At 31.7% G+C, this 72,089-nt stretch overlaps 4 protein-coding genes across 6 annotated transcripts; 1 reads left to right on the top strand and 3 right to left on the bottom strand.

The window, feature by feature from the left end:
• Nucleotides 1–2,109: 2,109 nt before the first annotated feature.
• On the bottom strand, nt 2,110–7,318 carry LOC107621354 (GDSL esterase/lipase 7-like). The gene is made up of 5 exons (XM_021113966.2): nt 6,962–7,318; nt 5,957–6,078; nt 4,683–4,934; nt 3,727–3,979; nt 2,110–2,477 (listed from the first exon to the last, which is right to left on the bottom strand). Exons 1-5 carry the CDS (start codon nt 7,212–7,214, stop codon nt 2,269–2,271), a joined length of 1,089 nt encoding a protein of 362 aa, XP_020969625.1. The 5' UTR covers nt 7,215–7,318; the 3' UTR covers nt 2,110–2,268.
• Nucleotides 7,319–12,161: 4,843 nt separating this feature from the next.
• Nucleotides 12,162–16,228, bottom strand: LOC107621355 (GDSL esterase/lipase 7-like). Its single transcript, XM_088497442.1, has 5 exons — nt 15,985–16,228; nt 15,580–15,701; nt 14,339–14,587; nt 13,183–13,432; nt 12,162–12,376 (listed from the first exon to the last, which is right to left on the bottom strand). The coding sequence occupies exons 1-5, from the start codon at nt 16,226–16,228 to the stop codon at nt 12,162–12,164; spliced, it is 1,080 nt and encodes a 359-aa protein (XP_088353568.1).
• Nucleotides 16,229–41,341: 25,113 nt separating this feature from the next.
• On the top strand, nt 41,342–46,040 carry CRLK2 (Protein kinase superfamily protein). Of its 3 annotated transcripts, none has more exons than XM_016325535.3 (8): nt 41,342–41,696; nt 42,470–42,834; nt 43,177–43,330; nt 43,685–43,811; nt 44,820–44,902; nt 44,980–45,051; nt 45,284–45,487; nt 45,588–46,040. In XM_016325535.3, exons 2-8 carry the CDS (start codon nt 42,509–42,511, stop codon nt 45,903–45,905), a joined length of 1,284 nt encoding a protein of 427 aa, XP_016181021.1. In that variant the 5' UTR covers nt 41,342–41,696; nt 42,470–42,508; the 3' UTR covers nt 45,906–46,040. The 3 variants fall into 3 exon arrangements, with proteins under 3 accessions (XP_016181021.1, XP_016181022.1, XP_016181020.1); XM_016325536.3 differs by having other exon boundaries at nt 42,461–42,834; XM_016325534.3 differs by having other exon boundaries at nt 41,395–41,696; nt 42,448–42,834.
• Nucleotides 46,041–50,820: 4,780 nt separating this feature from the next.
• Nucleotides 50,821–53,911, bottom strand: LOC107624306 (rhamnogalacturonan I rhamnosyltransferase 1). Its single transcript, XM_016326801.3, has 8 exons — nt 53,407–53,911; nt 53,252–53,319; nt 53,062–53,150; nt 52,817–52,982; nt 52,428–52,717; nt 52,129–52,333; nt 51,729–51,886; nt 50,821–51,299 (listed from the first exon to the last, which is right to left on the bottom strand). Exons 1-8 carry the CDS (start codon nt 53,759–53,761, stop codon nt 51,050–51,052), a joined length of 1,581 nt encoding a protein of 526 aa, XP_016182287.1. The 5' UTR covers nt 53,762–53,911; the 3' UTR covers nt 50,821–51,049.
• Nucleotides 53,912–72,089: the final 18,178 nt, after the last annotated feature.

Below are 72,089 nucleotides of genomic sequence, written 5' to 3'. Positions count from 1 at the left end.
AACTTGTTTTTTTAGATATTTGGTTCATACTCGACCCAAATTTAGAAGTAAAATTTTTTATTTGTAAATCATTCATTCGACATTGACAAAAGACAATTACAAAATCATACTAAAAGTACCATAAAATCTAACATCTAAGACACACATAATAAACCTCAAACAAAAGACATGAGAAATTGTTATATAATAGTCTTTGTTATGCTCTCATTCAACCACGAGTTTTTCAACATGTCTCCCTTCCCATTGCTATGTGTTTGTTTCCTTCACCCCTGTGTCTTCAAGAACAAATTGGCTAATCCAGTTAGCAGAGCATCTCCTCTTGATTTTACTTGTGTTAGTTCTCCTATGGTGCACCTTGCCTTGCGGTTTATACTCTTTTATAATACATTCATTTTTATTTACTCTCGTTCGAATATACCACTGACTCACAATGATTTTAATTTGTTCCCACAAACTTACCACGTAACGTCTTTGTTATATCAAATATTTTTTTATTGGCCAGTATGTAACCAGTAAAAAAAAGTGAGTCATTGGATGAAATCTCACACTAATCTCACACCATTAAAACTATTTTGATGACTATTTGATGGCTACAAATCACAAAAATTGTTAGTCCGTAGTATTTCTCTTTTTTTATTGCTACTAATCCACACAATTCATATAATAGCAAAAAAAATATCATAATCCACCTTTTTTTTGTAATTAATCTACCTTTTACTCATGTTATACACTTATTGATTGACTCGTTAGGTCCAACCCAAGTAACATTAGCCTCACCCATAACCCCATCCGGAATCTAGAAAAATATATTGATAATATAAAAGTATGTGTGCTAGAAACAACAGATAAAATAGAATTTTAGAAAAAGATCTCGGAATTATTCACCGAAATATATTATCTAATTTTACACACTAAAGACTCTGCTTTATATATGCCACGTAGTAGTTAAGAAACTAATTGACTAAGAAAATAGGTTATAACAGAAAAATCAGAAAAAATTCTATTATTGTTGCTTTTTATTTTATACGTTAATAGAATTTGTTTGTAAATATATCTTAGCTAATAACTAGTGACTTTAATACAATAAAGAATGGTCAGGAAAATGATGAGCAGCAATTTGTTATCAAGAGCAAGCTAGTTATTGCTAATAAAATTTGTTATAAATAATATTCTAATGTATTAAAAAATTATAGTAGACAAAAATTAAAGAAAAAATGAGTAAAGATTTTATAACATGTATGATTTTATTATAGATTCTTTATATTTTAAAAAATTATAATTTTTACCATTTAATCATGTATTTTAATTATTATCCAAATCATTTGATTCAATTTTATCTATTTTTTATCTATAAATTTTAGTTGCCTTATTCCATTTTGTTAATTTTGTTACCCAACAAATTCAACTTCACCTCTCTAAAAATTTCTCACTTCAAATATACTACATTATATAATTGACATGAGGAGAGAGACATGAAAATAATTACTGCCCAAAATCAAATTGAAATAAATATTTTATATTGTGCATGCTATGATTAGGGGTGGCAACGGGGCGGGTTTTTGCTCTACCCGACCTCGCCCCACCATACAACAACCCGCATAGAATCCGTCCCACTTCTACCCGCGGATAATAAAATATTGAACCTTCCTGTGGATACCCGTCCCGCCCCTACCCGCCCATATAATTATTAAAATCCAATAAATTAAATTAAATTTTAAAATTTATATAACTATCATCACATACATAACATAAATTAAAGTAAAAATTTAAATATAAAACAATATTATTAATCATTTATTAATTATTTTACATATATTATATATTAAAATTATATATATTATATATATAGCGGGGCGGGTAGGGGCAGGTATTACCTAAACCCGACCCCGCCCCGTCCCTCTCAAGAACCCGTCCCGCCAAAGACCCGCCCCGAACGGATAGAGGTGGGGTGGGTACCCGCGAGTTCGGGTGGCATTGCCATCCCTAGCTATGATGCTATTATCCTAAGTATATGTCATTCCTACATGATTTATACACATCCAATTAATTAAGGATCACAAAAAGAAAGATGCCTGAATATTAACAAGACACATTTGCTATATATTATGAAATAAATCAAATAATAGTTGCTTTATATTTCACGGTGAAATATGATTATAAATCAACGAAAAAATAATATGTAATAAGCGTTACATTGTTTTTTAATTATTCAAATTTAAACTAGAGAAAAATTAAAATCCACCCCAAAAAATGATGGGAATATTACAGTTAGAGTTGGAGGAGTTCTTGAAGGGTGAATGGTGTGAGAACAGATTTATCGGAAATCATTCGCTTTGCAATAATTGAATATGTGGCTTCTGTTGGATGAGCTCCATCCCAAAAGAATTTTGCTTCTGGATCTGAGCATGGCGTTTTTAATGGCATACACATCAAATTAAACGATGTTTCGCAACATTGGCTTCTCACATCACTAAAACCTGCAAATTAAATACATAAATCAAAGGCTAATCCGTTGCAGATCTAAACTCTATTTAAGAGTTTATTGTTGACCAATATATTACTGCATAGTGCATGCATAAGGCAGAATTCAAATTCTCGACACTTATTTAAGCGGACGAGTAAGCTGATTACTCTACTAACCCAAGTTAGTTTATTATATTTCAGAAATGTTTGGTAACCAAAGAAAATCAGCCAAAAACAGCCATAACTTGTCTTATTTAGCATTTATTAATTGTTGCAATAATTCTAAATAAGACAAATTCTGACTTTTTTTTTGTCTACCTAGCATTATATTTATAGTTATAGTTATTAGCTCATTTATACTCAAATTATTTTTATTGACCATCTCATTAACATCATTCAAAATCTCTTGAATTCCAACGTAATAGTTATCAAATTGTAAATTTGTAAAGACATAACAAAGGAAAAAAAAATACACCAATACTTTTTTCTTATTTTCGTCTTACATTTGATTTGATAGTAGTCGATTATTAGTTTTTTACTAAAAATATTGGCAGCTAAGATTCTCTAAAATAATAATGCTAAAAGTAGACTACATGTTCATTATAAAAAATTAGGTAGACACTTATATGGAGTTGTTTTTGTTTGAAGTACATAGTTAAAAATCATTTAATAAATTTTATTAAATTATCATATAATAATTTTTAATTATTAAATTCACATAAAAATAATGACATGTAAACTTTTATCAAAAAATTAATAGTATGAAAAAATTTAACATTTATTTTAAATATTAACAATAAAATTAAATCAATTAAATGATAAAATATTTTTAAAACTTTTAAAAATATTTTAGAAAAGAAAGCATAACAAGAATATATAAACATGATTAAATCACAGTTATTGTTCCTAATAACTTTTATATATAGATATCTAATGCAACCTCAAAGTCTCAAGGAAAAATTGATATAAACTATTAAAATAGCACTCAAAATTTTACGCTAACAAAAATAATCTTAAATATAATTTTTAAAAATTATTTTTTTTTATAATATAAATTTTTGAACATCATTTTAGTAATTTATCTTTTGCACAGATAATCTCATAAATTTAATATAAAAGAAAAAAATTTAATGCAACCTGTTACAATATCAAGAAAGACAACATAACAAACTTAAAAATTCATGCAGAAAAAATGAAAACTAACAAAAGCAGCCGGAATAATAAATTAAAAAAAAAAAAAGAAAAAGAAAAGAAAAGGTTTACCATATTTGGTTGGATTTAAGATGATCTCAGTGGCGGTGGCATAAATATTACCCTTAACGAAGACGGCTCCGGTAAGGGTGGAAGAGAGACGTTGAAGCATTGAAGGTAGCCTTTTGTTAAAATGTTGAACCAATGCGTTTATTTCATCAACACATGCACCTTTGTGGGGACGTGTATTTAAGTACATTGGGATGCACCCTAAGGGGCATAGATCGTTCAATATTATCTTCCTAGCTCCCAACTTGTATAGTTGCTGTCACATTCCGAGATAATTTTTTAAATAATAAATTTAAAAATTAATTATTTTTATCAATATAATAATATACAATTAAATATTTATATAAAATTTAGATAATATAAAATTAAAATTTATTTATATTTATTTATACAAATTAGTTTTTGTGATAAAATTGTTGAATCAGGAATACTAATTGAATAAGTTATTTTTATAATTAAATTTTTTTATATTATTTTTTTTAACTAATTATTATATGTTAAAAAATTGTTGAACTAATTTGATTAAACTTAGTTACTAAAATAAATTGATATATAATATCACCGTGAATGAATTATAATTGCCTATCATAAAAATTATTTGCATTTAATCTAGCAACTTATATTTATGGATATTTTAAAATTTTATATTATTACTATTTTTTTAAAAGTTTAAACTAATAAGAAGAGGAATATGAATGGTTATTTCTATCGCGTTTTTATAAGTAAGAGTTTTTTTGAATTTGTTTGTTTTTTTAATATATTTTTTTTGTTAGAGATATATTTTTTTTTATTTAATAAAGATCAAATTCTAAATTTTTCGGTTATAAAAATTTTGACATTATATTATAATATTATTTTTTTTTTAATTTAAACCGATAAAAAGAGACATACGAATAATTATTTCTATGACAAAAATGACAATAATTGTGATTGGTGACTACAATGATGAGATGACATACCTGCAATTGTTTTTCAAGGGTGTTAATGAGAAGTTCAGCAAAGGGTTCGGGTGCGTAAACAGTGGATGTGGCACTTACGCCAGTAAAAGCTCCAAGATAGTTGATGAGGTAGTCATTGTTGCCTATTGACAATAAATATATAGCTTTTGATACATGCTCAGATATCTCACTTTGGCTCATATATATGGGCAAATCCCTTGTAATTGTCATCTGAAAATTGGCAAGTTGTTCGTCCAAAGGAACCACCATTCCCTACAAAAAAAAAAGATTCTATGATATAATATTTTGACAATGGTGTTCATTAACAATGAATCAAGATCAAAGCAAAGTTTAAGAAAGTAGTCGAATAAGTAGGTTTCTGAAAATTTTGAAATGATTTATAAGTTTAGAAAAAAAAAAATGTAATGTCAATAGAAAATAATTTTATATGTCAATCATATATCATTATGCTTGTTAGAAAGATAAGAGAGAACGATAAAAAAAAGTTTGAATGTATTCAAGTTGTGTGAAATGATACAATATAAAAAGGTATTTATAGATGTTAAGAGACATAATATCTTATAATAAATATCCATATATGTTAAATAATTCTAATAAATGCTAATTGATTCTAATATGTTCTAACATTCCTCTCAAACTGCTGCAACAGAAGCACAGAGGAAAGTTTTGCAAAAAAGCACAGACGAAACTGTCACAACGAAAGCATAGACGAAACTATTGTAAGAAAAATGTAAACGAAACTGACAAAAAAATGGGAAACTGATGAAAAGGTGGAAAATTGTAAAGAGATGATAAAATATCAGAGGATGACAAACTGTCGAAAGTGATAATGTTTGATTCATTAGACTCAAAAAGACATAAGTCAGAAAAAATAGACTAATCGGTGAGGTGAAAAAGTATTAAAAGAGTGACAAAAGATAAGAAAAAAATGACAAAGAGAAAAAATGTGAAGATACAGTATAACTATAGTGTTGTAATTCTTTGGAGGCTTTTTTTTTTTCTACAAAATATTTTCAAAAACTTGTTTAGATTTTGTTTCTTAATTTATAAAATATAAGTTTATCACAAAATTTTCAGGATCTATTTGTCTTATTACTCAAAACAACCACAAAGAATCATTCAAGAATCAATAATACTTCGGAAATCAAATCCAAATTCAAGAAAAATATGAAAAAAATATTCAGAATTTATTCCAGAAGAGAAAAAAAAAATATATATATATATATATATATAAAGGAAAATCAAGGTCTAGCAATTTATTAATTAGTACTTACAGCTTGTGATCCAGTACATTCAACAATTCCAGCAGCACCAGATGCATAATTAATTCCGGTTAATGAAGATGGCCCTTCTTTGCTTAAGTATGGTGGAGGATATGGCAATCCCATATATTCAGCTGATCATCAAAACAAAAACACTAATTAGTAATTAGCTTATTAGGAAAGAAGAACATGCAGACTCTTATCAACATACTCAAAAAAATTATTCTAGATATTTTCTAATTCAGTGATACTAAAAAGATAATAATTTAAAGTTATCTTATTTAATTTAATATCTATAATTTTATGCATATAATATCTACAATTATATATTTATTACTTCTAATATTATGAATTTATTTCAGAAATTATTAATGAATATAAAATAGAATAAAATATTTTTTCTTTGAAATTTGGTAAAAAATTTTAAAAATATTTCTAAATTTTATTTTGTTTTAATTTTGTCCCAAAAATTTTCAATTTCCATCGAATATATCCTTGATAGCTAAATTTTCAAAAAAATAAAACCAATCTAACAATGATGTATAAAAATTATACTTGATTTGTTTGTATGTGTTAAAGATTGTTCTTATGAAATTGTTATTTAATTGATCCTAAATTTTTTTAAAAATTAACAGTCACTAGTATATTTGATATAAATTAAAAAAATTTAAAATAAAATTAAAATAAAATAAAACTTAACAATCAATTGTTATATTGTAGGACAAAATATTATTTTTTGATATATTAGTATTCTCCTGTACATGGAATAATTTTTTTTAATTAATCTATCATCTATTTTGATATTGTTAAACACAGAAATGGTTAGAGAGGAAGAGTATGAAAATTCTCTCAAAAGAAAATAATATATATTATTACTATCACCAAAAAAAAAAACACTTAAAGATACATAAAAATTAAAATAAAAAGAATCATGCAACAAAAAATGGGGCAAATGTACAACAACAATAATAATAATACAAACAAAACAATTAATTAATGTGATAAGGAAAAAAAAACCTAAAAAGTCGACAAGGTTTCTTCCATTAGAAAATCTTCCAGTGGGGCCCGCAAAGAAATTAGAACCATAAGGATAGTAATTTGATTTTGCTACATCAGGGATCCAATTGTTGTTACCATTATCAACCAATGAGTCACCAAACACATACAATGCAGGTGCAAGGGGTTGTGTACAGTAGATTGTGGCGAAAAGATTTGAGATCAAAACAAACAACAAAGCAAACATAGTGTTTGATTTCATCATCTTTTCCATTTTCTTGTCTCCCCTCCTTCCAACAAATAAGAATAGGGTGACAGGAAAATGAAAAGTTAAAAAAAAAATAAAAAATTAAAAAGTAAAAGAATAAGAACTTAAAATTTGTGTTTGCAATTGGATTAATAATTCCCTGAAAGTTTGTAGAATTTATAGTAACAAAATATGGCGCATTTTATGGCCTTCATGACAAGTACTATGAATAAATTAACTATGATGAGTAACGGATATTTCGAGTTTTATCTTTTTAGGTGTGTTTTGACTTTTGAACCAAAAAATAAATGGATAGATGAAGGTCGCAAATTACAACTGTGTCTCTTCCTATGTTTGAGAAATGCTCACTCAATAGCAAATATTTAATGTTTTTATTTATAGAAAAGAAAATTGTTCTTCATAAAAATTATTAATAGGTTAACACTTGTCAGGAGATTACCTTTTAGAAACATATTCTACACACATGATGAATTACTTCCATCAATGTTCCATACAATATGTGAGGAGAATCCTTATATAGAAATTGATTAGAAACGTTCCAAATGCATTTGATTCAAGTTTCAACAGAGATGATTTCTGTTAAGAGCGTACTTTACAATGACTATTAACAAAAATTAAGACGAATTAGTCATTATTGTCTATTAGTTTTTATATATTTGTCAAAATTAGTATTTACTCGTGGATAATTTTATGTTATTTTGTTAAGAATAAAAATTACAATAATTTAAATTTTGAAGGTTCTAATTTTAAATGGAATACTGTAATTCAAAGTCGTCAACAATAAATATCTTGTTGAAAATAAATAAGTAAGTTTTTGATAATATTTATGTATTTAAAATATATTTTCATTATGTTAATGTGTTATGATTTATGTAACACCCTATCATATAAAATTTTATACTATAGTCATAAAACTGAAATAGCGATATATTACGACCTTTAAAATAAAATGTATATACGTAGAATAGTTGAAAGAATGTAATATACGAGGAGCTTTGAAAGAATAGCTAAAGCAAAATCACCAAATTTAAAAGTGCAATGCTCAAGATGTAAGATTACTTGCGTACGAAGAAATTAATATAAACATACAGAAGGTAAGAGCAGAGAGTCAAGAGTACAAAATAACAATCTTCTAATTCAACCTGCGAAACTAAGGCTGGTCGGAGAATATTTACATACGTAGATATACTTAACCCAAAACCCAAAATACATATACATACTACAAAATAAATCCTGGTTCTCCATAAACCTCTAAGAGATGCAAAATAAAACAAGTTATCAGGAAAGTTTTATATATATATATATATATATATATATATATATATATATATCAAAGTAAAGCCCCAAAAATCCACTTCGCTGCAGAACTTCAGACGCCTAGCGAGGTGCATCTTGAACTGCATCTGAAAAATAACAATATCGTATGGGATGAGGACCGGGAGTTCTCAGCATGGTAAAAGTGCCACGTACATAAGATATAAGGTCCTGGAAATGCTAGAGGCAATCCTAGAACGCCGATACTCTAATTATAAAACTTAAAGAACTAAAACAGAAACCATGAATCAGGGTAGTTCTCTAAGGCTTTCTAAACTTAACTAATTCCTTAAATCTAACTAAAATTTAACTAGAACCCTAAATCTCTCCGCCTTCCCTCCGTTCCTCCATCTCCGGTGAAATTACAAAGACAAACAAACAGACAATGGCAAACACACGTAGAATACAAGTAATATAGATAGTAAATATAACAAATAGCATATTATAATCACTTAGGCAATCCCAATTAATGCACAAGCAAGCAATTCAAACAATATGCATATGATGCATGCTTGTTCTATGGCTGATGAGTCTCATCTATCGGTTATCAAGCTAACCCGACAAGTTCGGCTGCTAAACCCTGAAATGTCCCCCGACGCGCATCCCAAGAGTCTATGCATAGCTTTTTCTCATATATATATATATATATATATATATATATATATATAATTGCTCGATGGGGGTTAACCTTCCCGGGAATTTATAAGTGCCCGTCACCTCTTACGTCGTAGGGTCAACAGAGTATCGAGTTTTAACCTGGAATACGTGGTGGCAAGCTACGGTACTTTACCCAAAGAAACTCGTATCTCAGATAATCATTCCATATTCATTCATAAACATTTCATAATCATTCATTATTGCCATAACATCACTTGTACATCATATAATTGCATTTTTACACATAACTCATCATAACTCGAAGTAAGTGGGGGCGAAATCACAACCCTTGCGTCTACCCGGAGAGCCTCTATACTAACCAACCTGGAGCAAGTGGGGGCAAAACCACAACCCTTGTATCTACTCAGGAAGTACGTTCTCATATGCTCAAGAGGAACAAAGAAGGGGATCCTAACCTCCCACAATCTCGTTGGGGGCGATTTTACAATACCAGGAGGAACAAGGAAGGGGATCCTCACCTTCCACCATCTCCTGGGGTCGCACTTTCAAGAAAGAGTACTCAGATGTAACATTTATTCCTTTCTTTAACCAGTTTCATAATTTAAGTAGTATATATATATACATATACATATGCACCCTACCTCCTCATACCTAAATCATCACTTTTCAAACTTTCTTCATCTTCAAGTTACCACCTATTCCTAGATTCATCTTATTACTAGGCATACTACTACGATCTAGGGTTAAAAGAATGAAAATAGAGGTTTAGAGGTTTGAAATTAAGATTTAAAGCACAAAATCCAAGTTCGATGAAACAGGGCCCATGCGTACGCATATACGCTGGACAGAATCAACCGTTCGCGTATGAAGCCCCATGCTCGCGTACGCATAAGTATATATCTTTTTGTCCATGATGCGTACACATACACATTCCCACGTACACATACATGCCAGACAGAGACGACCCTTCGCGTACGGAGGGGTATGCATACGCATGCAACGCAGAACAGTCAAAAACGGTTAAGTCTGCAGAATTTCAACTTTACATACTAAACTTTTGACGCGCATAACTTTCTCATTTAAAATATTTTTCGCCCATTCTTCAAGCGGCGTAAACTTCACGAACCCAATTTTCATATAAAATAAATTTAAAACAATTTGAGAGTCAGGAAGCCAAGTTATGACTCACCAAAGTTCGACCAAAAACTAGTTTTTCACAAAATCTTCCAAACATCTGTTTTTACAAAATATAAGTTACTAGCCATATTCACTCAACAATATCTTGGACCAAATCTTACCAAAATCATAACAACACAGCCCCCACACCCTACCATAACTAGTCATACCTCAATTGTACATAATTTCATACATAAATTTCCTCAATTAGCCAACAAAATTATCATATATCACCACTTACTCATATATATCCATATCAACATGTCAATCTTAGTTAACTCATCACTTAGAATCTTAATTTCATCATAAATAATAATCACCCAATAATTACTCAATTCATATAAACAAATATCATCAAAGGTACTAAGCAATTAACATTCTCATTCATTCACACTTATCCTAAGGTTATCTAACCTAAGTTTTCACAAGACATTATATATTAAATACGAGAAACCTAAACTATACCTTGGCCGATTTTCTCGTATAACCCAAGGCAAGCCACTTAGGCAAGAAGCAAGCCCTCAACACCGATTTCAGCAACTAGCACCAAAACCTAAACTTCCAATTGAGCTTTCAACATATCCAATTGCTTCATATCACTTATATACAAACACCTTATCCAAGCGCCATATAAGTAAGAGTGAATGTTTTCCTCAAACTAATTGGACATTTACAATGTACTGAGTTTTGTAGAGTTTGTCACTATGGACGCATGGTCGCAAACGGCGACCGAAGCTCGGAGCGAGAAGTTATGTGGATATAATCTTGGGCCCGTTTGATATAATCTTGGGTCAAATTCTTTAAAATTAGCGTCAAAATTCTTATTTTAATTAGTTATGTCCAATTAAACTATAAAATTTGTATTTTTAATTTTTTTATTAAAAATTAATTTAATGATTAATTATTCACTAATTTTACGAGTTTACAATTTACAGTTTTGTGAAATTATTCATTGTAGATCTAACTAACTACCTATCTATAATTCAAATTTTAGACTTGAATAATGAAATTTGTAACATGGAGCATGTTATACATAGCTACTGCTTTTCTGATTAAGTTGGTGAAACGTATTAGGTTGTGAATCAACTTTCAAAACCCTTTGTATAAAATTTAGAGCAAAGTTGAGATGCTAAAAAACTTGTGCATGCTCTTATTATTTCAGGTGTTTTTGTGATGGTCCAATGATATAAATTCTTACTTCAAACTTCATGGTTTTATTTTTTATGGCGATATCAAAGGGATACAATCACAAATCCTATAATATCTATGTATGCTTCTCCTTATTTTATGTCGAATATATAATGAACAATCTAAAAATAATAATATAGGACATATTCACTATGTTTGATGATGCTAGTAAGAATATAATTAGCCATTTAGTAGTTAAGATTTAATTATTCTGTTAATCTTTATATTTTTATTAAATTTTTATTTAGGTTTCTATTTTTAAAATGTTTGTAAGATCCCTGCATCATATATAATTTTACAATTACATCTTTATCATTCAAAAAGGATTTAATTTAATAGAGTATTCTTAATTAAAAAATATTCTTTAATACTCATATTGAAGGATAGTGACTGCTTGGAACTATAAAAAAAAAAGTATAATAATAAAAGTATATTTTTTAATATTTTTTATAACGTTAAACATTAAAAAAATCTAATTACAAAATAATATATAATGCAGGATATAACTACATATGTTTTAAAAATAAAGACTTAATTATAAATTTAATAATATAGAATCTAACAGAATAATTAAATATTTATTTAATTTATATCATAAAAATTAAACATTATTAAGGATAAGAGAAATTAAAGTACATGATATCTCTCACAATTAAGTTACAATTTGACAAGCTCTTGAATATTGAGTGGTGTACAGACCTTATTACCATTTAGACATGCAGAAGCTATGTAAGAATACATTGCCTCTGTAAGATGATAACCATCCCAAAAGAAATGTTCAAATGGGTTCATGCATGGTTTTGTCAATGGGATACAAGCTGCAGTTCCATTTTCCCAAGCATTGCAACATGGACTTTTTGCATCCGTTAGACCTGCAACATAGTGGTACTAGTTTGGATTAATTTCTTAAAACAAGGTTCTATTTATTTAAATGTTTCTATCAAAATAATTTTTTATTATTCTGGAAAAAATAATTTATTTTTATAATAGAATCACAAAATTAAATATGCAACATTTATATGATTTTTGTTTCGTTTTTTTTTCTGAATTTGTAATAGAAAATATTAAGAAGACAATATTTTATTAGAATTTGGGATTTATAAGATAATTTTTAGTATTTAAATTTAATCAGGTATTATTAAAAATAATAATTTTTGTTGGTCATGTAATATTAATTTGTTGATCAAGTACTATACGGATGAATTTAAAAAAAATGACATTAATAATTGTGATTTCTAATGGTTAATACTTTTAGTTATTTAATCAATGTTGTACATCAAAACAAATTTGAGGTGATAATTAAGGTAAATTGTTTTCAAATGCCATACATATGAAATTAACGAAAATATTTGGTAACCAAAGAAAATCAGCCAAAAACAGCTATAACTTGCTTTATTTAGCATTCATTAATTGTTGTGACAATTAATAAATATTAAATAAAGTAAGTTTTAGTTGTATTTTTTGTCTACCTAACATTACCCTGAAATTAAATATATAGGACCTGACATATATATATATATATATATATATATATATATATATATATATATATATATATATATATATATATATATATATATATATATATATAATATTAAAATTCTAAATATTAAATTCTGCAAATAACACAATTGCATAATGTACAAGTTTTAAATAGTAAATAATGTGTTTGATTTACCATAAGTGGAAGGATTTGTGAATGCATCAAGTATGGAATAGGCATGACCAAGAACAAAGGAGGAGTGTGGAAGAGTGAATGTGAGATTGCTTAGCAATGAAGGAAGCCTCTGATTGAAGTATGACACAATTTGGTTTGTTTCCTCCAAGCAATCACCTTTGTGTAATTGTGTTTTTGAGATTGGTGGGGTGCACCCTATTGGTCCAATTCCAAACATCACTATCTTCCTAGCTCCCAACTTGTACAATCTCTACATATACATACTTAACATTTTTAGGGATTTGCTAACCATCAAAGATCTTAATTAATTAATATAGAAAATCTATTTTGAAAAGTTCAAATTTTGAAGTTTTAATACATTCATATAATTAGGAGCCTTTACAATATATATTTTTTTTTAAAAACTTAAGATTTTCCAATAAAGTAACCTTTACAAAGTCCACATTTTATTATCAAAGAATTGTGAAAAATTAGGAAGAAATTACCTGAGAACTAATAAAATAAATATAAAAATATACTATTTATACATTAAAATTAGCCATCGTGTATTTATATACAAATATATATATAGTTTAGTTTATTTTTAACGTGCATTTTATATTTTAATATGTATTCTATTCTGATAACTAATTTTAGTAATTGATCTTAATATAAACCTAGTATAATTGAAAAAAGTACCTATATATTGTCTTGAAAATATTCTTAATAACCAATATCATCATAAACACAAAGTAAAGTAAAAATGATGTAGAAAATTTTAATATACTAAAATTTTAAAAGGTAATCAATTCTTCTTTCATATCTAATTTGATCATTGTCCATTCCTCTAAAAGAAGATTACACAACACCTAACAAAACAAAAATAATGAAACAACCTCCAATTATTCATTCTTTGAGAGACATCAATAATCATTTTAGGATAATGGAGAAAAGAAATCAGAACACAACATTTTATCTGATCTAATTATTTTTATTCTTTTTTTTTCTACTTCTTTTATTTATATTTTAAAAGAATATTCCAAACAAAATTTCATAGGATGCATTTAGTTTGCGTTTTTATTTTTAATATTTTTTATTTTTTAAATTAAAAAAAAAAGTAAAAATAAGAGATAAAAATAAAAAATAAAAATACAAACCAAATACACGGATACTCAACCTGAAATTGTTCGGAGAGCTTGTGAATGAGGAGTTGAGCAAAGATGCGAGGCTGGTAGAGCTTGCTAGTGTCATAATACTTGGTTGCAAGGTAGTTGTTGATATAGTCATTGCTCCCCACAGCAACTAAGTATATAGACTTTGATAAATGATCATATACCTCTTTTCTGTTTTTTAGCTTCTCAGCCAAATTTGTCTCAACTGTCCTTTCAAATAAGTTTATTTGTTCACTCAAAGTTATACATTTTCCCTACAAAATCAGACAGTGTATATAGCATTTTTGATTAGTAATATCCAAGAACTAGTGTCGTAATATCACTTCTTCTAAAAGTTTAAGTTATAAAAATAAAGATACATAAATAGTTATATCTTTAAATTTGTGTGAATTTTTTTATATATATTTTTTTATTTTTATCTTATACTAATTTTTTTTCTTTTGAAGCTTAACAAAGATCGAATTCTAAATCTTTCACTCATTGAAGTTCCAACATGATATTACTTTTTTCAAAAAATTAAACTGATCAAATGAAACACGTGGATAATTATATATCTCTAAAATAGTAATAATAAGTTTTGCCATAACTACCTTAATATGTCACCAATAGAAACTAATTATGACATTGGATAATGACAATATAATAATGTCAAAATTTTGAGATTTTTACGTAAAATCAAAAGAATAAATTAAATACATACAATTATAATAAAATTTAAATTATAAAATCGTTAAACATAATATAAATTTTATAAAATCACTTGATTAATTCAAAATTGTAAAATTAAAAAATTTTAATATATAACTCAATAGTATATATATATATATATATATATATATATATATATATATATATATATTATTAATTAGCTATATAGTATCACGGTTGCTGTTCCACTTATAAATTCATGTTTGGCCATATGAACAATATTCTCGATTAACATAAACATATTATATAACTCAAAAATGACATATACATATATATTAAAATAAGTCATAGTATATTATTTATATATTTATGTATAAATATTTATATTATTTAATTTATTTTAAATATATTTTATATTTTAACATATATTTTATATTAGTAACTAATTTTAATATACACTTAACATAGTTAAATATAACTAATATAGAGTAAGAATGAAAAGAATTAACAAGCATGTGATTAAAATACGTAAAAATATATGGTCACAGATATAAAATCAAAATTAGAAGGAAGATCAGATTCAGTCGCATATACTTACAAGTATATTACCAGTCTCTGGCAGAATTCCACAAGAACCGGATGCATAATTGATTCCAGATAATGATATTCCACCTTTTAAGCTCAAGTATGGTGGAGGATATGGCAATCCAAGATATTCAGCTGATCATCATCATCAAAACAAAAACTCAAATTAAGAAAATAGAAACTCTTTATTTCCATTCTCTTTTTTTAAAAAAAATAATACGAATGTCCAAAATTTTTTATGAATAAAAAAATTAATTATCAAATTAGTAACCACATATTTGTGTGTATTTATTTATATGTTTGTTTAAAAAATAATCAGTCACCAGATAAAAAAATATTTCACAACAAAATAATAAAATAATTTGTCATTTTAATTTATCGGAAATTAATTTGTTTAATATTGTGCTAAAAAAAACACCTATAAAATCTGCAACAGTTCTTCCATTAGTGAATCTTCCGGTAGGACCAATAGCAAAATTAGAACCATAAGGCAAATAATTTGCTTTTGCAATAGTTGGGAGAAAATTGTTATTGCCACTATCCAATAAGGAGTCTCCAAATAAATACAATGCAGGTGCAAGGGGTACTATGCTACCGCATATTATTATTGGGGAAATTAAATACACAAAAATGAACAACAACAAGCTCATAATAATATTCATTATTTCTCATTGCAAAAAACAACTAGAATTTCCATGCATATATATATAGAGAGAAGCTAAGGAAAAGTGTGATGAAGAAAGAAACGTATATCTATATTATTATTTTGAACTATTATGCTACATGTATACTAAAATCAATTATTATTATAAAATATATATTAAAATATAAAATATATTTTAAAATAAATTAAAGGTCAAAGATTTATTTGTCTTTTTCTTAAATATAGAGAAAAAGATAAATAGATCCCTCACCTTTTACTCTACGAATATTTTTGTTTCTGACCATTAAAAAATATTTTTAAGTCCCTAACCTTCACAAAATTTGGATGAATCCGTCTCTGATTGAGGCATTTAGACGGAGGGATTAATCCGTCCAAGTTTTGTGAAGGTCAAGAACTTAAAAATAAATTTCAATGGTCAAAAATAAAAATGTCTGCGGAATAAAAGGTCAAAAACTTATTTATTTTTTCTCAATTATATATTTATACAAAAATATGTTATGATTAATTTTAAAGAACGATTTTAGTATACACGTAATATTTTTGTATATTGAATGGATTTAGACCAAGCACGTGGAAAATAAAGGGGGCCTCTCAACGGGGGATGCTCTTCTTATGATCGAATCATGAGCCATGGACAGATTAAATGCATATGTAAATGATCATATGCTCATATCTATATATATATACCAAACCACAAGATTTGGCACCGTTTAATACATTATTAGTAGTATGATGATTTTTTCTTTTAGAGTAATTATCAATTAATTTTTGGTGTTTTTAAAATTTGATACTCTCTAATACTTTAAATTTTAAAATATATAAAACAGTTATTAATAATTATTGTTATTAGACAATATAATCTTCATTTAATTTGATCTTTTAATCACTAACAATAACTATTGACGTAGAATACTAATTCACATATATGATCGTTAAGTATTAATGTGTGTGAACTGAATAAATTATTAGTCCTCAAGTGAAATATAAAATAGTCACTAATTAAAATTTTTAAAAATTTTAAAACAGTTATATTTTAGTAGATAATCAAGTTAAAATTTGAAAATAAATCCATATGTATCTTTTATTATGTAATATATTAATTTAATTTAATTTAATTTATGGATACTGAATTCCAAGATTATTCTTTAATGATAAAAAAAGAATGAGCTAAATTATTTTAAGATATTCAAATAAATTTTTTTCACAAAAACAACTGAAAATAAATATTTATGTAAATGTTTATGAAGGTAATATTTTAAAATTTGCATGCATTGAGAACCAAGTTATCTATGAGATCAAATTTGCAAGCTTTGATCAACTACAAGGTCAATAATATGAATCATTTACAAAATTTTAATATAAAGCTTTAATCTATTGAGAACTGTGTTTTATGTAATAAGGATGTTGAGTAGATTCATCACTTGTTTTTTTACTGTGATTTTGCTTGACAGGTGTGGAGTGCATGGATATCTGTATTTGGCCGGTACTGGACTTTTTCGGAATTAGTGAAGGACCATTTCTTAAGTTGGATAGATGAGCTACGAAGAAAAGACGATCGAAAGCAGCGGTTGAGGTGTTTCTGTGCGGTCATTTGGCACATCTGGATGGAGCGAAATAGGCGGGTATTTCAGAATGAAAGTAAAGGCGTAGAAGATATCATCACAATGACCATCCTTAGCTGCGACGAGTGGATATGTGTGTATCCCTAGGGTTGTTGATGGCTATGTCGGAGATGACGTGGGGTTTTTGTCTTCTTGGTTTAGGAGTTTGTTAGTTGCCTGTTGTTTTGTGTTGTTTGATGCTGTATGCTCCACCTTAGTGTGTTGAGCTCTTTTACTTTTAAAAAAATACTTTGCAACACTTAAAAAATGAATATCTTTGACAAATCCAAGTGTTTTATTTATGATTTTGAAAAAGTTTTAGAATTTATTGGTTGTAATGTTGAATAAAATAGACTTACAGTTAAAATTATTTATGCTACTACACTATTAGCAATTATGTTAAAAAAATAGACTATTTAATAATTTAAAAATATTTTTTTATGTTTACTTAGTGTCAATATCTTAAAAATTTAGGTACATAAATAATGACCTTAACTTCATAATACAATAACTTATTAAATTTAGTTATTATTATTATTATTATTATTATTATTATTATTATTATTATTATTATTATTATTATTATTATTATTATTATTATTATTATTATTCCTACATCACTTCGATGTAAGTATTATAGTTTAATGATTAAGTTAAATAATATTATTTTTTATGATATTTTAGTATTAATAAATAAAATTATCTTTTAATATATATTTTTTATTGTTATTTATATTTTTTATTTATTATATATTTTTTGGAGTATTTTATTATTCTGATTAATAAAATTATTATAAGACATTGATTTTTAAAAAAAAATTAAAAATATTTAAAGACATTGTTTTAAAAAATTTTATAATTTTTGAGAGATTATTTTTAGATTTTTAAATTTTTTGAGAATTATTTTATATTTTATTCTGAAAAATAATTTATTCAATCTATATATATAAACACTTAATGATTACATATATAAATTAATATTTTATGTCAGAGTTATTATTAGTAACTAATAATACATTAAGTTGAAAAGAAATTATATTATTTGATAAAGATAAATATTAAAAATTATTTTATGTATTTTAAAATTTTAAAATTAAAATATTTAATTTAAAAATTTTAAAGACTAATTTAGACAATTATTTTAGGAGAGAATTAGCATATTGAAAATTGGATGGATAAATTTTATTAGATGATGAGTGATCAGGTTGTTAAGTTCAAATTCTAGAAATTCCTTTTTGTAAATAGACCGTACCGTATTATTTATTATCCTAGATTGTAGGGGCTTAGAATTTTTTTGAGAGAAGTGTTAGGAGGTTAGTAGATTTTGTGATTTGTAGCTATTAATTAATTATTATTTATATTTATATTTTTAATGGTATAAGATTATATTTAATGGTATGAGATTATTTACTTTTTTTTGTTGATTAAGTATGGTAATATTTTAATAAAAGTGTTAATCCCTAAATTTTCTAGTCACCAAAAAAAAAATCCCTAAATTTTCTTTTTTTAAATCTATTCTTTTGTCTAGTTTTTTTTTTCCGAATACTCTTTAGTATAGTTTACAATATAATAAAATATATATCTATGCTTTCCTTGCTTTAAAGAAAATTTTTATTTAACATACTATACTCTTTCTATTTTGAAATATCTATTTAAATTTCGAAAAAACTATATTCTATAATCTTAAAATTTGAGAATAATTTCAATTTTTTCTCTTTTCAATAATTTTTTTAAAAATTTGTAAAAGAAAAAATATATTGTTTAATTTTTTTAAATCCTAAAAAAATTGAAAATAAAAATAAATAATATTTTTTTCAAAAAAATTAAATGAACCCCTAATTTTAGATACATTATTAAATTTATCGTAAAAAAGTAGCCTTCTTAAATTATTTATTTCTTATAGTCACCAAAAAAATATTTATTTCTTATACTTATTATCTCACGTTCATTTAATAGGATTATTAATAAAAATATTAATTAATATTATTTAGCTTTCTTGAAAAAATGATATATAGTATTAGTTAAAAAAATAGCTAAATATTATTAGATAGAAATTTTGATAAAGTTTTCTATAAATAAAATTAAAAGATAAGATATTTTTATCATTAAAATTTAATGATTTTTACAACAAATGAATTATGTGCAATTATTTGTTATCTAACAAACATCGAAATTTGTCTTAATTATTTTTCATATATTTTTTAAAATAATGAAATGTTTCAAAACAAATTTGGTCGATTTGCCTTTAGGTTTATTGGCGTATTTCTTGTAGTACAATAACCATGCATTTAAAAAAATAATCATACTACATCACCACTAAATATTATTATTTTAGATCAGTATTTTATCAGTAATAATTTATACCCATATTAATAAAAATTTGCATATAAAAAACACATGATTTACATAATTGCATCTATATTTAGTAAAATTTGCACACATAAATTAATACAATTTATTTTTATATTTTTTAAAATTTATTGACATAAATTAATAAATTTATTTGTTAAAAATAAATTAGTATTTATATTGGTCCAATTCCGACCAAAATTACTAAAAAATATTGATGATGGTTATGAAAGCACTCATCCCAAAAATTTAAGTTGATGAGAGAAGGCAACATTAATAGTTATATCTCTAACACTCCTCAAAGAAGAGCCTCTTTTTGGGTTTGTTTGATTTTGCATAAGCCTTTCTTTCTCTTTTATTTGCCTTATATATGCTATTTTTTTCACTTTTGGGGTTCACCAATGATCGAATTTTTGACCTTTCGGACATAGAGCTCTGATACTATATTATGAAAGTACTCATCCCAAAAGTTTAAGCTGATGAGAGAAGACAACATTAATGATTATATCTCTAACAATCACCAAGAATTTCAAAAAAAAAAAAAAAAAACAACCACCATATGGGTGAGTTGGAAGGGACAAGCTAAATTGGCTAATTAAGACACATTGAAAGGTTAAGTTTCAGCTCCTCATGATTAATTAATTTCTTTGCAGGCATTTGATGAGTTTGAGAATTTTATTCGCCATTCTCACTTTAAAGGGAAGTTAGAGAAGAGTGTTTTCAGAATTGCAGGATTTTTACCTACGTTTTCATTGCAACTTACAAGGGACATGTCCAAAAACATATATATACAGAGAATAATGTCACTTTTACTGTAATTTATTGAACCTCAAGTTATGGAGTTTTGCAGAATACAAAAAGTGGCAAGAGGGAAAACCAAGAACAAGCAATGCACATAAAACAATATGCCTTCAAAACTTTTACGCCATCCTTACTCATAATATTTCTACACACATATATAGTCATTTAATTTTGATATATGCACGATTTAAAATATTTTAGTCTCGTCCAATTATATTTATGTATTTAATTTTTTTTAAGAAGTAAATTTTAAAATTAATTATATGTTTTTAAAAATATATTTAGAACCTTTATTACTTGTGCCAATATTATTGGGCACATTTTAGATTTTTTTGCAATTATTATTTTTAATCTTACTAACGTCTTATTATAATGACGTAAAAAGAATTATTTACAGATTTGATTATATTCAAATTTCACTATTGCAGATATATTATAACTATTTATGTGTGTCCTTCAATTAATTTAAATTTTAAAAAAATGATTTTATGACAAAAAAAAAATTTACGTGAGAAAACATACTAGAATTATAATCATTCTTATGATATTATATTATTCGAGTTGGTATAGCTGTGTTCTTGATTTCTACTAATCTATGCATACATGCATCTATCTATACAGATTATAAACAATAATAATGAATGATTGAACGGTCCTTTTAATTTGAACGATCATTATTGTAAAATTAATATTTAAAAAAGTTTTCATATAGCATTGGTTATATCTTTAATGGAAATATGAAAACTTTTTAAATATTGGTTATATAATAGTTGTAAAAAAACGATTATATATTCATATACCATTATTGGATTATAAAAGGACTAATTAGAGTACTTGTTTGCGTAGGTATTTATTTACAAATTTGAATTAATCTTCTCACTCATACTAAAATTAAAACACCAATAAGCAACGGATTGAATGAGAAAATTAAAGTCTACTATTTATTTGTTTTCGTTTTCTACTTCTAATTATTTCTAAACGAGTTATTCATTAGAAAGATATAATGAAAAAATAAAATAAAAAAAAAACTTTTTATGTTTATATTAAGATGTTTAGGTTAATGGTCAAATTGTAATGGTAGCTTTGGAAAACTTAAAATTTTTGCAAAATCTCTGGAATGAAAGTTAATGTGGAAAAATCTAAAGCGTTATGCTCCAGGAAGGTTTCAGCGACAAGGAAAGAGATTTTTATCGGAGTGTCCTCTATTAGATTCGTCCAGAACTTGGACAAGTATTTAGGGGTGAACCTTAATCACTCTCGGGTGACACGCGCAACTTTCAACAATGTTCTGGACAAGATTCGGGGAAGGCTAGCCAGCTGAAAAGGGAGATTGCTTAATAAGGTGGGGCAGACTCTGTTTGCTCAATTTGGTAGTGGCTGTGATTCCTACTTACTGCATGCATGTATCTCTCTTCCCTAAAGGGATAACTATAAGATAGAATCCATGATGCAAACTTTCTATGGAAGGGTCAGGCTGATGGTAGAGGCCTGAATCTAGTTAACTGGAAGGTGTTGGTTATCCCTAAGAAGTTTGGGGGTCTGAAAATTAGAGATCCTTTTGTGCTAATATTTCTCTTCTTGGGAAGCTAGTTTGATAACTTTTTCACCATCCTGACAAGCTATAGGTTCAACTATGACGGAAAAATACCATTCCTCTAAGGATGATTGCTTCAGTCGGTCTCGAGGCAGAGGATCTTATGTTTGGAAGAGTATATGTCAACTTTGGGATATCTTAAAGGAAGGTTTTATTTGGTGCATTAGAGATTTGGAACAGAACTTTTGATTTTCTAAATGGAGAAGAGAGAGGTGACTGTGTCATGAGATGGACTATATTCACATTTCTGATTCAAATCTCCGGATCTTAGACCTTTGGTCATCTGGACAGTGGAACCTTGAGAATATCTATTCTCTTTTGAATCAGTCTCTGCAGAGCAACATTAACTCGAGGTAAGCATCAAAGTGGTCCTGAACTTATCTTCGAGGATCAAAGTAATCCCTGAACTTAAAAATTTGTCTAAATCATCCCTGAAGTTGATCTCCGGTACTCATAGTGGTCCTTCCGGTGAATTTCGTCCAGCTGGCACAACCTGAAAACTGACCTGGCGTCGTTGGTGACACGTTAGCAGCCCAAAACGACGTCGTTTGTGGGGTGGCGCCAAAAAGACATAAAACATCGTCGTTTTATGCGAAAAAAAACTCCCCTCCCTCAACGTTACACTAACGTCTCGTCTCCCACACTCAAACACACAAACACAACACAAAGCAGAGCTCTCTTCTTCTCCGTTACCCTCTTCACTGGCGCCAGTGCTATTGCAGTCACCGAAGCGTATTGATCTGCCAGTAATTGTTCTCAGTGTTGTTAGCAGCATAGACAAGCCATCCACAGTTCTCATCCTTACACACTGCTCTCATCCTTACATTATCATTCTTTTTAAACCAAATCCTCTGACCCTCCTGTATACAATACTCACGCACAGCCTCTTTGAACTCCATCTTTGTAGTAAATGTCATTCCAACAGCAAGCCTAAGCTCCCCAAACCTACCTCCATCTCTGAACACAGGAAAAACCTCATCCGAATCAACCTCCTCCAATTCATCCTCAGAGTTTGGAGGAGTCTTCAGTTCTTCTGAGTGCCATGAGTCTCCACCATCAGATTCCTCATAACCTTCATCTTGGGCATCATCATATGTTCCCATGGACCCGAACCTAGGAATTGGTCCAAAAAAACGTGCATCATCCTCAGAGCCTGAGTCAGCACACACGGGACCATCATCCTCAACCATTACAGCCCTCTTTTGTTTAGAAATTTTCTTAGCTATCCTGGTTCTCTCCTTCACATTTGTCTTTTTCTTTCCTGCTAATCTCTCCACACCCACATCTTCCTCACTAGACACTAAATCACCATCAGGCCGATATGGTTCATCCTCCTCACAACCATCACTCGCTTCACTATCTGAGGAATCCTCTGAGCTAGACAATGCCACATGTTCTGTTTGGGGCTGTTTTCCTTTACCGTTACGTCTTACACTAGTTCCACTAGCAGCTGCTCTTGTTAATGGCCTCCTTCCATATGGTTTTGGTGCTGCAGATTTTACATTCCTAGGACCTCTCCTTGGTACAGCAGACTTCTTGGTCTCTTTTGATTTCGACCATGGTTTAGGCATTTCAGTAGGTAGCGACTTTTTTTGGGTGGGTTTTTCGGCTTGGTTTTACTGGGTTGAGTCACTGTTTTTGGGGGGTGGATTGGGGTTTGACATAGGAATTGCAGTGGGGTGGGGTGTATTTTTTTTGCTGGTTTAGTAACAGTAATTGAAATAGGTGGGAGCTTTGTAGTTGAGTCTGGTTTTTGAGTGGGAATAGTGCTGTTATTTGGTGTAGAGGTTGGAGTAGATGTTGCTGTGGTGGAAATTGGCTCGGCATTATCATTGGTGGTGGGGTTTGGGGTGGGATTCAAATCCTGTATCACCAAGAGCTCCTTCCCTTTAGATGAAACTGCCTCTGCTTCCTCAATGTACAGAGGTTCTGAGACTCCATGTTCATAGTAAACATGAACAACCCCCTTGTTCTGCTGACCAAGGTATCACATCTTCAACAGCTCCTTGTCATTTGTTAAAGCCCTTAGACCATTTTGCAACGGCCTATTAGGAACCAGCCACCATGTTTGAGTGACCTTGTCATATCTAAGATCCTTGTGGTAATCTCGGACAAAGAAGACATCCAGTTTGTCTGTATCAACTCCTGGTAACTCAGAGACATCTCCACCATTGTAAGTCACACCTCCATCAACATCTGTGATGAATGATCCTCCATGGTGAAATAGGATGATAATCAAATCATCACCCATCTGCAATTTAAAAAATTTTAATCTTATATCAGCCTCCCTAAAATTCAACCACATTACCAACTTACTAACTCCATAACTAAAACTGTAACTGCAGTAAACCCTTGGACAAAAAAAAAACAAGTTTCCGTCTTAACAAAACCCCCCTTAGTTAGCCTAACCACTAAGAAACCTCCTCCTGATCAAACCCTAGCCAATACCCCAAAACAGAATCATGCATTCCGATACAAAACACTCCAAGAAAACGTTTTTTTCCCTTGTGAAGAATAGATTAACAACAAAATTCAAAAAACAGAGCTTCACCACACATTTAAATCTTTTATTGCGTACCTTTATCAGAGAAACCCGTCTTCACAACTCTCTGTCTGATGCAGATGATGAAGGCGATCCTTTGGAGCTTAGGTTCTCCACCGAAATACGCTCCAGTGACTGCAATAGCTCTGGCACCAATGAAGAGGGTAACGGAGAAGAAGAGAGCTCTGCTTTGTGTTGTGTTTGTGTGTTTGAGTGTGGGAGACGAGACGTTAGTGTAACGTTGAGGGAGGGGAGTTTTTTTTTCGCATAAAACGACGACGTTTTATGTCTTTTTGGCGCCACCCCACAAACGACGTCGTTTTGGGCTGCTAACGTGTCACCAACGACGCCAGGTCAGCTTTCCGGTTGCGCCAGCTGGACGAAATTCACCGAAAGGACCACTATGAGTACTGAAGATCAACTTCAGGGATGATTTAGACAAATTTTTAAGTTCAGGGATTACTTTGATCCTCGAGGATAAGTTCAGGGACCACTTTGATGCTTACCTCCATTAACTCTTACAACCCGGATGTTCAAGCTGGTACAGAGGTCGGTTGGTGTTGGACTGATGCAGCTTCAAAGGTTTATGACGCTCGTAGTGATTATTTGTGGCTCAGTAAGAAGATGTTTAGTTGGGAGGATAGGGAGAATTGGCTTTGGCTTTGGCATCAATATATTTCAGAAAAGCACAAATTCTTGGCCTGGCTATGTCTTCGGGAGGCTCTTTCTACTACTACATTTCATTTTAGGAGGGATATTTCGCACATGGATAGCTGTCCATGATGTTTCTCAGGTCAGGAATTGGTTTGACATTGCATTCAGGATTGTCCAAAAGCCCAGCTAGTTTGCCAAGTTTGGGAATCTCCGGTCAACCATTGAATTTGATGAGTTAGTTCTTATATAATAGCAAATAGCGCTCCTTTATATTCTTTTCTGGTCTCTGGTGAATTTGGCGTTCGAAGAATAATGAGATCTTTCATTCCCACGAGCCTTGGACCACGGACAAGGTGACTGGTATGGCTTTGTTCTTGGAAAAAGAGCTCCGGAATATTTTTGAGTTGCAACCAGTGTCTATCCCCTCCACCATTAGTGGCTCTTGGATTCTCCCCTCGGTGGGTACCTTTAAGATTAATTATGATGCTAGCTATCGTGGCAATGCTGCTCGGGTTGGTTTTGCCTGTGTTAGTAGAGATTGGAAGGAAAGGTGGCAACGAGGCTGTCTGAGAACAATTGAGAGTCATAGTATCCTGCAAGGAGAGTTGTTTACTATTTGGAGAGGCTTTCTTTTAGCCTGGAACTTGAGGCAAAGAGATATTATATGTGAGACAGACTGTGGAGGCCTTTATTATTGTCAATAATTTACAGGATTACTCTGGTTTAATTGATTTTTTGGTGTTGAAAATCCGAGATATCATGTCTTAGAAATGACGTGCTGATCTCCGGTTGATCTTGAGAGATGCAAACACAGTAGAAGGTATCATGGCAAAGACTGCAATGAGGATCCTTTCTCCCCAAGTGGAGCTTCCGTTGCCTTGGAAGAAGTTTAAAAGTAGTATTCAGCGGAACTGCCTTTCTTAAGCAGTTTCTTGTTGGTTTTTTTCTTTCTTGGTTGTTATTTGTTTTCTTTCCACTAACCAAAAGATTTTTCGAATGATTTTTTTAATCAAATTAGTCTCCAAAAGATTTAATATCAATTTTGTTTGTCATTCCATTTCTGGGCTAACAGTTTTCGTCATTGGATGTCCACGTGGGGCATTAACTGACAACTCAACAGTGACCAAAATTTTGCCGTTTTGCACAAATACCCTATTACTGAAGTAACTCTCCTATTAATCTACCACTCTTCTCTTTTTCACTACCACTTTTTTCCTTTTCACCCAAAACCAACAGAAATCACCCAAAACAGAGTGAGAAGACAAAGCTGCTCCAATTGGTCGTGGAAGCAATAATTGACGACACCGTTAGTAGTGCGACCGCTCCTTCTCGTCGCGGTCTGAGGGCCACCATTCTTCTACGGTGGTAGATGCCGTCTCGGGTGAAAGGTAAGCACCGCTAGTTCTTTCTCCTTTTCTTTGGTATGAATGTGTGGTATGATATTCATTGATTTTGAATGTTGATTGATTTTGGGTTAGGATTTTTGTGCTGGGGGTAGTTGCTGCTAGAGTTTTGCAATGGTTCACATATTTTGTATGTTAAAAAATCTGGATGCTCTGTTTTCATATGTCTGAATGCAATGTGTGTGGATAGATGAAATTTTTTGTTTTGTTTAGTTCATATAATAGGTAAGGTTTGGTGATATGGTGTTCTTTTTAGACTAAAGTAGTTATTGGAGTTTTATTGTTGAAACATAAATAAATTTTACAAAAATAAAAATAATAGAAAACAGAGTGCATTGTGTGATTTATTGTTGCTATTTTTAATTTGTAGATGAAAAATCATCCAATGACATTTGTTTTTTATCATGGTGAAAGGTTTAAGAATGATAAATGTGGATCAAAAATTTATGAACCAGAGAATACAAAGGTGTTAATGGGAGTTAAAGGAGATACTCTAGATGTTTTTTTCATAAAAGAATATTATAAGGAATTAGGATATTCATAGGTGAATAGTTGTTGCTGGAAAGTACCCAAAATGTCGCTTGAAGTTGGGTTGAGAAAATTAGAAGAAGTAGGTGCTAATTTATTGTAAATGGTGAAGGATTGTAGAAGGAATCGCAATTCGATCAACATTTACTTTGTGCATAGAGTCTCAGAGCCACACATGTTGGAGTGTATAAATGAGGATAATGATGAGTTAGCTATATTAGAGACTAACAGCACCTGTAAACACAAGGCCTCAAATACCCCCGATTGAATAAGAGATACTGTTTAAGACCCAAATCACATCAACTGTCCCATCTCAAACCACAACCTATGTCTAGGCCCAACAATACATCATCACAGCCAATGTCCCAGCCCAAATCATAGCCCATGTGTCAGCCAAAATCACAACCAAAATCACAGCTCATCTCTCAATCCAAATTATAGCATGAAACACAATTAATTATTCACAACCAACCCTTGAATTCCTCATCTCAGCCATCAAAGTCTTCTAGCTAACCCTTGAAAGCCCATTTCCAACCACCTAAGACTCATAGCCAATCCTCAAAATCTCATTTCCAACCCTCCAACACTCATAGCCAACACTTGAAGGCTTCTTCCCAGCAACCCAAACTTGTTCGGCTGCCCATTGCTCAGCCTTTTAAGAAGTATGTTGTTGGAGACAAAAACAAGAACCAGTGAAAGGCACCAATGTGACAAATACTGGTAGAGTTGATACTCTAACTCCACTTCAGGAGGACAATGACTCTCATGATTCGTACGAGAGTATCGAAGATAGTTTCTATAAGCCTATAAAGATCTTGGAAAATGGATATGAGAGTTCTAGTGATAGTGACAGTGGGGTTGTTGCTACCAAGAATTTAGGTTTAAATAAATCTGAAATCAAAGAGAGGTTTAAACCTGCATCTAGCAGAACCATTGATAAGACAATTGATACGGATGACTCTAGTTATAAGGATATTGAAGATGATGAGATATCGGATTTAGGTGATATGCAATGAATTTTGCTATATTGTTTATGGTGTTATGTAAAAATTTATTTATGAATTTGATTAGTAAATGCCTTTGTTATCAATTTTTCATAATCAGAAAGTAATGTAGAGTCTGATAGTGCATCTGATTGTGGGTCCTAGCACTCAGAATACATGAATCAAGCGTAAAATACAGGATAAAGTAAGATTAAGGCCTCCAAAATTTCACGTTGTTAAAGGAAAAGCAACAATCCCAACTTAACCACAACTGGATGCAGCTGCAACAATTCCAGTTTTGGCCGAAACAATCAAGAGTACCAGTTCTGCTACTGCGAAGAAACTAGCTAGTGTAATCCTTTTTATGCCAACTCTGGAGTTCAAACGCCCGAGAAAGAAAGACAAAGATGTGTGAGATGTGTTAGGTATTAGGGGCTGAATTATGTATTTTGTAAAGGGCTGAGAATTAGAATCTTTATACATTATAGACATATTGCTAAGTATTTTGTACAACCTTGTTCAGTTTGGAAAACTAAAACTTGATTACAGTGATGATCAAACATTATTGATTTTTATCAATTGGTTATGTGATGTTTTTGTTTAAGTGTGCAGGAAAATAATTTAATCAAAGCCGGCCCAAGAAGTAAAAGATCAAGCCCACAAACACAAACATATTGGCCAATACATATTTCAACCATATCACTCCATTCACTCAAATCTTGATCCATGAAGGATGGGACAAGATGAACCATAAGGAAGAAGGAAATCAACTTAGCCCAAATAGAGATCCAAGCCTAATTCTGTGGTGACATCCAAATCCATCTCTCTTCAACTTAGTATCTAACTGAGTAATCAACTCAAAATTCAATTGAATTTTGTTTCACTTTCACTGAATACAATCTCTCTCTTTTCTCTCTTCTTTTCCTTCCCTATCACATCAAGTTACTGAACCAAGATAGAAGAAAGAGAAAATCTCTGAAGCTAGGGCTCAGCGAGAAACCAAAAGCTTGTTCTCAATTTTAAGAAAGAAAAAGGGCTACAACAAAGAAGTAAATCCCATTCGGACAGAGCATCTTCAAAAGTTACTTTCCCCATTCATGCTTCAACAACAAACTGTGAAGAAATCTGCTGAGCTTCAAGCACAAATCAAGCAACCATGGAAAAGAAGAAGTCAATGGTGCTCTGCTTTGAATCCATGGTCCAAAACCAAACTTGGAGCCAAAGAAAAGATTCACGGTCAAGATCAAAGGAACTTGAAGAAAAAGGATGAAAGAGAAAGGTGTGTTGCATATCAAAGATTCGGCCTTCTCTCTCTCTCCACTAACCAAGCCGCTGCAAGTTATGATGAAGGAGGAAGAAGACAACCCAAGTGTAGAACTTTGTTCAAACCTTGGAGGCTTCACTCTTCTATAATAAGGGTAAACAGCTAAGGGTTGAGCAAGAGAGTAGAATAGAACACTTGGTTTGATTCTCATAGCTTCCTAAGCTGTTCTAAGTTTTTCTCCTTCATGGTTACTATTTTATATTTCTTTTTCTCAGTTTACTCTGTCTGAGTCTCATTGAAAAAGACAAACATATTGAGGTTTGTAAGAAAAAGCCAATGAGTGAAAAAAGGCAGTGAGCTAGACTTGGAGAAAAAGCCATAGTTATCTCAAAAATTCTTTGTATGTTTATCTATTTTGTGTAATGAACCTGTGGGGATTCTCTTACAAGTTGGGTTAGCACTTTGCTGTTGAAAGCTAGGTTAGAGTCCTAGTCAAGTTCGGTTTAGGTTAGAAATTGGACTTATCCCAGATAGGATTGGGTAGAATCCTAGGGAGAATTGATGATTGTAATCTATTGAAAAGATAATGAAATTCCGTCACTGTTGTGATGGAGACTGGATGTAGGCTACATTGCACTAGGTAGCTGAAACAGGATATATCTGTGTGTCAATCTCTACTCTCATATCTATTTTTGATTATGTACTATAGGAGACAAAACAAAAGTATCTCCTACTGAGTTAAGGACGAAACCAAAATATCTCTTGTATTTACATAACAGAAAGCTAGTTTACACGAGAAAAAAAAAAGGGGCCAAGATTCAACCTCCCCCCTTCTCTTAGCCACTGATAACCATCAAACCTTGTTTATCATTTGGTATAATCCAAAATTAGGTAACTTATGCTTGATATTATGAAGACTTAGTTAATATGATTGTGTTATTATGAATACTATGTTAGCATGCTTAATAGACATGCAAATGCTTCGATTTTAATATATATGATTGGACTTAATTTATCTTATAAGTAATTAAGTCTTTATTTTTATTTACTTGTTTCTAGAGTTGTGTAAACATTGGTTAAAGTAATGTCAAAACATACAGGTTGCTACTTTGTTAATGGAAAGAAAAAAAATGTCCAACTTCATTTACTAAATTTTTCAATACTCTTAACAAGATTCAACAAAATAATAAGATCATTAATACTTTTACAAATCTTTTATTTTCTCACAAATAACATACAAGGTGCTCCAACTAATGATTTTCAAAGGGATACTACAGATACTACTCTCTTCATAAAAGAATCTAATGATCATTTCATACTTGTTCAAGTGTATGTGGATGATATTGTGTTCGGATCGACAAATGAATCCTTGTGTGAAGAATTTGAAAAACTAATGACTAGTGAGTTTGATATCAGCATGATGGGAGAACTCACATTCTTCCTTGGTTTGCAAATCAAACAAACTCCTAGTGCTTGCACCAAGGTAAATATGCCAATGAATTGGTAAAAAAATTCGATTTAGGAAGTTCTAAGCCCATGAGTACACCAATGCATCCTAATACTAAAATTGACAAGGTTGAAAATGGAAAAAATATTGATGAGACTCAGTATAGAGGTAGGATTGGATCACTTATGTATCTAACATCCTCTAGGCCAGATATTGTACAAAGTGTGGGCGTGTGTTCTCGTTTTCAATCTCACCCTAAGGAATCACATCTTTTAGCTGTAAAATAGATAATTAGATACATAAAGGCACATCTGACCTTGGTTTATGGTATCCTAGAACTAATGATTTTTGTGTAGTTGGGTACTGTGATGCAGATTTTGCAGGTGACCGTGTGGAGAAAAGAAGCACTTCGGGGATGTGTTGCTTTCTTGGTCAATCCTTAAATGTTTGGTCAAGTAAAAAGCAAGCTACTGTTACTTTATCCACTGTTGAAGCTGAATACATATCATCCTCCTCATGCTATTCACAATTAATTTGGCTCAAAACTCAGCTTGCCGATTATAAACTGAAAATTAATAGTATTCCTTTACTTTGTGACAACATGAGTGCCATAAATATCTCTAAAAATTCTGTGTTGCACTTAAAAACTAAGCACATTGAGGTTAGATTTTATTCTATAAGGGAACATGTGCACAAAGGAACTATTGATATTCAATTTGTAAAATCGGAGGATCAATTGGCTGACATCTTCACAAAACTTTTGTGTGAAGATAGGTTATATAAACTAAGAACTGCCCTGGGAATGATCGATATCAAATATGTGGAATAACTGTGTCTAATATTTTTCCAGTTGTTTTTGTCTCACAGATCGCAGGGAGACAAAATTGGGCAAATGATAAACTCCTCTATAAGGCTTGAACAAGGCCTAGAAATCTTCTGAGATATGAGCTTGAAATAAAACTCAAAGTGGTCTCCAGTGATTCTTCATCACCGTTGGGCCTAAGTGAGATAAGCTTTGTTAAATGAAATGGGCCTCATACTTACCTTGATCATTAAAAATTAAAATTTTGTTTCTCTTTCTCTTTCTTCTCTATTTCAAGTCATATCTGCCAGTTATCTTTCAAATTCATCTTGTTATGTTATTTCAAAAACTACATAATTTTTTTAATTTTAAAATTCTCTTTAAAACCCGTTTTATTGGATAAATTTATGTTTTCAAGAGAAGTTTTCATTGTGCATTAAAGACGGTTTATTAATCAAGAAAACATCTCTCTTCTCCACTACTCCACTACGCCGTTCTCTCTCCTCTCTACTCACTCTTTTCTTCTTCATTATAAGAAAGAAGGTTGCTACTAGAAGAGATACTGGCACCTATATACCTCTTCGCAACCCTCCTCACTCACAGCAACCTCAATCACACACTCACATACACATTCATTCTCACTCATCTTCATCTCAGTCACCTCAACAGACGAAATCCATAGCAAGAAAGACCATTCATCCTAGGGCTTCCTCAGCACGAAAGGGGGCCGAGTCATCTCAAGCAAAGGGAGGAAAAGAAAAAGGTCCCATGCATGAAGAAGATCATCCACTATCTCCACCTCCTCGCTCTACACCTCATCCTTCAGAACAATCTGCCCTTTCTAGCCGCCCTTCAAAAGCCTCCAGAAGGCCAGTTCTCAAACCTACCAGGGAACCTCCTAACATTGACTCCCTTGACTACAAAACCAAATTTGGTAAACCTTCTCATTCTCACTATGATCCTCTCCACTTTTCTTCCTGTATGGATTATGAATTTCACAAACAAGTGCTTACAAAACATTTTTCTGTTCTACCTTTGTTATTGACCTTGAGGCTCTGGCTGAAAAAGAAATTGATTTTAAAGTTAACTTTGATCTTTTGAAATCGAAAAACTTTTTCAAGATTCGAAAACCAGTATATCCGAATTTGGTCGGAGAATTTTATGCTAACTTGCTCTTTTATGAGGGAGAAATCCACTCTTATGTAAAAGGTTGTCAAATTATTTTGAATAAGGAGACCATTAGTGATACCCTCGGTTATGAAGACATCGGAGTGAGAATATACATGTCTAGAAAATGGGATGACCATCTAGGTATCTCTCATCAGGATGCCTTGGCTAGCATTTGTGAAATTTTTTCACTTATGGATGGTATGATTCCCACCCATAAGGCTATAGGTCCTGTTATAACCCAACTACACTGAATTATCACTCACATAATTCTTTCTCAAAGTAGATCATATCAGCGAGTTACCATATGTGATATTTTAGTGTTGTATGCCATTCTGAATCTTACTCCTATTTTATTTGCCTACCTAATGATCCGTCATATGCTAGACTGTGTTAGAAGTGAGAAAAATATTTCTCTTTCTTATGGGATGTTTTTTACTTGCATCTTTGAATATTTTTCAATTAATCTGAGTAATGAGCCTGTCGAAAATAAAGTTTCATCTCTAAAGGGCGGTGGTGCAATGAAACAAGCCAAAGGAAAGGGCACCAAGACAACTAAGGATCCAGTCTTGGATGAAAGTAAAGATAAAAGCCTTCCCTCACCTTCAGTGGCTGGTACTTCTGACTCCCACAAGTACTTAATTACTGGAGAAGTCAAAGATGTCCTTCAAGAGTTTGTATCTATGACCAAACAGATGGTCCAATCAAGCAGGAAAACTCGAAAAATTGCAATTCAAACTGAGAAATCTTTGATGAAATCTCATGACAAAATTAAGGTCCTTTTGAAGCACCTTGATTCACTTGATGAGGACCAGGTAATGTCCGAGAAAGAAGAAGATATCTTGGAGACTGAAGAAGAGGAATTTGATGCCTAATTGTGTCCCCTGCTGCCCTTGGAAGTTTGACATTTTGTTGATTATGAATTATGAACTCTATTTTAATGGCACTGTGTTTCTTGGTACTTTGGATACTACTTTAAATACTATTTTATGGATGAATGTAATAGAATTAGTTTATTAACTTGTTAGTAATCTGCTTGTTTAACTTGCTATTTTGGATTGCTTAGTGACATTTTTTTCTGCAGGTTCCTTCTTTAATGACAAAAGAAAAAGAAAATGAGCTAAAAAATGGGCTGGTGAAAATAGATGCCTCTATTTTGAATATTTTGAACATGAGAAAAGGAACAAAGAAAAATGAACTGCAAAATGGACTGATAAAAATGTTTGCCTCTATTTTGAACTTGTGAAAATTCATGTTTTTGTCTCATGGCTGCCTAAGCTGATTGATGATATTTTGAAAAAGCCTTACAGGATGTAATATTTTAGAAATGTTTGCAAATCTTTTGGCTTCTTAGAAACTGTTTTCACGGGTTGATAAAAGCAGATATTTAGGGGGAGCTTAGTGATCTAAGAAAAGGGGGAGCTTCACATTAAATAAATTATCAAAGGGAAGTTTCTTACCCTCAATCTCTTTTAATTCTTTGTTTTAATAATGTTTGTCATCAAGGGGGAGATTGTTGAGTTTGGAAACTAAAACTTGATTAAAGTGATTATCAAACATTATTGATTTTTATCAATTGGTTGTGTGATGTTTTTGTTTAAGTCTGCAGAAAAATAATTTAATCAAAACCGGCTCAAGAAACAGAAGATCAAGCCCACAAAGACAAACATATTGGCCAATACATATTTCAACCATATCACTCCATTCACTCAAATTTTGATCCATAAAGGATGGGACAAGCTGAACCATAGGGAAGAAGGAAATCAACTTATCCCAAATAGAGACCCAAGTCCAATTCGGTGGTGACATCCAAACTCATTTCTCTTCAACCTAGTATTTAACCGGTTAATCAACTCAAAATTCAATTGAATTTTGTTTCACTTCTACCGAATACAATCTCTCTCTTATCTCTCTTCTTTTCTTTTCCTATCACATCAAGTTACTGAACCAAGAAAGAAGAAAGATGAAAGATTTGAAGCTAGGGCTCGGCGAGGAACCAAAAGCTTGTTTCCAATTTTAAGCAAGAAGAAGGGCTACAACAAAGAAGCAAATCTCATTCGAACAGAGCATCTTCAAAAGTTACTTTCCCCATTCGTACTTCAACAACAAACTGTGAAGAAATCTACTGAGCTTCAAGCACTAATCAAGCAACCATGGAAAAGAAGAAGTCAATGGTGCTCTGTCTTGAATCCACTGTCCAAAACCAAACTTAGAGCCAAAGAAAAGATTCATGGTCAAGATCAAAGGAACTTGAAGAAAAAGGATAAAAGAGAAAGGTATGTTGCATGTCAAAGATTCGGCCTTTCTCTCTCCACTGATCAAGCTGCTGCAAGTTCTGATGAAGGAGAAAGAAGACAACCCAAGTGTAGAATTTGGTTCAAACTTTGGAGGCTTCACTCTTCTATAATAAGGGTGAACAACCAATGATTGAGCAAGAGAGTAGAATATAGCACTTGGTTCAGTTCTCATAGCTTCCTAAGCTATTCTAAGTTCTTCTCCTTCATAGTTACTATTTTGTATTTCTTTTTCTAAGTTTAGTCTGTTTGAGTCTCATTGAAAAAGGCAAACATAGTGAGATTAGAAAAAGCCAATGAGTGAAAAAAGGCAATGAGCTAGACTTGGAGAAAAAGCCATAGTTATATCAAAAATTCTTTGTATGTTTTTCTATTTTGTGTCATGATCCTGTAGGGATTCTCTTACAAGTTGGGTTAGCACTTTGCTGTTGAAAGCTAGGTTGGAGTCCTAGTCAAGTTCGTTTTGGGTTAGAAACTGGACTTGTCTCAGATAGGATTGGGTAGAATCTTAGGGAGAATTGGTGATTGTAATCTATTGAAAAGATAGTGAAATTCTGTCACTATTGTAATGGAGACTGGATGTAGGTTACATTGCACTAGGTAGCTGAACCAGGATATATCTATGTGTCAATCTCTACTCTCATATCTATTTTTGATTCTGTACTATTGGAGACAAAACAAAAGTATCTCCTACCGAGTTAAGAGACGAAACTAAAATATCTCCTATATTTACATAATAAAAAGCTAGTTTACATGAGAAAGAAAAGGGGGCAAGATTCAACCCTCATTCTCTTAGCCACTGATAACCATCAAACCTTGTTTATCATTTGGTATAATCCAAAATTAAGTAACTTATGCTTGATATTATGAAGACTTGGTTAATATGATTGGTATTATTATGAAGACTATGTTAGAATGCTTATATAGACATGCAAATGCTTCGATTTTAATATATATGATTGCACTTAATTTATCTTATGAGTAATTAAGTGTTTATTTTTATTTACTTGTTTCTAAAGTTGTGTAAACATTGGTTAAAGTAATATAAAAAAACACAGGTTGCTACTTTGTTAATGGAAAGAAAAAAAATCCAACAATTCATTTACTAAATTTCATCAATACTCTTAACAAGATCACTAATACTTTTATAAATTTTTTATTTTCTCACAGATAACATACAAAGTGCTCCAACCACTAACATAAGCACTATTATTGGGGCAAACATGAAAATAATCAATATTTTAACTACTCTAACTACAATGGTTGTCTTTCTGCATATGTCAAGCAAAAAAAGTGAATCTCACATTAATGGTGAAGGAAATTTTAGAAACTATAGTTTATACCAATTTAAATTCACCCGATATCTTAAACAAGTGAGAACAACCTTCCTGAATTATCTAGTTTTTCAGATTTCTTAATCATAATTTTCAGCCCACAAAAACAGGTTCTATCCATGTTCATCCTCCTTCTTCGTATGAAGTAGCTAGAATCGAAGCTACCCAGTGATTGCGGTGACAACCCACCACTTCGTCCTCCACTAGCGCTCCACATCGTGACTTCTAAACCTAGGTAATGGCTCTGCACTACTGAAACACCACTTAGTAAGATAGATTAATATCTTCGTAGATTTTGGGAATTAGGGTTTATAAAATGAAATTAGGGACTATTTTAACATAATATAGTGAACATATTTTATCAGTTTTTATTTGGGCACACAGCTGTCAACACACGTGTCAGTTAACGCTTCATGTGTATTGTCGTTGACGGAAACTGTTAGCCCGAAAATGGAAGGACAAACGAGATTGATGTTAAATTTTTCGAGAATTAATTTGATTAAAAAAATTATTCGGAGACAAAAATGACAATCGAATTGTTTTTTGGAGATCAATTTAACTATTAATCTAAGATGTTTACTTTTTTATTTGTATAATTTAAGAATTATTAAATAGTAATAAGGAGCATATATATATTCTAGAATATGCTTGCACTATAATACCTTGCATTCTACCATTTAAATACCAATACACCCAAAAAAAAAAAAAATTGAATGGTTTAGATTTTTTTTTTGAATGTATTATAAAAACAATAAAAAAACAGACTCATCAACATCATATATATATGATTATAGGTTCATGTTCTTTTTCTTTCTCAACACTTGTCAACTTGTGCAAAATGAGAAGAAAGTAATATTTAAAAAATATAACATATACCAAAAGTTAGAAACTTAATTGAGCTGCCATTATGCATTGAATATTAAACACCAAATATTAGAAAGGACGAAATATACATATATTTGAAAAAAAAAATAATATTATTCGTATACTAAAATTAACTATCAATGTTTTTATATATAAATATAAATATAATTTAATTTATTTTTAATATATATTTATAATCTAATATGCTAATTTTAATATACACATAACATAATGTCTAAAAACATATATACAAAAACAACATGGAGATGCAGGCGTGAAGAGGCAGAAACAACAAGAAACGGCGGAAATGACTAAGTTTAGCGTCACAAACGCAAACAAAGACACTACAGAATATACCATATATATTTTGCTATATTTCAAAAAATACAAAACAACTAAATATTGCTAATAGTGCTAAAGGGGTGTATGTTTTGTGGGATTTTTTTCTTAAATAAAATAAAAAATTAAATAATTTTTCAAACAAAATATTTTAATTTTATTTTTTAGAATACGATTTTTTTAATATCTTGTTTGGAGAATTATTTAATTTTTTATTTTATTTAAGAAAAAAATCCATATTTTGTGTCTTAGTAATATAAAGATAGAAAACATAAAAACATATATATTTGGTCAAAGAGATCATGCAAAATACAAATAATAGTTGCACTACGTGCTACAACAAATTTACCCTATAGCTATTCTTAATAAATATATATATATATATATATATATATATATATATATATAGCTAAAAGTATGTAAAAATAATGCCACCAAAATTTCCAAAATTGGTAGAACAATAGTCAAATTGTCCGATTTTATTTATTTTATCTTTGTTTTCACTGATTCTATTTCTGCCTCTTCCTCAACTTAACGCTGCTTCAAATTATTTGTTGAATTTGATTTTAAAACACTGAGTATAAAAATATTTTTATACGTGTATTTAATTATATAATAATACGTTACAAAAATAATTATTTTATACATGAACTACATATATGATTATCTAAAAGATTATATGTGATTTGACGATTATAAAATATTTTGTATTGTTCGTACCTCAAAATTAAACTCTTATTTGTTTAGGGAATTTAATTTTAATACACTAGCAGTGTAAACTAGTTTTACACGTGCATCTAATTACGTAATGACACATCAGCAAAAATAATAATCTTTTACATTGACGGCGTGAATGGCCATAAAAAAACAGATGTGATTGCACAAAGAACAGATGTGATTGTACGATTATGTAAAATGTTTTACAATATTCCTGTCAGTCTATTAAAATTAAACTCTTGTTTAGATATTATCTATAAATAAAAAGTTTTATGATTATTTATATAATAAATTGTTTAGAGATAGAGTTAATTTTTTAATCGTTCAATATAAAATTAAAGCTTTCTACATTAATTTTTAGCTAAATAATAGAAAAATTGATAAATAACCATTGTATAACAAGTAGCTAACTTTATATGTATAATTTTTTTTTAATTTTATATATTAGTACATAGAAATTAAACATAAATGATATAACTAAAAATTAGGAGTACAGTAATTTATAACGATAATACTTTTAAAAGTAATGCTTTATATACTCCTAGACAATTAACAAACACTTTTTTTTGTGTCAATTAACAAACACTTTTGTCAACAAAGCATGTCATTATCGAAATATTTTTATTATTATTTAGAAAGAATAATTTCTAGAAAAAAATACGCTAGCGAATATCATGAAAAGTTAACAACATTGTTGTAAAAATTCTAAAAAAGTTGTATGTACAATATAATTAATATAAAGATGGTTTGTACAAAAATATTTATAAGTCAGTTTCGATTACTATTAAATCAGTAATAATGATTATTATATATCTTTTTTTTTTTTACCAAAGATAAGAGACTCGAACCTGCAACTTCTTAATTGAGTATGGGGAGACTATGCCATTTGAGTTATAACTCATTGGCGATTATTATATATCTTGGTTACTAAGAAAAATAAATATTTATTTATTTGAATAAATAATCTTAAAATGAAACCAACGGCACCCACTTTATTTTCTTATTGTCCTTTTGTTTTTTTTTTTTTGTTTTTTGTTTTTTTTTAAACATAAACTTCAAAACGCTTAAAATATGTTTAAAACTGAAAACAAAAATATTATGTGAACATTAAAAATCAATAATTAATAATCATTGTGTTCTATAGATATATTTATAGATGTTAGTTCGTATATTTTTCCAGTAAAGACCAATGTAATCAAACTTTTACGTAATAGCATAATCAAATTTTCATAAACACAAAAAATAGTCTTTGTTGTATTTTTATACTTTATTATTTGTATTTTGATTATAAATGTAAAGCATAATTGATTATATTACTTATAAAATTGACTATAAATATAATCATTATATATATATATATATATATATATATATATATATATAATATTCATATTTGGGTGAATGATTAGTTAGCAACTTTTAATGTTGATATAACATGGTTGTTGAAAAATAGAAACTTTCCCTATTATTAAACTGTGTTTTCATGTGGAGTTCTTCTTTTGATTTTTTCAGTTACAGGACAATATTAAGATTTGCATTTAAAAGCTCACGTATACCAAGTACAAAATTTCATCACGAAATTAGTTACATTAGTAAATTTTATGCAATAATGTTATACAGATACAAAATATTAGTTATTGTATAAAAATATTGGATTATGTTGTTATGATAAATTTGATTATTCCACTGTAAAATGTCTAATAATTTTTACTTTATTTTAAAATATATAATAATTAATTTAATGACTTATTTTTTATTCTTTTTTAAGAAAAAGAATTTTCTTGAGCAGCTCTTTGTGGATAAAAATTGAATAGTTTAAGAAAATATATGCGGTCAAGATTTCCTGTATAGGTAATGTGGTGTTTCGTTAATAAACATTCCCTTTCCCATATGAATGCCCTTTTATCTTTTTCTTTTTTTTTTCAAAGTTAAGAATAAACTTAAACTCAAAATTTTGAGATGAGAATAGAGAGATTATGTTATTTGAGTTATAGTTCTTTGACTCTTTTTTAAGTTTGTTTTGAGGTACTGGGACAAAGACTGAGAGATTGAGATTCAGTATTATGTTTGTTGGCACTTGTACTAAAATTTTTGTCTCTATTCCTAAAATTTTAGTATTTCAGTACTTCTAAAAAGTGAAGACACAGGGGACTGAAATTTTTAAAGACAAAGACTGATACTTTAATAACATTTTATACCTAAAATACACGCTTATTTCAATTAATTAATTCTAATTTTACCTTTTGTACAAATTAAATTAGAATTTCATTCTTGTTTTAGTTTCTGTCTCCCACTTTGCACCAAACAAAATACTGAAATTTATTTCTGTCCTTGTCTCTTAGTCTCTGTCTTTAGATCTCAATCTTTCGATCTCTGCCTCTCTACCAAAATGCTATCTTATTTACCAATTTCTCTCTTATTTTTGTTTGGGGGGTTCACTTTTCTTCAAGTATTTTAAACCTTAAATCCCACTCAGTTTCTATTGGAACTGCACTTACACGCCAAATTCTCTTTATTTTCCATTCATTCCAATTCACCCTCTCAATCAAAATCAGTTACTCTCTCTCTCTCTCTCTCTCTCTCTGCAGTTTCGTTCTTCAACTCTAACTTTGCTCTCTCTTATCTTTCTCGCGCACAAGTACAAAAACCTCCATTGACTATTGACCTAAAACTCATCCACAATTGCAAATTACCCTTAACACCCTCGATTTCAAGCTTCACTGAACCACAACAGAGTTAAGCTTCTGATTTTTGCATTATGAGGAGGCTCTTCTGCTGATTTGGTATGTGGATTTTTTCATCGAAGCTCTCCTTGTTTCATTGCGATTTGTTTATTTATGCTGGAGTGCTTGTTATTTGTTTTTGCTCTCGTCCTTTTAAAACCTGATACGATCAAATACTGTTATCTAAAATCTAAATCATAAAATTGATAAAAGCATATGTAATTTTGTTCCTTGTTTTTGTTGACTTTGGGCAATCTTTTAGGAGTAAGGATGTATGATCTATCTTAAGGAAAACTAGTAATGTGGCACAGTCATTTTGGTTTTCCTAAGAGCAATAATTTTAATTTTAAAAGAAAAATGGTCATTATTGTCATAATTAGGATGTCTATGGTTTGTTTTGTTCCTTACTTATGTAATCATTTTAAATATTTACACTACTTATCGAGAATTTCAGTATTGCTAATTGGTATGCACTTTTGCTAAGATTTAACTTAATTCTTAATTATTATTTTTTTTAATTTTCTATTGTTGTGAGGTTATAACACTTATATCTGTGTTACCTGTTTTAAACTAGCAAATCTTATCAGCAGTGTATTTATAATTATTTTGATCATTGATGCATTAATGCGGATCCTTTTCTACAAGTAGGCATTTTGTTTTCTTCATGACTGCACCTCCCCGGATTTGTGAGTTGGATCTTAGATGGGAAGGGAGGGAAGAAAAAGAAATTGTATTACTCACTGTATTGAGAGTTCGATTGATGTCAGGTTTAGCTAGATGAGGTGTTTAGTTAACATAAATGTTTTGACAGTGAACCTCTGTAGTACTTGCAGTCTGCAAGATGATTTCGTTGTTTGAAGAGGAATCAAAGAATGGTTCGTCAAGCTGATTTAGTAATTCTTGGTGTCTCTGTTGGTTTGGCCCTTGGAATTCTGATATCTTGTGCCATATTTTTTGGCATAAGGTGGTACAAGAAACGTGTGAATATTGGACCATCTGCAAATGAGAATAGTGTAACAACTCTTCCAATACGAACAAATGGGTTGGGAACAAGCACCGACATCAGTGCTTCTATAACTAGTTCCATAGCTCCATCAAGATATGATAATGTACAGAAAAATTCTCATTTCGGCTGGTGGAGTAATCAAAGCAAAGATCGTTTTGCTTCAGCATCAGGCATTTTAAAGTACTCGTATAGGTATGTTTATTTCTCTGTTGAGCATGAGGTTTACCTGTTTTGTTTTTGTCAAATATTTCTATGGATTAATACTACTAGGTCACAAACATATAACTATTAGCGTCAAAATGTTTGATGATTAGCTTGTAGAATTGGGAAATTTTTTTGGTCCATTGATAATAAAGTTACTTTATATGTTAGATAATCTCCTTGCAAATTCTTATTTACATAGTACCATTTGTTCAATAGTAAAAAGCAAAGGACAAAGTAGGACATGGTCATGCATTCGTATATGAAAATGAAACACTATTAGAGAGGCATTAAAAATTTATAACGGTGTAACTGAGCCATCACATGTTACAGAGAAATTCAAAAGGCAACACAAAATTTCACAACTTCCTTGGGGCAAGGATCATTTGGCACAGTTTATAAAGCCACAATGGCTACAGGGGAGGTGGTAGCTGTGAAGGTTCTTGCGCCTAATTCCAAACAAGGGGAGAAAGAATTCCAAACGGAGGTATAAGCCAATAACCATTTTAAGATAGGTTTCAGAATTCAGGGGAAAAAGAAAAGGCAATAAATAAATAAATAAATAAAATATCTGTTGATTTATAAGCTAATGCTATGGATAAGGATTACTGTTGACTGTATTTATGTTAATGGTTTGAAAGGAAATGAGTTCCTGTATTTTGCAAGATATATATATATATATTAGAAGGAGAAAGATCACTTACTTCAACAGTTCAAATGTGCTTTAAATAATTGGAACATTATTTCTAACTAAGCAACCCAACGGAATATTGTAAGTCTAATGTCAGTAACCATCTAAAGTTGTTGAACTATAATGAATTATACAAGGTTGTTGGTTCAGGTGCTTCTGCTTGGAAGACTGCATCATCGAAATCTTGTGAATTTGATTGGATATTGTGTAGATAAAGGACAGCGCATACTTGTCTATCAGTTCATGAGTAATGGAAGTTTAGCTAATCTTTTATATGGTAAGAGGATGGTCTTTTTTTATATGACCTTGAGATATTTTAATGTGACAGCCTATGTGGACAGTTTCATGATCATGTCGTTGTCATCAAATAAATAGCCAAATTTACTTTTTTTTATTTGTTTAGTAGTCACACCATCATTGTAGTCTTTCTTGATAACATACTTGTTTATCAATTCATAAGTGATGAAAGTTTAGCTAATTTTTTATATTGATAGAGGATGATGTTTCCTATTATTATGTTAAAAGCATTTTTGACGTGACATCTCCGTTGTTGAGAGTTTGGTTTGGTGATTTAAGCTGGAGCGAAATAGAGCCGAGGGATTCTAATGGGCTTCGATTGTTTGATTTAATGAGTGGACTTATTTGTGATGTACTAGATTCTATGCTATTCTATTGAAACATCCTATTTTCTTCATACAATGACCATTTATCCAAACAACGGAAAAAAAAAAAAATAACTGTCATTGAGCTTCTACTCCCTTAAACCCTGTTCCACTCAACTCCTTAAGATTTCATCAATCCAAACATAGCCTAAATGTTACAGTGGGATACTTTGTTGGATGTGTGGACACACTAGAAACCGAGATAGGATTAGGAATGAGTGTATTATTAGAAAGGAAGTTGGGATTGCACTCATTGTTGAGAAGTTAGGGGAATCTCCTGTTAGGTGCTCCTCTTAGGTGAGTTGGGCATCTGCAAGTGTGAAGAAGATCTATATAGAGGCCCTAGTAAGGAGAAGTGGACCAGATGGAGTATAATCAAATAAGTTGAGGTAGAGGAAGATCTAGAAAGATTATAGTCTATAGATGAAATTAGTACAAGAAATTTGAATATAAATGCTTTAAATACAATTATGGTTTGACAGAAAACTACAATGTATTCTGATTCAAATTAGCCTATATTGATGGTAGCATGATTATGTTATCAAATTAGCAAGCAGATTATACTTTGTTTAGTTGCCACACAGTCATTATATTATCTAACAATAGTCTGCAAATGCACCTAGGTGAAGAAAAACAATTGAGTTGGGATGATCGGCTGCAAGTTGCTCTTGATATTTCACATGGAATAGAGTACCTTCACGAAGGGGTACGTATGATTACTGATAAATGCTCTCTTATATTCCTTGAAAATGAATTTGGCTAATATAAACATGGATGTAACAGGCAGTTCCACCTGTCATACATCGTGACTTGAAGTCTGCCAACATATTACTAGATCACTCAATGAGAGCTAAGGTAATTTTGTTCTAGCAAGTGCATTTTAATACAGATTGTGAAGCTAATTTCCTGTTTGGAATTAGTAATTGGATCATAACATTGACGTTGGAATTTATGCAGCAAATCTTTGTTACATTACAATGAAACAATATATCTTGTCTTGTCCAGAAAATAGTGAGAGACTTGAGATTTCTATATTCATTGTCTTATTTTTTGTCTTATCAATTATCGTCAAAATTTGTCTGTGTAGGTTGCTGACTTCGGGCTGTCAAAGGAAGAGGTATTTGATGGCCGGAATTCTGGTCTGAAAGGTACTTATGGTTACATGGACCCCGCGTATATTTCGACAAGCAAGTTAACAATGAAGAGTGACATCTACAGTTTCGGTGTCATAATATTTGAGCTCATCACTGCCATCCACCCACATCAAAACTTGATGGAGTACATTAACCTTGTAAGATGCTTCATCATGAATCACGGTAGCATTCTTGTTACTATCCCTCCTAGATGTTAGAGATTTCTTTCTGATTTGCCAAGTTTTCTATTATTGCAAGGCTGCTATGGATCACAATGGTGTAGATGAAATTCTTGACAAGCAACTCGTTGGAAAATGCAACCTTGGAGAAGTGAGGCAGCTCGCTAAGATTGCACACAAATGCTTGCACAAATCACCTAAGAAACGCCCTTCGATAAGCGAGATTTCACAGGGCATATCGAGGATAAAGCAAAGGCGGCTGCGCCATATGATGGAAGCTTCCATGTCATTTGCCAGCAACAACTTTTCAAGAGCCGTTAGTAGATTGGAAGATCAACAACTTGAGTTGAGTAGAATAACCACCAGAACCACCATTAGCATAGGAGAAACTGGATGAAAAAGACCTTTGTAGTCCTCTGGGGACCAAAGAAATATGCAACTAATTTAATGAAACAACTAGTATATGCAAAAATATGGAGTAAAAAAAAAAAAGAATCAAAGTATAATCAAAGTTTAAGGCTAATTGTGGTGCATTCTTGGCTGATTTAAATGAGAAGAGGGCCAAATTAACCATTGTTATATATCTGAACACCAATCCACTCACCACCCGCTACCTGGTTTTCCTGCCACCATTATTGCTCCTCCTTGTTACAACCTTCTTCCTTCCCCACTCCTCCGTAATTTTACAATGGTCTTCTAATTTATTTCCTTTGTTGATGAACCCATAAAAGATGCTGTGAGGAAATCCTTGTTTAACGGTTAGTTGCAGTTGAGGTCTAGTTGAGATGGCACATTAGTATGCTTTCTAAAATGCTGCGCTAGGAAAAAATACTGCACTCGAGTTTGAACTTTGACAAGGCCAAATGGTGAATAAGAACCTTTAAAATTTTGGGTATTTGAGTATGTAGTGTGGGTGGGTTTGTGATGTAATATATATCTATAATTGGAGACTGTCTAATCCATTTGACAAAAGAAAAAATTGTCTAATTAGAAATTGCATTTGCTATTCTTTGTCGGTCATTTTAATTCAAAGTGAGTCCTTATAATTCAGACTTAAGTTATGGTTCTGTAATTATTCCTATCTCTAATTAAAGTGTGAGCAAATAATTCTTCTACTTTTCAACTGACATGTTATAATTTTGTTGTGTTGTTCAAGAGGTCTGGAACAAAAACATTGAAAGTAAAAGCAAGGGAAAAAAATATTAAAGACAGGTTAGGAGCAAATGGGGGGCAACTAACATAGGAATCAAATTAGACAATTAAAACGACATACATGGTGTTAAAAAGAGTAACTAACCCAAGGAGATACAGGGATGAAAGCGTTCGTAAAAGCAGTGTAGAAATTAAGGACAACTTGCTTTAACAGGGTATAGATTTTTAAAATGTTGATGAATTTAATCTCAACCGTTTACTTTAATTTAATGGCTGAGATTTGCATTCTCATCTCTCACATAAGAAAAACATTCTCATAAAATACAATCCCCATGGGCATCCGCAAAAATACGCACAGAGACATATGATTAGTTATTGAAGATTTTCTTGAAAGATTCAACACAATCAGTACTGAGTTTTTGAATACACAATTTATTATGAGAATCGGAAATCGGAATATTAAAAGGGCATGTGAGTGCTAACATTTTGAGATAAGCTGCAATTACTCCCTTAATTTTGAGTGTAAAAACAAGATTTAAGTTCATTTTGTTCAGCTAGTTACAATGAGGATAAACCCTTTAACCAGTAATTGTTATGGTAACTCTTTCAAAGAATATCTTATCTACATTCTAAAATAAAACATATTCTTTTTCACCTGATTCCCATTTCTTGAAGTGTGCATGCAGCCATGCAGGCTTGAACATATTTCATTCAGTTGGGCTTAATTCTCTTTTTACATAGATTGCACTGTGCTGATTCATTCAATTAACTGTTAAGATCATCTTTCTTTTTTTTTTGTTGCCCACGGTATCTCCCAACCTGACAGGTCAAAGACTAATCTGTCGCGGATCGGAGCTCCATTTAAAGGCCTGCCGTTGGCCAATGTTGTATGCACAAGGCGGGATTCGAATTTCCTACACTTATTTAAGCAGACGTGTGAGATAACCACTCGACCAACCCAAGTTGGTTCTGTTAAAATAATCTAATTTGGACTAACAGCACCTTCCATTTTTGTGCTTAGGTTTGGCCCATCAAAAACAAAAATGCTAAATATTAATACTTCTATATTTCAACTAATTGTGCATTATAAAATATCAATTGAGGTCTATTTATAACTTCTAAAATTTTATTATGTTAATATAAATAATATGCAAACTTATTTGTATATATTCTAAATGACTAAAGTTGACTTATTATCTTTTGAATCATTATTAGATGGAGTTTGAGTTATAAAATTACTGTATTTTTATTTTTTTTTTTAAATTAAGAGGTTGGGCTACAGGTTGACCAAATGATGTTTTGCAAGAGTGTAATTATTTTATATTTATATATTAAATTAAAAACTAATTATAGTTTTAAAATTCTTAATACGTAATTAAATAAATAAATTTTAAGATATAATAAAACCTAAACCCTATATAATATTATTGAGAAAAAATTACAACAAAACGAAAAAAAATATAATTAGATTTATTATAAACCGTATTCAATTTGTAATACTTTAATTTTGATTCATATATAATTTTATTATAAACATGATTTTTATGTAATTGATGAAAAGAAATTTTGGTAAGAGTAATTACATTACTTTTTCAAAATGCTATCAACTATATTGCGGTTTACTTAATATATATATATATATATATATATATATTGAAAAACCCCTAAAAGTTTATCATTTTATGGCACTTCTCATTTCAAGTAAATTCATTATTGGCAACTTCAAATGCCATTTTGCAATAAAAATAGTTATTTGTCACTTAGTTAAACAAGAAACACTTTAACTTGACAGATTATTATTAGAGACTTCATATATGAAAAATAAGATTTTATAATTGATATAATCTGACATATAAATAATATAATTAAATTACTTTTATATTTATAATCCAAATATAAATAAAAGTATGACTAATTTTTTGTATTAATGAAAAGTTAAACTATTTTTTGTTAGAAAATTAAAATACGTGAAAACAACATGAATAAATATACACACAATATTTTCTCTCACAAAGGCCTTTTTTTCAAAATTTGTATGAATTTTATATATATCTTTTTTATTTATGTTATATATACTAATTTTTTTTAATTAAAAAAGATCAAATTTTAAAATTTTTATCATAAAAATTTAGATATCAAATCGTAAAATTACTTATCTCAAAAACTCATATATCTAATAATTAGCACAACAATTGTTTTTAAAAACAAAATATATTTTTAAAAAATAAAAAAAGCTTAGCGTGTAATAAAATCCTTAAACCAAATATAATAATGTGGTTAACTAAACAGATGGTCAGCACATTAAGTGCAAAAAGACAGACCAGGAAGGTTAAGTACATTTCACCCTAATATTTTAAATAATATAAAAGTGAAGTCAGTTGACTCATCAAATTTAGATAAATATAAGTAGTTTTATACCTAACACAAATTAAATTTAATATTATATATTTGAAAAAATAAATATCATAAATAAACCTAAACTTCACAGAGGTTGTGCTGGTCCTTTAGGACAATTGGACAAATACTAAATTCAGATCCCACGATATTAAAAGGAAAAAATCTTATCAAAGATTGCAGTCTCTCGTAGCTGTTTCTTATTGTACTATATGTTCAATGACATCTTGCTATGTATTGTTGTTATTGTTATCATCATTGATCAGGGTACGTGAGTTGGACCTGCTACAAAGAAAAAAAAAATAATAATTATAATTATAATATAGAGGACCACACGAGGGGCAATTAAAATGATCAAATATTTAATTATTTGATTTGATGCACTCATAAAATGTAAATTCTTAGAAGGTGACTCCTTATGATACCATTTTCCAAGAAATTGTAACCCATCTTGGGTCACTAACTCCAACTCACTTTTCATTTGTTTGTTTAAATGCTGGGATCTGTGAAAATTAAATTAAACACATGAATTTGTCCTTAATTAATTCCTTAAACTAAAATGTAAGCAATCTTTTGGGGATCATAAACATTTGGTGAATACACAGATTGGACTTTTGATTATTATATGATGAAAACATTTGTATATAACAAATTTAATGTGTTTTAATAGTAATATTCTTTTTTAATTATTATGAATAAAAAGGAATAATTATAAATTTTTTTAGAATATATGTTAAGTTTAATCTAAGAATACATAAGAATTTTTCTTATTATATAATTTACATTAATTAATAATAACACACAAATATTAATTGTAAAATAATAAAAATAAATAAAGGATGACAAGGAGAGACAATGGTCTTGGGAGCTGCACAAAATAAGTCTATGGAATAATGTAAAAGTCAACCAACAACAACATAGCACTTAGAGAGGAAGAAAGTGGAACATGGCATATGACACATTCAAATAGAGCTTTAGCTCTAGCATATGATGTTTTTGGCACTACTCCACCAACACCACCAAGATTCTAAATCAAGATATGCTTTGAGTTAGTGATTCTAGTCCTTCCAAAACCACAAATAATGAAGTTGTTTTTTCCTACATTGGTCCATAAAAAAACACTAATATGCTAATCATGATTTCATGACCCTTGGTCCTCCAATAACCATTCCAACTAGTACCCTTTTTTTTAGTCTTCCCACTTATTCTTAATTTAGTCCTCAAACATTATCAAAGGAAACTATCATAAGTAGCATTAATATGCAATTACAATTCCTTGATGCGTGGTCAGCTCACTCGTCCGCTTAAACAAGTGTTGGGAGTTTGAATTCCGCCTTATGCATGCAGCAATCTATTGGCCAGCGGCAAACCCTTAAATGGAACTCCGATCCGCGACGGATTAGTCCTTAACCTGTCGGGTTGGGAGATACCGTAGACAATCCAAAAAAAAATTCCTTAATGCACACGAAGGTTAGAAACTTGGTGTTTGCATTTTTTTCTTTGACCTAATATTACATCAACTTATAAGATCTAGTACTCATTATTTGGATTATGTTAAAAATGATAAAATAAAAAATTAAAACAAAATATTTATTCATTTAACCAAGATAAAGTAATAAGTTGGTACAACATATAACAAAAATAATTAAAATAAAGCCTTTTTTGTTTTTGTTTGTGTGTAAATTCTATTGGAAATAACCCATGAAAATACATTCTATGAAATTAGGAGGAAATTTTTTTCTTTAAAATAAAATAAACAAAAAGTACTCTATCTTTTTGCTCATTTAATTTGTACAGTGTATAAGACTCAACAACACTTTGCTATTGCTTTACACAAGAACCTGTCCCTCAAAATGTTGAAACTTATGTAATTATTTATCTTCATGATTCTTGTGAAAAGCATAGCCAATAAGCCACCTTGAATAACATAACATGGTACAAATTTGCAATTTTCATTTAGTTGGAGGACTATGAACAAAAATAAAGTGGCAATAATCATGTGCTTCTCATCAGTGGTTCATCTTGCAATTGTAAACATTCCTGAGGATTAGAATAAAAATAATCTTCTTCTTTTGGTCTTTCTGGGATTACAACTCTTCTTTTTTGGCTTCCCATTCTATTAGCATGAACTTTCTTAACAACATCTGAAAATTCATCCCAGCTTAATGAGCCATTGTTGTATTGATCTATCAGCCGCACCAAAATCTTCCTATCTAGTTGTATAGTCTTTTTGAAACCTAGGAATCTGAAATTAAAAGCACCAAGTAAAATAATATATTATTATAAAAATTTTAAATATTATATTATGTGCCATCATGGTTCCAACAAAATATAATTATTTTGACACTAATAAGAAAAATTATTAAAAACAAAAGCATTATTGGACAAGAGTTTATTAGAGAGTAGTTGTATTATGCTTATTTTATTAGTAAAATGCACTCATCATAATACTGCAATAATACACAAAAATTGAAATGCTTGATTACTTGTTAAGCTGTTCAATCATGAATTCCATTTATATATAATATCTAATAAGATTCTTCAAAAGTGAAAACCTTGCTGTCACACTTAAGAATAATTAAGATCATTTATATAGTTTTAGAGACAAATGAAATCCAAACATTGATGTGGTGAATAATAATATATAATAATAATAATAATAAATTAATAATACCTTCTATGGCCTTCAACAACTTTAGCCATGTTACCATCATATGTTGGAATAAATATGTCACTCTCCAGTGACACAAGATAATCCAATGCAGCCATTTGTGATGAGTGGTTTTGGAAATACATTAAATCTGAAGGTTCCAACAGAGTTTCCTTCCTTACCTGTTGGTTTTGCATTTCAACACAAATATATAAATCACAAATTTACATATGAATATACAAAATGACCATTTGACCAAAATCATAAGAAATAAACTAGTTTCTCAATATTTGAAAGTAACAAATTTATCTTTAGAAAAGACTAATCTGTCACTCTTTTTGAATTACAAAACACATAAATTTGTTATTTTAAAATCTTGAAAACAACTTTGTCCATTGATTTCATTTTGGTTCTTTGTACTTACCACATTAGGAAAAGCTGAAAGCAAATTTTGCATCCTTCTCCTTCCACCATATATTTCTCCAGCAGCAATATAAACTTGATAAGTTTGATCTATGCCTAGTGCTGTCAATATCAGAGCTATTTCCTCTGGTGTCAAAGGGCATAAACCATCTTGTCTCTTAAGCTCAGAATTAATCACTTTTTCCTTCCACCATGGATAAGCATATCTAATAACAAAACAATTTTGCATTAGAAGAAACAAAAAAAAAAACACATTCAATGATTCCAACAAAAAATGGAAAATAGATCCTTTGAGATTACCTCATTCTTGTGAGTTCCTCCACCTCTTTGGAGTCACATCCATGAGTGCAGCCAGAAAAGGCTAACATGTCCATCTCATATCTAAGATGAAGCACAAGAAATGGTCCTCTTGACCTCAAAATGCTAACAATTCTTCTACCAAGTTCCTCTATCTGGGAAGTAAACCTCAATGCCTGGAAATTTACCCTGCAACGAAGCCTCTGAATCTCCAGTGGTAGTCCATTATTCGCGAGCCGGGCATCGGTCCGATTTAGGTGCAAAACCTTGTGTTTCCTCAACAGAGGAAGGATCTGTGATCAAAGCAATTAGGAGAATGGGTTGAATTAACTGATGAATGAGAAAAATAAATTAAATTTAAAAAGGAAAAATCATGTGAAGCATGTGAATACCTGTTTTTCATAGTAAGATATACCAGACCAACTGACTGGTGGCAATGAATGAAATAATCCCAATTTTACCCTTCTCTTGAGTCTAGGTGGTAGTTGCTTCAATATTCTAACCTCATCTCTCAATGATGCAATGAAATTATCTACATCAAATATGTCTTGGAACTCACTGCCACATCAAGGGAACAGAATTGATGATGAAACTTCAATAATTAATAAAATAAAATAAGAATGATAGATGTGCAGACCTTGGATCAGCCCAGAAAGATGTTTTATCCAGTTCTGGAACTATGAGAGTTGCATTCAAATGTCTAGCAATAGCAACCATGTCACATATCTGCACAAGAAAGATATAACCAAACTCTGTTAATATAATATTAATAATAAACCAATAATTTCCATCAAATGTTAATGTAATTTAACATTGGGATTACTCACTGCTGCTCTCATTTGATTGAGCCCTCCATTGCAAGAAACCACAAGATAACCATTGTTCTTATAAATCCCTGATATCAACAATGTACCAACCAATTAGTAAATTAAGAAAATTGTTAATATCAATAACCATCATATGACAAAGTTGAAGTACTTACTTTTGGGTGGGAGAACAATAGCCCTATTATGTGGAAGAACAAAAGGCTTTTCTACTATGGCCTGAGAAGATGAATCTGAAGGATGGTGATTGAAACAATAATAAGGCATACCCTTCAAGAATCTTGGACCCCATAATTCACCAATTGACATAATCTGAACCACACTGGTCCAAATTAACACAGTGGTTATGGCACGGGCCATCCACACCTTAATCCTACTAGACCTTATAACCAATCTCTTATTATTATTATTGGATTTGATTACACCTTCATCTCCAGAACCCAAAACATTGAACCCTATCACCTCCATTTCCTCACTCTCATGATCATGCTCCTTTCCCCACCTCAGCATCATTCAAATTCTCTCTAATTGGTTAATTAACTCTTCAATTCAGTCAAAGCCTTAAGAAATTAGAACTATGAATTATGAAATACTATACTATATACTATTTATATATAATAAATAAGAACCTTGGACTTAGTGATGCATAATAAATTCCCAGAATAAACACCAAAACCAATACTGAGGAAAGTTTGGATCTTACAACATAGAAAAAATAAATGCTAATTAAAAAAAAATCTTTGACCTCCTATCATATCATAAAATTCACGTATGCTGGTAACACCTTGGAACCATAAAAACACTAGATGAAGTTTTCAGTGCTCGTGAAACACTAAAGTATGTTGGCAATGTAGCTTTCATTAGTTGCAGTGAAGGAGCAATGCAACTGCATAAGCATGGAGAATTGGAGATTGAGACTAACTCTCAAGAGTTTTCAATGGCATTGTGTTGAACTCAATTAGAGAGAAAGGAAACACGAAACGTAGTGATTGTTAGCAAATTCTGCTTGAAACAGCAATAGCAATGGTGGTGGGAAGTGTTTTTTTTGTTTTTTTTTCCGGTGGGAATTTTCCGATGAGATCCCGGTGAGGGTTGCCGGAGAAGGTTGTTGACGGCGGCAATGCTGAGAATAGAGAATAGAAGCAGAAAGAAAGAAAGAGAGTTAATATATATATATATATATATATATATATAAGAAAATGAAAAGAAAATAATAAGAAAAAATGAAAAGGCCATATAATCAAGGCGGTAGCAAAGGCTGCAAATTTTTTTTCCTTTCTTAAGAGTGAGTGAGTGACAAAGATGGGTCCACAGGACCCACTTTTTAACTGTAACAACAGTGTAACAAACCCAACTTTTATTTTTATTTATTAAATTTCTATTCCATTTTACTATTTTATTTTATTTATCCTTGGCTTTTTAAATATTTTTTTATTTTCATAGTATTTTTCATTTTAATAAAATAAAATTTTACCTACAGTTATTTTTACGGTAAAGTTGACCGAGGAAAGTAGTTATAATTTGATTAAATTATCATTTAATTTTTATAATTATTATCTTCACATAAAAATAAATATATTAAATTAAAAATTAATTTTTTAATCAATAAACTAACTACTAAATTAAGTAATTAACTCAAATTGGTTAATTTTAAGCTAAATTTGAATGCTGATTATGAAACTAAAATATAGAGATAGGGGATAGAGAAATTTGTTTAGTTGCAGATTATGAAGTATAGATATTTAGCTGAGTTACTGTGTTTAAGTGTTGGATATATTTTAGATACAATATTTATTGATACGTATGTTGGTTGTGTTTTATCATGTCTTAATAAAAAATAAAGAATTTTTTTCAGGACACGCTTGGACATACTTAAATATAATCACGTATCAGCGTGTCCAATCTTATTCTTAACATGTATTTTTAAAATAAATTTAAAAATAGTATATATTATTATTTATTAAATTAAAAATATTTTAAATATTTTATATAATTAAAATAAGACATTAAAAATAATTAAAAATTTAATTTATTTTTTAATATCAATAAAATATCAAAATATCATTACGATTTATCTAAAAAATATTTTATATTTTATATATATGTATATTTCTATATCTTATAAAATTTAAAAATTTGTATGTTAACATATCTTGTGTTATATCGTATCTTATGTCCGTATCCTGCTTCATAGATTGCAAAGATACAAATATATATTTTTTCAAAGTAGAAATACAAAATATTTGTGTTTGCTTCGTTATATTTTTATATCATAGACTATAGTATCCACATATTAATTTTAATGTGAACAAAAATCACTACAGGTAGTAAATATCTGAAACAATATCTTATAAAAATCACATGAAATTACAATTTTGTTCATGATAATTTTTATATTAGATATATTGCTTTTTAACAAAAAATTTTGACAATCAATTCCCGATCTTTTAGAATATTAGACAAATAAGTCTGAAATTTATTGACTGTGTCTCCCATGTGAAATAGCATAAATGTACTTGTAGAAGATTTTTATCAAGGGTGCATTTTGGAAATGAATGTATTTTTAATTTATTCAAATAAAAACTCTTCATTGTAACTTGTAAGAGCACTTTTGATAAATAATATAATAGGTATTTTGTAAGTGTTTATTGAGTCTTAATTCTTAAACTTGAATACACTTTAATTTTGATAACTTTGATGCGTCATTAGAGACAGTCATTTTGAATAAGAAAAGGTAATTATTTCTTCTTATTTTTTATATAATTTATAATTATTAGAAATGAAAATAAATAATTATATATACTTCTGGATACATTAAGTATTATACTATTAATACATACAAGAATTCTCGTATTAGTTCACAATCTTGAATCCAATCCTTAAGGCTGCATTTATTTTTTAGAATAAGATAAAATAAGATATTAAAATAAAACATAAAGAATAGAAACATAAAATTTAATGTTTTTATATTTTATTTGATAATAAAATAAAATAAACTATAAAAATTTAATTTATTTTTATTTTTTTTAATAAAAAAATTTGAAAAAAAATATAATTATAAAAAATTAATAAAAAAAATAAAAAATAAATTATGTCTCTTAACTTATTAGTATCTCTGAATATAATGTCTTTGTTTATATTTCATCTGCCAAACACGATTTTATATTTCAGTGTCCCATTCCTATAAACAAACGAAAGCCTAAATGTTTTGAATTGTTTTTTCATATTCTTTTAGAATTTGATGTTGTTATTATTTCTTCATGTTTTTCTGTAAACTTATATATTCTTTGACTTAGTAATTCTGTAATTAAGGTAGTCACTAGTCTATGTCTTTTAATGTTAGTTGCTCACTCTTTGGTAGCACTTTTTCTTTCCTCCGTTGAAATAGTTGCTTTAGATTTAATTTGATTTGACTATGTTAATCATGTATATGTATTAAAGAGTAATTCCCAAATCGATTTCTAAAAAATTTTTAGTCGAACATTTTAATTTTTAATCAATTTTAATTATTAAAGTATTTTTTATTTTTTATTTTATTAGATAAATCAATTTCCACACAAAATTCTTCATTATACACAATTTTAATTATTAAGGACTTTCATATCATTTTTAAATGACAATAAGATTAATTTGGTTAAACATATTAGTTTCTAACACAAAAAGTTGACATAAAAATTAATTTTTCTAATAAAATAAACTGTTAGAGGTTAATTTAATAATTAAGATTTATTAAAAATTAAAGTATTTGACTAATAATTTTTTGGATCTGATTTGGAGTAACATTTTAAATTGAGTTAATACTCAAATTCGTTCTTGAAAGATACCTCGATCTTCATATTAGTCCCCGGAAGATAAAGTTAATCAAAAGAGTCCCCGAAAATTACACGAGTGAATCAGGTTCGTCCTTTCGTCAATTTGCTTGATGACATGGCTAACGTCTGCTCACGTGGCACGTTAATTGCAATGCTGGCAGAGAAGGAAAACGACGCCGTTTTGAGTGAATGTCCAGATAGACATGATTCGGCGTCGTTTTGTGGGCAGCGTGGATTCAAAACGTTGCAGAGTGGATTCACCCTCTTCCATAACTAGTGTCTCCATGTTTGGCTCCAAAATGTTTCGTCTCCCTCAAGCCATGCCCTAACCCCTTCACCTTGCATTCGAACATCGCCATCCACGTTTCTCGTTGTTGGTTGACGATCAAAGCCGAGTAGGTGTTGTTACTGAGAACAGTGGTCGTCAGCTCTGTTAGCAACATTAATTGTGGAAGAAGCAATCGTGACGGTTAGAGGTAAGCATTAAAGTTTTTTCCTTTTTTTGAAGTCAGTTTGTAGCCTGATGACTTAGGAGTGGCGTTCTGTATGTCTCTGTCTGATTAGGGGGTAGGGGTTTGAGGAGCCTAAGGGTTTGTGTGACTATTGTTTAAGTGTCAAAATGCATTGCTTTGACTGCCGTTTTGATGATGTTGAGTTATGGGTCTTTCATGTTAATGAGGGTTAGTATTCGTTGTTGCATGTTTGTTTTGGGGTTAGGGTTTGTTATGTTATGATTGAGAATAGCCAGTTGCAATCTGTGTGGGCTAAGGATGTTTTTTTTTCTGATTGTAGATGGAAGGTCCTCCGATGGCCTTTGTGTTTCACCATGGGGGATTGTTTAAGAAGAATGCGGAAGGAGATATGGTATATGAACCCGATAATACAGAGGTGTTGATGGGGGGGGGTTGAAGGAGACACGCTTGACGTCTTCTTTGTAAGGGGTTATTATAGGGAGTTGGGTTACATTGAAGCTGGAAACTGTTGGTGGAAAGATCCTGGAGTTCTCCTTTCATCAGGGTTGAGAAGCTTAGTCACAGACGCAGACTTGGTTGCCATGTGCAAGGATTGCAGGAGAAACCACAATCTGATCAATATCTACCTGGAGAATTGTATTTCTCAGCCTTGTATAGTAGATCAGATTGAGGAGGAAGTTGTGAATGTGGAAGCAGAAAGGTTGAAACAGGGGAAGTATTTCAAAGCTAAGAAGTGCAGTTCCCAACCTGTGAAGAAATCCACAACAATTGATCCTCAATCCAACAACCAAACCTCTCACCCCAACAGAACAACCTCACAGCCCCAGTCACAGCCCAATCCAACAATGAAGCCCATATCTGAGCCCAACCAACCAAAGGTGAAGTCCATGTCTCAGCCCAATAAAGCAGCCCACCAGCCCAAGAAGACAACATCTCAGTCCAAGAAGACAACTGCTCAGCCCATGAAGCCTGTTCCTCAGGCCAAGAAGACCAGTTATCAGGCCAAATCAGTCCCACCTCAATCAAATTCATCATCAGAAGCAGCCAATAACTCAAAAGGGACAAAGGACAAATAAAATAGCAGTGGCTGCAGGGTCACAAGATCTGGAAGACAAGTGAAGGAAACTCCCCTCCAGGAAGATGACACTGACTCTCATGACTCTTATGAGAGTACTGAAGATGAACTGTATAGGCCTCCAAAAGTTGTAGGAGACAACCTCTATAGCAGTGACAGTGACAGTAACTCTGGGAAGGGAAAAAGAAGTGGAGAAAGGGACAGCAGGTCTGAAGTCAGAGAGAAGCAGAAGCCCCCTAAGAAGAGATTAGCTGATAAAGAGATAGACACTGATGATTCCAACTATGAGGGGTCTGAAGATGAAGAAAGTTCTGAGTCTGGTATGTTAATTCCATAAGGGTTAGTTATTTTTTGAACTATTTTGCAAATGTTAGGGTTTCTTATGTGTTCAACTTTTTGTTACCAGATTTAGATGATAGTGATGCTGCCTCAGATGCTGACTCATGGCATTCAGAGGATTCTGATAAGGTGTTGGAGTCTGATGAAGAATCACCAGCTGTATACCCTCAGTTCAATGAGAAAACAAAGTTTGGGGAGTTGAAATTCGAGGTCAGTATGGTATTTAAGTCCAAGTCTGAATTCATGCAAGCAACTAGGGATTATACAATCCAGTTGGGTAGAAATATTCTGTTTTCAAAAAATGACAAAGTTAGAGTTAGGGCTGTCTGTAAGTCTGAAGATTGTCCCTAGGTAGTTTACTGTGCATGTAATAAACAAGATGGATCTTGGAAAATTAAGACACTAGTAGATAGTCACACTTGTCCAAAAAGGAGGAAAAACAGAGCTGCAACCCAAACCTGGACTCTGAGTAAACTAGTACCTAAGCTTAGAAAACACCCAACCATGAAGCATCGAGAGGTTTATGACTGGTTTGTTAGAAAGTGCAACGTCTATCTGAATAGCACATGCATTACAAGAGCTTTGAAAGCCGCTAGGAAAATAGTCGAGGGTGATGAGATAGCTCAATATGGGTTGGTGTGGGACTATGCCAATGAGTTGATGACTAGTAACCCCGACTCCACAATTCAAGTGTCTGTTATCCCCATGCCTGAGAATCCTCCCCTGTTTGATCGTTTCTATGTTTGCCTTGATGCCTGCAAGAGGGGGTTTAAGGCAGGTTGCAGACCCTTAATTGGTCTTGATGGAGCCTTTCTGAAAACACTACATGGGGTCAGATTTTAACAGCTTGTGGGCAAGATGCTAACAATCATATATTTGTGATTGCTTACGCCATAGTCAGTGTTGAAAACAAAGACAATTGGAAGTGGTTCCTTGAGTTACTGCACAATGACCTGGGAGACTATAGGGAGAACAAATGGTGCTTCATTTCAGACATGCAGAAGGTTAGCATTTTGTTGACCTACGATTAGGAATTAGTAAGACTGTTTTGATTTAATGAAGTTTCAATGAGGGATGAATTTGATTTAATGAAGTTATTGTAGGGATGAATTTGATTTGTTATCTTGTCATGTCTGTTTTAACTTGCAGGGTTTAATACCAGCTGTTCAGGAAGTATTTCCCAGGGTACACCATCGATTCTGCGTCTGGCATTTATGGCGCAATTTCTCAAAACAATGGTCTAGTACTGAACTGAAAGATATGGTTTGGGAATGTGCTCGGTCTAGGACAACAGTTGAGTTCAATAGAAACATGAACAGAGTGAAGCTACTTAATTAAAAAGCCTGGGAATATCTCGACAAATGGCCTAAAGATGCATGGACAAAAGCCCACTTTAGTGAACTGCCAAAGGTGGATAACATATGCAACAATGCTTGCGAGTCTTTCAACGCGAAAATCAAGCATGATAGGGGCAAGCCGATTCTGACATTAGCTGAGGAAGTTAGAAGAATCATCATGAAGAGTATTGTTGACAATCGGAAGAAGCTAGAGAATTATCAAGGGATTCTCCCCCTGTTCAGCAGAGTAGACTTGAAGCCATGACAACGTTGTCTAGCCACTTGGCTCCTCAATGGTCTGGTGATAAAAAAGAAGAACTGTATGAAGTTCATGGCTGGCCAACCAATATGGTGGTTGACTTGGGAAAGCATACATGCAGCTGTCGTTTTTGGCAACTGACAGGTAAAAAATTCAACATTTAGTTACTGTCATCTACTTTTATGCACGATCTTCAAATAATGATTGCTTTGTCTTTGTAAGGGATGCCGTGTATACATGCAATCTCGGCTATACAGGATAAGAATGACAAACGTGCTGAAGACTATTGTCACGACTGGTTGAAGATGGAAGCGTACAGGAAGACTTATTGCTTCAATGTGAATCCAGTGAAAGGTCAGGATCTATGGGAAAAAATTCCACACCCAGGTCCCGTCCCACCACCATTTAAGGCAAAGCCTGGAAGGCCAACGAAGAAAAGGAGAAGAAACAAAGAGGAACAACCTACTGGGTCAAAAACAAAGATGAAGAGAAAGTATAACCCTATCAGATACATGTATTGCAGTGAGATAGGACACAACAAACGAAGCTGTGCAAAGAAGAAAGCTACCAAAGCTGAGGAGCATGCTAGGCAGCTGCAGCTGCAACTAGCTATGGTTGCCCCTACTGCAGAAGGGGCTGCCCCTGAAGCAACCACTATCCCAGCTGAACCTAATCCAGCTCCATCACCAAGACAGACTCCAACAGTAATTGATATTAGCCAGTGTGACAGTATACCACCAACCCAAGAAACACAACAGGTAATCTGCCATAAATGATTTATTTGAAACATTTGTTATTTCATAAATCTCATTTCTTTTATAAGCTAAATCTAAATCTAGATGTACCATTAAATTGTGTAGGAACAAGTCACTGCTAGGCCATCCAAGTTAAAGGTCATTAAAGAAAAAGCCAGACTTCAGTCCTCTCTTAAACCTACTGTAGCCGCACCAGTCGCTATCTCTGCTGAGACAATCAAGGGGACTAGTTCAGCCACTGCTAAAAAACTGGCCGACTTTATGACCTTCGTTCCTACTCCAGCCTTCAAGCCCCCAAGAAAGACTGATAAATGACTTTAATTAGTGTTGAAATGTATTCTGGTTGAATTTGTTTTTGTGTGAGGATACTTTATGTTTTTTTGCACAGGGTAATTGAAGTTCCATTATCTGCATTTTGGTTATCTATGTAACTGAAAGTTGTACTATGCCCTTTTATTTTGGTCTAGGATACTTTTTAGGTTTTGTATCCTCATGTAAAAGCTTATGACTTTGATGTGGTCTGTATCCTATGTTAAACCTTTTTATTTTGGTCCTTAAGAAAATGTGACATCTAGCCTTCTATGGCAACTCAATGTTTAAGAATACTTTGACTACTCAATGTTTAACACTACTTTGACTACTGATTATGTCCATTCCTTAGTACATCTTACTTTAATAGTGATCCGAATTGGTTTGGAACCTTTGAATTGGATTGTGTTGTCTTCATATAAAAAAACCAAATGCAACATCTATTCTCATTCAATGGATTCATCTCATTACACCATCAAGTGTTTGGAATTTGCTTTACTTGGAACGAGACAACAAACTACAAACAATCACATTAAGCACAACTACCACAAACAGGAAAACTATTAACATTTTCAATGCTTTTACTTCAGCTTCCAAGCTGCCCAGTCTCCATGCCACCTTCAACCTCCATTCATCACAGTCACTATCAACCTGCAGCTCAGCCCCATAATCTTTCTTTGTTCCACCTTGGCCCACCCCTTCATACTCATCATCCTCAACCCACTTAAAGTAGTTGCAGTGACTGCCCTTCTGAAAATTCAGAAATCAGAAAATAAAAAATTAAACAAAATTCCAACACACAAAACAACATCAAAAACCCTTAACGTCTTACACAACACTCACCTGGTACCTTGGACATGCACGGAATAGTCTATCTGGGTTCTCCGTTGTCCCAGATTTTCTTATCGCAGCCTTCAACCCACAGAAACATGATTCCTCATGGGTTTTCCTCCTGGTTCGCATTGAGGCGCTGGAACCATTACTACCGTTCGAGAATAACGACACACCACCACCACGGCCTCCATTTCCTGCCTCCATCGTCGCCCCAAACCAGCAATTTGAACATGAACCCAGGCATATGGCCATCTGATTGATGAAGGCGACCTATTTATCGTGAAATTTAGGATTAGATTTCAAACACTTAGGGACTTATTTGAACTGTTTTGCCAAACTTACCTTGTCAGCAATAGGTCATGACACGTTGGCCTCTTCCACGTTGGAAGCTAACCACACACGTCAGCAACCGTTAGCCAGGTCACCAAGGGAGTTAACGGAAAGACAAAAGTGATTAACTCGTGTAACTTTCGGAGACTCTTTTGATTAACTTTATCTTCCGGGGACTAATATGGAGATCGATGTATCTTTTAGGGACGAATTTGAGTATTAACTCATTTTAAATTTAATGTCTAACACATTTATTTTCTCTCTAAGAATTTTATTTTTTAAATTTTTTTTAATCATGGGATTTATCATGAAAGAAGTATAAAGAAAAACAGAACAAAACAAAATTGATGGGGAAAAAAAAAATCAAATGAGTTATCAATACATGGTCCAACAAGATTTTACAGTCATCCACTAGTCGACTACTACCACTAGCTGAGATAAGGTCTTAAATCTTAATTATGATGATCAAACTCTATTAGTTGAAATAATTGGGGGTTTAGCTTATTCATAATCCACTTGTTTGTTGATATTAAAATTGATAAGGATGGATTGAATAACAACATTTTAGTAATTGAGCACACCATTTACCTATAAAGAATTGATATCTTGCTTTCGGTACTAAGGTGAGGTGAAATGCATTCGCACTTATTATAGGGTTATTTTCAGCATTCTGATTATATTTAATTGCGTCATTTTTTATGATAAACATTAGTTTAAGCTTTTAGAAGGAATAGTTTTATGATATAGTATTAAAATTTTATATTTAAAATATTTAGAATTTAATTTTTAATGAATTCCAAAAAAAAAAAAGAATAAGACAAATAAAAAAAATTATATATAAAAAATTAAATAAATTTAAGAAAGACTATTACTTAAAAAATGTATTAGAGATATAATTAAGTGACTAATATTTTTTGGTATTTAACTTACGCTTGAATCAATATTAATCAATTTTGATATATTTCTAATAAAAGTTTTATCCCTTTAGCATCCTCCTTTATTTAATTTATGTGTTGCTAAGATTAGAAAACATAATCCAAGCATTCTATTTATTGTCGTATATATTATTATATTCTTTCAATGTCATAGAAATATGTGTTGGGTTTTTCTCTCTTTTGTGAGGCCTAAGCCCAACATTTTGAGGGTGTCTCTTGCACCCATTGTGCCACAACCCTAGTTCAGATTTTTGGGGTCATTGAGAGTGAGAGAGAGTAGCCACCAAGTGAGAGAGAAGGGGAAAAACAAAATTCCCGTTTTTGCCCAAAGCAGTAAATTTCAAATATCAGTTTCTCAGTTGTTCACCGTTGGATTGGCTTGAAATTTAAACTGCATGTTCTTATCATCTTGTTCTTCATTCTGGTCGGTGGAGATTTTGATTGGAGATTTGCAGTGAGAGAAATTGGCTTCGCAAGAGAGAAATTAGGTTTCCCGTTTTTACACAGAGCAGCAATTTTGGAATGGCAGTTTCTCATTCTTTCACCGTTGGATCGACGTGAAATTTGAACAGTAGATTCTTCACATCTTGTTCTTCATTCTGGACGGTGGAGATTTTAATTGGAGGTCTACAGAGGGAAAAATTGGCTTCGACAGCAGCTCTGTTTTTTGGGTATATTTCATCTTCTTGCTTTTCATTTGTGAGCTTTGGTGCTTTGATGTTTTGGCTGGTTATATGCACATTTTTGTGCTTTGTTTGAGACTCTCTTGTACCTCATTTGATTATAGTGGAGCTATTTCATTGGTCTGGACGACTCGTGGTTTTTACCTCTCACCTTGAGGGGGTTTTCCACGTTAAAATCTCGGTGTGTTCTTATTATTGCTTTACTTGCTATATTTGCTTGTTATAGTTGCTGCCATATTGTGTTGTGAGTGCTTCCATATTGTTTTTGTGTTGGACATTTGTGTCGTTTCCGCTGCTAGGCTCTTTCATACTGGCATCAGAGCTTGTTGGTATTTTTCTGGGCTTGTGAGTTTGTGAACAATGGAAGCTAATACTAATACTAGTAGGATGATCACTCTTAATGGTCTTAATTATGATTTGTGGAAGTCAAAAATGGAAGATTTGCTTTATGTCAAGAATTTTCATCAACCAGTTTTTGGTACAGAGAAGCCTAATGATAAATCTGATGATGATTGGACTTTGTTGCATAGACAAGTCTGTGGATATATTAGGCAGTGGGTTGACGATAATGTGTTGAACCATATTATTGGAGAGACACATGCTCGGACTCTTTGGATTAAACTTGAACAGTTGTATGCTCAAAAAACTGGGAATAACAAGATGTTTTTGATCAAGTAGTTGTTGGCTTTGAAGTATACAGATGGGACATCAATGACAGATCACTTGAATAATTTCCAAGGAATTATGAATCAGTTATCTTCCATGGGTATCAAGTTTGATGAAGAGGTTCAAGGATTGTTACTTCTTGGCTCCTTACCAGACTCGTGGGAAATTCTCAGAATGTCATTGTCCAATTCTGCTCCTGATGGTGTAATCTCTATGGATCTTGCCAAGAGCAGTGTTTTGAATGAAGAGATGAGAAGAAAGTCACAAGGTACATCGACTACACATTCATATGTTCTTGTTTCTGAGTCTAGGGGGAGAAGCAAAAGTCGAGGTCCTAAAGGTAGAGATCAAAGTAGAAGCAAGTCTCGAGGAAAGTATAAGAATATTGAGTGTCATCATTGTGGTCAAAAGGGACATGTGAAGAAATTTTGTTGGCAGCTAAAGAAGGAGAAAGCCAAGGCAAGTAAAGATAAGAGCACAAATAAAGATGATGGTAGCAAGGAAGACAAGGTTAATGTAACTCATGATGATTTTCTTGTTGTTGAGGAGTTTGAATCTGTTAACCTTGTTGATAATAGCACTAGTTGGGTGATTGATAGCGGTGCTTCTATTCATGTTACATCTAGGAGGGATTTGTTTACGTCCTATACTCCTGGTGATTTTGGTGATGTAAAAATGGCTCATCAAGGTGTTGCAAAATGTGCCGGTGTTGGACAGGTTTGCTTGGAAACCTCCAACGGTACCAAGTTGACTTTGAAGCGTGTGAAGCATGTTCCAGATATTCGGTTGAACTTACTTTCTGTTGGTAAGTTGTGTGATGAAGACTTGGATAGCTCATTCTCTCGTGATAGTTGGAAGCTCACCAAGGGTTCCATGGTTGTTGCTAGAGGTACTCGACACTCTACTCTTTATTTAACTCAAGCAAAGATTGTGAAAGATGTTGTTAATGCTGCTGAGTTTGTTGATGAAACTGATTTATGGCATAAGAGATTATGTCATATGAGTGAGAAGGGCATGAATATGTTATCCAAGAGGAATCTTTTATCTAGTTGTAAGGTTGCTTTGCAAAAGTGCAACCATTGCTTTGCTGGGAAACAGAACAGGGTTTCTTTCAAGAGCCACCCACCTTCAAGGAAGTCAGAGATACTTGACTTGGTGCATTCTGATGTATGTGGGCCGATGAAGACAAGAACACTTGGAGGGTCTATCTATTTTGTAACCTTTATTGATGATCATTCTAGGAAATTATGGGTTTACACTTTGAAGACCAAAGATCAAGTTTTGAATGTGTTCAAGCAATTTCAAGCTTCTGTTGAAAGAGAAACTGGGAAGAAGTTGAAATGCATTCGTACTGACAATGGTGGTGAGTACTCAGGTCCATTTGATGCTTATTGTAAAGAGCATGGTATAAGACATCAGAAGACTCCTCCGAAGACTCCTCAGTTGAATGGCTTGGCTGAAAGGATGAACAGAACATTGGTTGAAAGAGTTAGGTGCTTATTGTCACAGTCTGGATTGGCAAAATCCTTTTGGGGTGAAGCTTTGAGCACTGTTGTTCATGTCTTGAACCGAACACCATGTGTTCCCTTGCAATTTGAAGTGCCAGAGAAGGTATGGTCAGGTAAAGATATTTTTTATGATCATTTAAGAGTCTTTGGATGTAAAGCCTTTGTTCATATTCCTAAAGATGAGAGATCTAAGCTTGATGTAAAGACTAGGCAATGTATTTTTATTGGCTATGGCATGGATGAGTTTGGTACAGGTTTTATGATCCTGTTAACAAGAAGGTGATTCGGAGTAGAGATGTTGTCTTTGTTGAAGACCAAACATTGAAGGATGTTGATAATGCGGAAAAGCCAATGGTTCAGCCTAGTAATGATTTTTCTGACTTGGATATTACTCCCTCTATGCCTATGGTAGAAGATGGTAGAGTTGAAGCTCAAAATAATGAGCATGATACAAGTGCAGGTGAAGATGGAACAGTTGATCCAATACTTGATGAAGTTGGTGATGATGATCAAGATGAAGAACCAGCTTTAGAAATTCCTGCAAATGCACTTAGAAGGTCTACAAGAGAGAGAAAGCCTTCGTCAAGGTATTCTCCACATGAGTTTGTTTTGTTGACTGATGGGGGAGAACCTGAATGCTTTGGAGAGGCTGTTGAAGATGAAAGCAAAGCTCAATGGCTTGAAGCTATGCAAGAAGAAATGAAGTCCTTGCTTGAGAATGATACCTATGAGTTGGTGAAGCTACCGAAGGGTATGCGAGTTTTGAAGAACAAATGGGTATTCAGAATCAAGAATGAAGAACACAATTCTAAGCCTCGGTATAAGGCTAGATTGGTTGTTAGAGGCTTTAGCCAGAGAAAAGGTGTTGATTATGAGGAGATTTTTTCTCCTGTTGTGAGGATGTCATCCATTCGTGCTGTGCTTGGATTAGCAGCGTATCTTGATTTGGAGATTGAGCAAATGGATGTGAAGACAGCTTTTCTTCATGGTGATTTAGACAAGGAGATTTACATGGAGCAACCGGAGGGCTTTGTTGTTAAAGGAAAGGAAGATTTTGTGTGCAAGCTTAAGAAGAGTCTTTATGGGTTGAAGCAAGCTCCAAGACAGTGGTACAAGAAGTTTGAATCTGTTATGGGGAAGCATGGTTACCGTAAGACAACTTCAGATCATTGTGTATTTGTGCAAAAATTTTCTGATGATGATTTTATCATTCTTTTGCTTTATGTGGATGATATTTTGATTGTGGGCAAGAATGCTTTGAGGATTAATGAGTTGAAGAAACAGTTGAGTAAGTTCTTTGCTTTGAAGGACTTGGGTCCTGCCAAACAAATTTTGGGCATGACTATTACTCGTTATAGAGATTCCAAGAAGCTTTATTTGTCACAGGAGAAGTACATAAAGAAGGTGCTTCAAAGGTTTGGCATGAATGATGCCAAATGTGTTGCTAGTTCTTTTGCTCCTCATTTTAAGTTGAGTACCAAGCAGTGTCCAACCACTGATGAGGAGAAACAAGCAATGGATGAAATTCCTTATGCCTCAGCTGTTGGAAGCTTGATGTATGCTATGGTGTGTACTAGACCAGACATTGCTCATGCAGTTGGTACTGTGAGTCGTTTTCTCTCTAATCCAGGTAAAGAACATTGGAATGCTGTTAAATGGATTATGAGATATCTCAAAGGTACAACTAACTTGAGTTTGAGTTTTGGTGGTGAGAAACCTTTGCTAGTTGGCTTTACTGATTGCAGACATGGCAGGAGATATTGATTCTCGAAAGTCTACTTCAGGTTATTTGGTCAAGTTTGCAGGGGGAGCTATTTCATGGCAGTCAAGGCTACAAAAGTGTGTTGCACTTTCTACCACAGAGGCAGAGTTTATTGCAGCAACTGAAGCATGTAAAGAGTTGTTGTGGATGAAGAAGTTTCTTGCAGCACTTGGTTTCAAGCAAGACCGTTATGTGTTGTTGTGTGATAGCCAAAGTGCTATTCATCTTGCCAAGAATTCTACTTTTCATCCAAGATCTAAACACATTGATGTTAGGTATCACTGGATACGGGATGTATTAGATTCAAAGTTGTTGGAACTTGAGAAAGTTCACACTGATGACAATGGTGCTGATATGATGACAAAAGCATTGTCAAGAGAAAAGTTTGAAACATGTTGTTTGATCGCCGGAATGGCGAGAGCCTCCACCTAGTCGAGAAGGGGGAGATTTGTTGGGTTTTTCTCTCCTTTGTGAGGCCCAAGCCCAACATTTTGAGGGTGTCTCTTGCACCCATTGTGCCACAACCCTAGTTCAGATTTTTGGGGTCATTGAGAGTGAGAGAGAGTAGCCACCAAGTGAGAGAGAAGGGGAAAAACAAAATTCCCGTTTTTGCCCAAAGCAGTAAATTTCAAATATCAGTTTCTCAGTTGTTCACCGTTGGATTGGCTTGAAATTTAAACTGCATGTTCTTATCATCTTGTTCTTCATTCTGGTCGGTGGAGATTTTGATTGGAGATTTGCAGTGAGAGAAATTGGCTTCGCAAGAGAGAAATTAGGTTTCCCGTTTTTACACAGAGCAGCAATTTTGGAATAGCAGTTTCTCATTCTTTCACCGTTGGATCGACGTGAAATTTGAACAGTAGATTCTTCACATCTTGTTCTTCATTCTGGACGGTGGAGATTTTAATTGGAGGTCTACAGAGGGAAAAATTGGCTTCGACAGCAGCTCTGTTTTTTGGGTATATTTCATCTTCTTGCTTTTCATTTGTGAGCTTTGGTGCTTTGATGTTTTGGCTGGTTATATGCACATTTTTGTGCTTTGTTTGAGACTCTCTTGTACCTCATTTGATTATAGTGGAGCTATTTCATTGGTCTGGACGACTCGTGGTTTTTACCTCTCACCTTGAGGGGGTTTTCCACGTTAAAATCTCGGTGTGTTCTTATTATTGCTTTACTTGCTATATTTGCTTGTTATAGTTGCTGCCATATTGTGTTGTGAGTGCTTCCATATTGTTTTTGTGTTGGACATTTGTGTCGTTTCCGCTGCTAGGCTCTTTCAATATGGTAATATGATTGCATGATATCGGTAAAAAAATTACATCATAGCAATTAAAATCTTAAAGTAACTTCAAAATAGTGCTAAAAAAATTTTATATTCCATAAATAAATTTTTAATAAATAAAATTGTTAAATTAGTCATTAATATTTTTTATATTTTAGAAATATCAATCCCTAATAAAATAAAAAATAAATTAATCCTTAATATTTTTTGAAAAATGAAAGATTAATCCTTAACTTTTTTTCCAAAAATATAGTTTATTAATAGACGAATTATAAGATATTTAAAAATTTAAAACACAAGATATCAATTTGTGATTTCACTTTATTAAGAACTAAGTTATCTCTATACTATATTTGCCATTAGTTTGTCTATTAATACAACAACAATAACAATAAAATCTTGTTCAATTAAGTGGAATTGGCTACATAAATCAAATAACGTTATTGAGCTTTATCATGTATCATGTTTACAGAGAGACTATTTATATGTAGATATCGTTTGACCACCTTATGGATAGTCTTCCTAGGTCTTCCTCTGCCTCGCACCCTTTATCCATCTTCCATCTCATCCACCCTCCTAACTGAGTGTTTTGTCGGTTTTCTTCTTACATGTTCAAATCACCTGAGACGCGATTCTATCATCTTTTCCACAATAGGTGCAGAACCAGTAAAACTAGCTTACTATTTGATCCCCCTATGCTTCCTAGATTGTTAATTAGCGTTGACCCACCGGCACAATAAAATTCTATACCATAAAGCATAGCCGGTCTCATAGCAGTGCAATAGAATTTACCTTTAAGTTTTAAATGTACTTTTTTTTGTCAAATATCAAACTAGACGCACTCCGCTATTTTGACCAACTTATTTGGATCATATGATTTACATTCTGTTCAATCTCTCTATTATCCTGTATGATGCACCCAAAATACTTAAAACTTTTAACTTTTCGTAAGATATTTTCTCCAATCTTCACCTCTATATTAGGGTTTTTCCTTTGGTGGCCGAACTTACATTCCATATATTCCGTCTTGCTACGGCTTATGCGCAGATCATACATTTTTAGAGCTTATCTCCATAAATCCAACTTCTTATTTAAATCTTTCCTTGATTCTCTCGTAAGGAAGATATCATTGGAAAAAAAAAAATATGTGCTATGGCATAGGCTCTTGAATATGCTCTAATAGGCTCTTGAATATGCTCTATGAGTACTTCCAAGACTAATGGAAAAATGTATGAATTTAAAGATGATTCCTGTGTAATCCTATACCAATAAGAAATTCCTTTGTCACACCACCTTGAGTCTTCACACTAGTTGTAACCCCATTATACATGTCTTTAATTGCACGAATATATGCGATTCTTACTCTTTCTTCCCAAAACCTTCCATAAGACCACCATTGACACTTTATCATACGCTTTTTCCAAATCAATAAACTTATTACTATAATACATCTCCATCATCATTCTTAACAGATATGTAGCTTCTGTGGTAGATGTGCCTGGCATAAAATCAAATTAGTTCTCTGTTACTTGTGTCTCTTGTATCAGCTTTCGTTCTATCACCCTTTTCCATAACTTCATGGTATGACTCATGAGCTTGATCGCTCTATAGTTTTTGCAACTCTGTATATCCCATTTATTCTTGTAGATAAGGTACCAAGGTCCTTCCAAACTTCAATCAGAATATTATCGGGTCCTATTACCTTACCATTTTTCATTCGCTTTAGAGCCTCTTTTACCTCGAATTCTTTGATAGTAGTCAAAATTTTGATCTTCTTCCCTCGTGCATAACTGACCAAGGCTCGGAAGAGTATTTTGTTCTTCATCAAATAATTCGTAGAAATAGCTCTTCCACCTTTTATTGATTTTCTCATCTTGAGCCAAAACATCTCCGTCTTTGTCCTTTATGCACTTAACTGATCCAAGTTTCTCGTTCTTCTTTTACAGCTCTTTGCGATTTTATATATACATTTTTCTCCTTCCTTCGTATCCAAAGACTGGTAGAGATCCTCATATGCTCTTGTTCTTACTTCACTTAAAACTACTTTTATCTCTTTTTTAGCTGCATTATATTTTTTCCAATTATTTGCATTGTGGCATAAATACCACTCTTTGAAACACTCTTTTTTTGCCTTTATCTTTTCTTATACACTCGCATTCCACTACCAAGACTCCTTATCTCTTAGTCCTATCCCGTTAGATTTACCAAAATTTTCTTTTGCTGTTTGTCTAATAATTTCTGCTATCTCCCTCCATATCTCCTTCGCGCTTCCATTTCCTTTCCACTTTGTCTCTTCTCCTACCCGTCTTAGGAAGATCTTATCTTATTGGTAATTTTGAATTCTATACTTATTTGTTAATATTACACCATACAATAAAAAGAGTTTAATTTTGATACATTGACAGTAGTGTAAAATATTTTATACAATTGTATAACCACATTCGTTTTTTTAGATAATTATTAATGTGAAAAGTAGTTATTT

The sequence above is a fragment of the Arachis ipaensis genome, chromosome B10 (genome assembly GCF_059453495.1).
Source record: "Arachis ipaensis isolate K30076 ecotype BB chromosome B10, ASM5945349v1, whole genome shotgun sequence".
Classification (NCBI taxonomy): Eukaryota; Viridiplantae; Streptophyta; class Magnoliopsida; order Fabales; family Fabaceae; genus Arachis; species Arachis ipaensis.
The sequence above is the reverse complement of the archived record's forward strand: the minus strand, read 5'-3'. Positions and strand labels throughout refer to the sequence as shown.

Coding starts and splice junctions, on each gene's coding strand:
- LOC107621354 (XM_021113966.2), bottom strand. CDS start 7,214: ATGGAAAAGATGATGAAATCAAACACTATGTTTGCTTTGTTGTTTGTT. Junction 6,079..6,961: donor AAACCTTGTCGACTTTTTAG/GTTTTTTTTTCC, acceptor TTTGATGATCAG/CTGAATATATGGGATTGCCA. Junction 3,980..4,682: donor CCCTTGAAAAACAATTGCAG/GTATGTCATCTC, acceptor GGAATGTGACAG/CAACTATACAAGTTGGGAGC.
- LOC107621355 (XM_088497442.1), bottom strand. CDS start 16,228: ATGAATATTATTATGAGCTTGTTGTTGTTCATTTTTGTGTATTTAATT. Junction 15,702..15,984: donor AACTGTTGCAGATTTTATAG/GTGTTTTTTTTA, acceptor GATGATGATCAG/CTGAATATCTTGGATTGCCA. Junction 12,377..13,182: donor CACAAATCCTTCCACTTATG/GTAAATCAAACA, acceptor ACTATGTTGCAG/GTCTAACGGATGCAAAAAGT.
- CRLK2 (XM_016325535.3), top strand. CDS start 42,509: ATGGTTCGTCAAGCTGATTTAGTAATTCTTGGTGTCTCTGTTGGTTTG. Junction 44,903..44,979: donor TAGAGTACCTTCACGAAGGG/GTACGTATGATT, acceptor TGGATGTAACAG/GCAGTTCCACCTGTCATACA. Junction 45,052..45,283: donor ATCACTCAATGAGAGCTAAG/GTAATTTTGTTC, acceptor TTGTCTGTGTAG/GTTGCTGACTTCGGGCTGTC.
- LOC107624306 (XM_016326801.3), bottom strand. CDS start 53,761: ATGATGCTGAGGTGGGGAAAGGAGCATGATCATGAGAGTGAGGAAATG. Junction 52,983..53,061: donor TCTTTCTGGGCTGATCCAAG/GTCTGCACATCT, acceptor TTGATGTGGCAG/TGAGTTCCAAGACATATTTG. Junction 52,334..52,427: donor GAGGAACTCACAAGAATGAG/GTAATCTCAAAG, acceptor TTTTGTTATTAG/ATATGCTTATCCATGGTGGA.